The following is a 69,197-nucleotide window of genomic DNA, read 5'->3' on the forward strand; positions in this document are numbered from 1 at the left end:
GCTCTTAGAAGTCCTCTATTGAATTTTGCTTGATGAGTAGAGACATTTGATTGGCTCTATCCCACTTTGCAAAATTCTCTCTTGTGCAGTACTTTCATCAGTTAATGTAGAGAGTTGAGGTACCTTGAATGCTATGTTAAATTCCAACATCCCAAGGTTCATTTCAATTTGATGCTTCCATGCTTTGAAGCTATTGCCATTTAACTTCTCAATGTTCTTGGTATAAAAAAACGCGTCTTAAGCCCTTCTAAAAATGTTGCAAACGGACCTTAGGCTAAATTTTTTAGTTTGTACCCAATCAAATATCTAAATACCAAAAATTATGATTCCCCTTCCTTCTCCTGTTTTTAAGCTCTCTGATTACATTTTTTTTCTTCCTATTTCTATTAAGTAAACACGCCATAAAGTTGTTGTGGGAAAAACAGTCGTGGTTTGAGTTAGCAACCGTAAAAGGGTGGAGCAGGCAACACGTTGGCAGGAAACTACAAAATGACACCGCATGCAATCAAAGGGGTAGATAACATGTTCTTTGATACAAACAAGTAGAATCTCACTCTTACAAACACTAATCAATCTGTAGAAACACTTCTTACTAATCAAGCAGTCACAATTCGAAAAACCCAACTTGAATCTCTTATCCTTTCACAGCTCCAGGATTAGGTCTACAATAAACACAACATAACTGAATCAGATATAATCCTCAACTAAACTAATTCAAGATTCATATAATTAATACTTGATTCGTTTTAGGCTCTTTACATATAAGCATCTCAAACCTCTGTTTCTTAGTCAAACACCAAAACACTGTTTTGAAAAGAAACAAATATTGGACACAACCTGAATATTATTTTACCTGACATTATTTGTTGAGGCAAGGAGTTTTTCTCCATAATTTTAGGGCTCTTCTCAGATAAGCACAGTTTCAAAGAAAGACACTGACTCAACTGTTATTGTACCCGACATTAACACTTGATATATGAGGCGTTATTTTATATAATTTGATTCTTGAAGTGTTTCTTGTTAACAGTAACAGTAGTCAGAGGCTATGCTATTAAGTATTCATTTTTAAGTGCTTTGCATGTAGTCATTGTTGAGGAAAGACCAAGATCAAACAAAAGGGGTTGATTGGTACTCTACATTGTATTTTGAAATGAGTTGGTGCATAATGGACTTACAGTCTGCACCTGTTTTGATCCAGTGCCCCCTGTTCTCATTTGAATTCATGCCGCTAAGCACAAATTGGGGTGGGTTTGATTGGCTCTTGTAGTGCCGCATGCTCTGATTTGACGAAAATCCTTGTTGAGGATATAACAAGATGTCTTCATCCTGATCTCCATTGTTGTAAGTCCCCTCACTGCTTGGTTTCTTCCTGCTTTGATTCCCTTTGTACTTACCGGGTTTTCGCTCAGCCGCCGAGGTTTCAGGGTGAACTTTTCTACGGAACATGTGAAGGATCTACACACGAATTTGATACACATATACCCCATTTCAGTTCAAATTACTTTTTCGATGCGAGAAGCTTGGAATGCACGTAAAATGTTTGATGCAATCATATAAAAACTGTAAGACGGGCGGAGAGCATTGGCCTAGGCCTACCCTCACTTTTTCAAAATATTTAGTATCACATGTATTATATTTCCTTTTTTTTTTAGGTAAACTTAATATTATACTTTTTTAGTATACACAAAATTTCTAATTCTATTCACCAATGAATAAAACAAGATGTCTCTTTTTCTTTTCAATCCCAACAACGCTCATCCTAAAACTAAGCATCTTATTTATAAACAAATTGGTAACTCTTAAAATATAAAATCTAAAGTCTAATTTAGTTTTATCAAAATAATATTCTTTTACATTGCCAACCGAAGAATAATAAACTTTGAGCTTTTCTTCCTCCCCTTCTTGAAATTTCAAATATTTTTTCCTCTAAATTCCCAGCCCACAACAATATTAAGGTTTGTAAATCTCTCTATTCTTTGTAACTTTTACTTGGTTTTTAAAATTTGACATATTTGTTCTCCAAATTTCCAATCCATTCTTCTCATTTTTGGTTTGAAAATTCCCAATTTATTCTATCTTGACTTGGGGTGGTGTTGGAGAGACCATCTACTTGAGCCATATTTTGGGATCACATGATTATATAGCGGTTAATAGTTGGATTATTTCTTTAAATCATTAAAGGAAATTAAATCATTAACCACCACATTGGTCTCCAAAATATGGTCTAAAAAGTTGGTTTCCTTAGCATTTTTATTGACTTGATATTGGAAGGCTAATTTCTCTTAATCCTTTTAAATTTTGATTTTACTAGTCTATATTAACTTGATATTGGAAGATTAATTTCAACATGAAAAATGCATTTAGCACCTCAAAAAAATTTAATTAGCTCACAACTCCAAGTATGTATTATATTGTCTTGTACGTACTATCTATTTTTTTTAACAATTGTGAGGCCCCTCCTCACATAAAATCATGGCTCTGCCAGTGCTGTAAGAAGCAAAATTTTTCCATATTTTTCGTTAGAGTTACCTTATTGAGTTTTGTTTCTGCTGAAGCATGATTAGCAGCTCTGCCGGAGCCACGAGAAGAAGCGTGAAGCATTTTTTTCTTGAGCATCTTTTTGATTAAGTGCATGGCGGACTTATCCGCTTGCTTCTCCTCTTTGATCAATTCTGCTCCGGAGATCTCCTCAGCCAATTTAGTCCTCTGGAACAGCTCACCAAGAGATGTCCTGTGTTCCTTCTTTGCCACTATTATTGTTTCAGACAACACATATCCCGACCCGAAAAGATATCCCTGGAGCGGGCACACTGCCGTTCCATTATTCCCATTGTTCTCTGCGCCTTCCAGTGCCTTCCCGCTTAGCGTAATGGTGCTTCCTTGGCTACTTCTTCCATTGCTGACATAGCTGTTTCTTCCAGATAAATCATTGCAAATATCATCCTTCGCCGGATCAGCCACTAGCTCTTTCTCCAATTCGTCATTGATGAGATTCAACTCGTTCTCTGCGGCCTCAGTTTCTTTTTCGGTTATGTTCTCCACGGAGATTCCAAGCATTGGGGTTGATGGTTCAGTGTTCACTTGGTCCAAGCTTCCAAGGGTGCCGATTGCAAGAAAGCCATGGAAGAGCTCAGATGCCTCAGCAGATGATTCCTCTTCATAGTATTCTTCTTCTGTCCTGGCTGCTTCTATACTGTTGAAAGATTTTCGAAGGTGCTGATCTTTCGGGGCTTGCGTTAAGGGTTTCGTGCCCCAGTTTGAATTCTGATAGTATTGTTGATCGTCGAGCGATGGCTGCCCTGAAAGACAACCGCAAGAATGTTCTGACACAAAACGCATTGTACGGAACTTGGATGAACATTAACTTTTTTTGGTTTTTTTATGTGATCATGATTGGTCTTTCAAAATTTCTAGTTTGAACTAATTCTATGTTCTTAGGCAGACTAATTAAGTTTTAACTGTTGGTTATTTTTAATTATTTTAATTATATTTTATTTTAAAGATTCAAAACTTATTATTATCTTATTCATTTTTAATACTTAAGAGTTGTGTTTCATTTGAAGAATCATAATCCTTTTCTAAAGGGGTATGAGAAATTCTTTAAATAAGAAACCTCATACAAAAAACGAAATATGTTAAAAACTATTCTGTCTCCTTCACTTCTCACATCTTTGTCAGTCAATTTACATTCTTACTTTATAATTCTTGAGCAATTAATCACTACTTGGCAATCCCGTCTGCCATTGGCGTGCATAACGGATTAGACATCCTCTGAGGCTTTGGGTTGCATCTTGGAGCTGTAGGCACCACCATAACCTGCACGTAGGGAGGCGTCTATGGCTTTGGGGCAGCGACATCGCGCCTCTCTTTGGTTCACAAGCCAAATATTCTTATTCCTTTTTTCCTAATTTAATTTTCATAAGCCTGATAGTGATTATACATTTGATTTGTTATATTTGATCATGAAAAAAGTTGATATATTTCTGCAATATATTTCACATTAACTGCATTTTTGGGAGTGAATTTCTCGTGTTACAAGAATGTGCAGTCCAAGGCATAGAGCGACTTACCAACGACGGAAACTTGAAACGGATCGTTGCTATTCTGCCGAAACATGCGATGCATCCAACCTAGTAACTGCAACATTAGCAGGCAAAATCAGTTTATACATCACAATTGTTGAAGAGAGAATTTTACAGATTTCAACGTTGAAATGACCAATCAAATAACAATGGCATATGACATATGGATAAAATATTGAAACAAAACGATCATTTTAGCAGATGGAACAATGTATTTCCATTATTTTAGCCACCGTCCTATAAGAATAGGAGAATACTAGGGTTTTTCTTCTCTTACCTTCATCTTGTAACCTTTCTTTTGGATGACTTGAACTTTGCTAGGAGAGGTTCAAACTGTAGCTTCTTTTCATTACTGGTTAGTCAGTCTTTATGCTTATTTATGAACAAGGTGTCAAATGCATACCCGAATGCCTCCCGCGCTCTCAACAGAAAGTGCGGGAAAGACAGATGATTACAAACTGGGCTCGCTATTCTTTGTGAAGGTCAAATCAAGTGGCCAGTGGGTCAACTGGGTCCCGGTCCCCAAATCCAGTCACGCACATGGGTGCATAATGTGAGATTGGTTGGAGGGTTTATATATATATATATATATTAGTTTTTTGGTAAATTACATCTTACTCTTTTAGATTTGACTATTTGTGTTTAATTACAACCTCATATAACATTTTCAAAACATTTAAATCTTATACATTTATTACCATTTTATTTCAATATGACACAACCATTAGTCAATCCGTTAAACTGTTAAGTGGTGATGTAGTAAATCTGAAACTTATTTTTGTGCTGACATGGATACCACAAATATGCCACATAAGCCCAAAAAAAAAATAAAAATAAAAACTCAAAAAATAAATTCTTTTAAAAATAAAAATAAAAAATTTTTATTAAAAACCGTGGGCCCCACCCCCTGCCAAGTCCCAGCCCCACTCTTCTTCCCACTCCATCCGTCTCCTCCCCCACCCCTTTTTTCCTACCCTCACCGCCAGAACCACAACCAATTTCCCCCACCACCTTCTTCTCCGGCCGAATTCGGCATTCTTTGATTTTGATAAATATAATTTATCTAAAAAAAAATAGAAAGAGACATCTCCATCCAAGAAAATCAACAAGGAAACTAAAAACCCAAACATTAAAGGCAAACAAAATACCCAGTCCCTCTTCTCTAAAAAGCTCCCTTTTTCTGCACATTTTTGGATAAAAACTGTAAAACCAAACATGGAATGGACACAATAAGCCGCCTTTCTTGAATTCCAATTCACAATTCAAATTTCTAGCCATATATTAAACGACCCCAAGTAGAGGGATTTTACCAGAGAAAGCAAGAACACTAAGATGGGTGAATCGGCCTGCCTGAAGAGATCGTTCTCCGACCCTTCGGAGTGTTCCACTGAAGTCAAAGAGGTCAGTCTTCCTTCTGCAGAATTTCCCATTTCTTTGACTCTTTATGCTTTTCGATTCATGGGGTTTTCTTGTTTTCTCGAAATCTATAATGGGTTTTGATCCGCTTGATTTGTTTTTGTCGCACTGGGTTTTGGTCCCGTCTTCTCTCTCTTTTTCACGCTGCACCAGCAGCCAAGACGCAGTGCCGAGAAGACCAGATCTGAACCTCTGAATGGCTGATCAATCAGTCCGGATCTGATGTGAATCGGGTAGCTCCGATTACCCAAATCGACGTCCACAACGGTGGGAGCCACAGGACCCGTTTTGCTCGACGGCTGATCCACCACCTGCGCTGAGCTCGCCATAATCCTCGACCTCTATCTCTAACGAATGGTGTGGTGAGGGGTTCGTGGAGGTCGATGTCGATGTGGCTGTCTTTCGCAGTGCTCGCGGCCATGGCCCACGGGAGTGGCGTACGGAGAGGCTGGAGAATCTGGCTTGGAGAGAAGGATTTAAGTTTTAAAATTAAATTTATTTTTAACTATATTTTTTTTAATTGAGATTTTTTGTAATTTCTTTTAATTTAATCCACGCGGCACATATATTATGGGATCCGTAATGTCCACGTTGGTAGCTAACGGAAAAGTTAATGGTTTTTATAATGGAGATATAAAATTGAAAAAAGTAACAGTACGTGATTGAAATGTTTTAAAAATATTGTATGAGATTGTATTACATCCAAACTTGATGGGTTAAAATATAATTTATCCTATTTTTTTGGGTGAAAATTGTAGGGTTTATATTTCATAGTATCAATTTGTGGTGAATAATTCCGGGACAATCACTTCATATCTTTCTGTATAGTAATACAAAACTCCACACACACTCATGTGTGTATATATATTCTTGTTTAGTCTTGTTCATATAGTTCTGTTTGATTTATTCAATCAGGTGGTTAAAAGTAAAGAAAAGGTGAGAGATTAAAAAAAAGTGTGAAAATCAACTTCCTTCCATTTATTGTGAGCTAAATGGTCTCTTAACGTAGGAGACCAAGAACCTGGACTTTCTTTTGGAAGCTTTTCTCTTAGATTTGCCTAGATTTCTAAAAAGGAGGATTCTCTACCCTCGTATTCTCATCTCCTTTTATTTCCTCCTCTCACATATTATTTTTTGTCATATTATATCTATAAAAAAATCAATATAAGATGTTGACGTAACTTAACCGTGACCATTCAAATAAGAGGGCATGAAAAAATAAAGAAATTAAGAGAGTAGAGAATCTTCCCCGATTTCTAAATACGGCGTTTGTGATGCAATTGTGCACGTCCTGTTTTGAAGAAAATGCCCATATCAGTATCAGGTGTGTACCATACTACCATGTTCCTATGGGGCTTCCAGTAACATGTTCGTGCACATCTTCCTGCAGAGGATGATAAGGTAATTTTCATTCAATTATTTTCTACTATTTTGTTATTTTACTGGCTAGGTATGTTGTTGGGAGTTCCCTATCTTGAACAGTACGGACTGCAGAAAATATTTTGTCGGACCCCAAGCCAAACATAAAATTCGACAATTAATTGAATATTAATCCTTTGATAAGATTGAATTCAATATTTAAAACCTAATGTAAGATCAAATATTAATTATAGTCGTTTGACTAGATATCCACATCAGCATTTATATTTAAATTCATAATTAATTGCTATTAGATACTTAAATACCTTTTTTCTTTCCCATAATGCCCATATTAAATATTTAATTTTTTTTTGTAAAACTAAAAAAATTTGATTTATTGATTTGATCCAGATTTTTTGCCATCATCCTTGACTTCCTCTATTAATAAATGCAGTTGAATGATTGAATCCTTGACTTCCTCTATTAATAAATCCAGATTTTTTGCCATCATCCTAGATTTCCTCTATTAATCATAACAAAAAAATATTAATGAAACGTTAAGAAAAAAAAAAAAAGCAAAATACATGGTCTATCATTATGCAAGTTGCAAAGTAATGAGTATATACCAAATAATTACAAAATGATTGAACCAAAGTATGTGTTCCGAAATATGTGCATCAAAGATGTGCACTGAATTATATAAATGTACTAAAATACAGTAACGAAATATATGTACTGAACCATGTGTACCGAAATATATGTACGAAGTAGTGTTCTAAAAAACGCCCTAAGCGGCCCTTTGGAACCGAGGCAATTTTGTGCAAAACGGCTGGAAAAATCATGGTGGCTCTAGGCGGTGCTAGGCGGCTAGGTGGTTTTTCCTTTTTTTTTTTTTTTTTTTGTGAAATTTGTTTAAAGTCTAAGTTTTAATTATACCTTGAAATTTTGTTTATTTTATAGAATATGTGTGTTGTGTATCAACTTAAATTCCGGGATGCTAAAGATAAGTAGCTTACATTACTAAATTTCCTTATTTTCCTCCTATTTTCTATTTTATGTTGTTTTAAATTGTGAACTTGTTGTATATGTGTCATCCTACAATACTCCTCACTATGGTTATATGACATATATGCTTAATGTGTTTTTAAATTTTGGACTTGTTGGATACTCTTTTTGCATTTTATCATTCTTTTATTATCTTATCCATGGATTTCATACAAGAATAATTTTTTGAAAGTGTCAATATGCACTTATTTACAATATATACAAGAAATTTACCTAAATCCGCCTAGCCGCCTAGACGCTAGGCGCTAGCCCGCCGCACGACTAGCGCCTAGCGTTTTTTAGAACCTTGGTACGAAGTATATGTACCAAAATATATGTACCTGTATAGTTCTCAAAAGTATAATTAGCTATACGAAAAAAGGCTTCTTGTTGAGATCACTATTACTGTGAAATGAAAAACCAAATGGAAAAAAGGCTTCATATATTTAGGTATGACAATCACCAAATGGAAAGTTCCATTCAGATTAATAGAATTTTTTTAGGGAAGGAGGGAGGGAGAGAGAGATCGAGAGAGCGAGAGGGGGAGAGAGAGATAATCACCACCTTATATCAAATTCTCCAACATTTCTCAAATGAGTAATAAATTAAATGCAAATATTTGGATTTCAAATGAGTAATAAATGTTGCAATATTTCTCATAAAATCAATTATTGTTCACAAGGATATAATTGGAAGAAAGAAAACCATAAAATCAATGTAAAATGGATAAATATAATGTGGAATATGTAGGATGACATGTAAACCGAATCAAATGACGAAATTCAATTCTTAATCTTATACCAAATATTAATTAAAAGTTGATCTTATTCCAGGATTAGACTCTAATTTTCTATTCATGGGAACATTGTCATATCCCGACCCGGGCACGACTCTGCCGTAGCACGATATTGTCCGATGGGCACAACTCCGTCGTAGCAAGATATTGTCCGCTTTGGGTCCCTACCACGCCCTCACGGTTTTGTTTTTGGAAACTCAGACGAGAACTTCCTAGTGGGTCACCCATCTTGTGATTTCTCTCGTGCGAACTCGCTTAACTTCGGAGTTCCGATGGAACCTGAAACCAATGAGCTCCCAAAAGGTCTTGTGCTGTATGGAGGTGGGCATGTACATATAAGGCATAGATGATCCTCTCCCCTGGGTGATGTGGAATCTAACAATCCACACCCCTTAGGGGCCCGACGTTCTGGTTGGCACATTCCCGGCCAGGGATTGGTTATGATACCAAACTGTCATATTCCAGACTGGCTCCACCGTAGCACGATATTGTTCGCTTTGGGTCACACCCTCACAATTTTATTTCTCGGAACTCACGCGAGAACTTCACAGTGGGTCACCTATCCTAGGAATGCTCTCGCCCGAACTAGCTTAAATTCGGAGTTCCGATGGAATCTGAAGCCAGTGAGCTACCAAAAGGCCTCGTGCTATATAGAGGTGGGCATGTGCATATAAGGCATAGAGGATCCTTTCCCCTGGACGATGTGGGATCTAACAAACACAATATAATTCTCTACTCTTTGGTCGGTCAATCACATGCAGGTGGAATAGGCATAAATTTTCGGTGCGACAATCAGTTTACTTATATATGATATTATTAATCCACTTATGTTATTTTTTTTTTTTTTTTTTTTTTTTTTTTTGGAAACTAATGATATTAACCAGAGAAAGCCACACAGGGCAGAAAGCCAACAAGGGCAAACAAACTGATCAACCAACTAGGAGAGAGATAGGGGGTACAAACAAACACACAAAACCTTGAAGTTAACCCAATCGCTCAACATCAAAAGACTAGTTCGGCGGGCAGGGAATGCCGTCATTGTTGAGAATGGCCACAAGCGAAGATGGAGGTCTTTCGACCTAAACGGTATCGGACATCTCTGCACTAGAATGAGACAACACATAGTCCGCCGCACAGTTTGCTGATCTTAAGACCCAAGACCAATCACAAGCATGGAAGGAATTCCTCAACGCACGGATGCAGGATAGGATGGGGAATGCCTCCCAACAGCAATCACCAATTTGGCCATTGAGGCAAGACACCACCTCTAACGAGTCAGATTTGATGATAATTTCAGAGAAACCCTGCTGCAAGGCTAACAGGCATCCCTCGAGGACCGCCGAGGATTCCGCTGAACACACATTTGAGGCCCAAACCTCCCTGCGACTGATCCCAATGCAGCAACCCTCTAAGTTTCTTACTACAATACCTGCAAATCCACCGGTCCGACCACCCACAAGGCCCTCAATCCACGATGTGTCAACATTAATCTTTAGCTTATTCACGGGAGGATGAGTCCAATTAGATGGCGAACACGGAAGCCTTTTGTATGGTAGAAGGGGAGGGGCCAACCTGGAGTGGCCAGCCAAGAATGAGGTAATTGCAACCCCCGTTATATGGATAATTTGAGAAGGGGATAGGATTATGTTGTTGAACACCCCATTGCAGCGAGCCTTCCAAATGTTCCAGCATGTAAAAGCAATTATGGATAGAGATTTCATCCATTCCTCCACGGAGCTAAGATCCGAACCCAAAAAACCTTTAAGCCATGCTTGCAGATATCTTATAGACTCCCGATCCACACGGTTACACAACGGCCCACCAAACCAAACCCTTTCAACCCACGGGCAAAGCAGCATAAGGTGTTCCACTGACTCCTCATAGGAATTACATAACGAGCATAATGGTGAAGGGGAACATCGCCTAACAAATAGACTTAGTCTCGTAGCAAACCCCTTCCTAAGGGCCCTCCACATAAAATTTCAAATTTTTTTTGGGGGGGGGGGGGGGGGGACCTCCATTCTCTATTTGCATTTCCACACCCTTGATTCAACAACATTAGCTGCCAAAGAACGATAAGACCAAGCTCTAGCATTACGATCATGCAGCCACCTGTAGTCGGACTTGACCCAGTATCTTCTTCTACGATCAGCAACCCACACGAGCTTGTCACACCTCGTGGGGTCACCAATAGGTGTATCCAGAATGACTGCATGCTTATCCGGAGAAAGTAGATCAATAATAGGATTCAAATGCCATGAGGAGTGTTCCTGATCAATAATTGAAGAAACAGAAAGTGTGTCATCTGTTGAAGTCCCTAACAAAGGAATGGGATGCCCCGTTGGTAAGGTAGGAATCCATCTATCCACCCACACTCTAGTTTGTGCCTTACTCATAAATTACCAATGAGAACCTTGGAGCAACAAGTCCTGGCCTGCAAGGATACTCGACCAGGCCTACAAAGCCCTCCCCCTTCTATTGGCCTCCCTAAAAGACCCATTAGGAAAGTACTGGTCCTTAATAAACCGAGCCTAGAGAGAATCAGGCTCATGGATTATACTCTAACACTACTTGCCAAGAATGGCCAAGTTAAATTCTTTCAAATTTTTAAAGCCTAAACCTCCATCAATCTTAGCCTTACCCATAGTTTCCCAGCTAACCCAATGAACCTGCCGCTCCCTCTCTTTCTGACCCCACTAATACCTTGCAATAGCAGCATCAATATCATTGCATACAGAGTCCAAAAAGAGGAAAACATTCATTGGATAGGCAGGGACAACATGGGCTATCGATTTAATAAGAACATCTATGCCTGCTTGAGATAAGAAACAGTGCTTCCACCCTTGAACCTTGGCTAGGACATGATCTTTAACATAAGCCAAGGTTGCCCTTTTAGTGTGCTTTGTTGCACCGGACTATCTCCAACTGGACTAGCTTCAAGGACTAAGCTAGATTGGCTTAAACTAAACTAAGCTGGACTGATTTAGTGAAGTGTTTGGTGCAACATTGGACTAAGAAGCAAGACTACAATATTATATTATTTTATATTAATTTACTATATATCAATTAATATTTTATTATTACTTTTTCTTTTTCTTTTTATTTCTAGAATCCTTTTCTTCATTTTGGAAAGATCTCGTCCATAAACCCACTTAAGCAAATTGACATTCCACTCTGAGAAAACAAAGCAGCAGTCCATCTCACAAAGCCTTCTCTCTCGTGGGTAACTCCCAATTGTTCATCAATCTTTGCTCTTCAATTCATAATCTATCTCTTACCAATTTTATTTTAGATTTTGTGCTTAAACATTCATGGGTTTTAATGGGTATTTCAAAATTTTGTTTTCTGCCCCTTTCCCTTTTTCCCCATTTTTGTCCCTCCGCCTATCCCTCTCATTTCCCTTATTTCCCCATTTTCGCCTTTTTTTTTTGTTACCAGTGTCTCCCTCCCCTTCCCTTTGTTTCTCTCGTTTCACCTCTGTATAATGTCTCATCTCCCATTGCTCTCTTTGTATTTCTTTTTTCTTTTTTCTTCAAATTTGGTTCTTGTATTTTCTGGGCAAATCACAGTTGGTCAAGAAAAATCACTCAGAGTCACTGCACCAATGCTAAATTTTTCAATCTTATTGTTGGCGGAAGAATCTGGATCACTATGAGACCCGTTTTTGCTGTTGTTCAGGTCGACCCAGATGGAAAAAGACACCAAATCACCGACCCAGATGCCAAAAGGGCGCTGGGTTTACGGGACAATGGAGGGCTGATGCTGCTCATGTGGGTTTGAGTGACGTTGCTTGCAGAAGAGGGAGACGGGACTAGCAATCCCGTGGTTTTTGGGGGTCTCACTAAGACCTCTTAGTGAAGCCTTTAGTGTAGGCGAGTCCGGGCTAGTCTCATTAAGACTAATCCCGCATGATAACAAACATCAGACTGGACTAACTATTAGTCCAGTCTAGTCCAAGGACAGTTAGTGAGGTCAAACAAACACCCCCTTAGATCTCCCCCAGATAGTCGGAACACCAAGATAGTTTCCTAGATTCTCCACTGAAGGCATCCTGAGAGAAAGAACTAGTTTCTCCCGTGTGTCTGACGACGTGTTGTTGCTAAAGAAAACCATTGATTTCTGCAAGCTTAGCTTTTGCCCTGATGCATGACAGTAAGAATCCAAGATGCTTACAATATTTTGGCAATTAGTAGATAAGGGTACCGTCGACAAAGAGAAGGTGAGAAAGCACAAGCCCGTGCGAGCTCAGCTTAATTCCTTCTAGAAAGCTCAACTCACAGGCACAATGAATTAGCCAGGATAGCACCTCACTAAGTAATAGAAAGAGGTAAGGCGACATTGGGTCCTCCTGTCTTAACCCACGTGTTGGGGTGAACTTCTTGCCTAGTTGGCCATTAATAAGAATCGAGAAGTCCACAGTGGTCACACAAGCCATAACCAGCTTGACCCAATTAGAGTTGAACCCCATTTTAATCATGATAGCCTCAAGAAAGTCTCATTCTACCCGGTCATAGGCCTTGTTCATATCGATCTTCATGTACCTAAATTTATGACACGTGAATTAATAATATCATTTGACGAAGCAACAGTCAAACTCAAAATTTTCTCGTGAAAGACTTCAACTAAAAGAGCTTTAGCTGATAAACAATGATAAAAGTATATATGACCGCTTTTTAATAATTATCTTCATACTTAATTAGCTTTAATTATAAGATTGAACATCTTTTGAAAAAGATTTCTTTCTTCTTCTTTTTTCTTCTGTTTGCAGTCAATATATTCCAAGTTTAAACTAATCCAAACCTATTGCTTATCGTATGTATATACCAAACTAGAAGAGGGGGCGTTGAGAGAGAGCGAAAGGTGCAGTCGCACAAGGTCCCAAATTTGAAAGGACTCCCAAAATTTTTGTCATCTAATATTTATATATAATAATGTTCTGTATTTAAAAATTACTTTTATTAGCACTTTAAAATATTATCGTGCACTCCTTATAAGCGTAAACTTTTTCCTTTCTAAATATAAAAATTTAGAGTACAATGAGATATTTTGAGTGCTAATAATGAGGTGAACAACTTAAAAAGGGTATTTTTTTTTTCAATTTTATTTATAATAATGTTATATATTAAGTGAAACTTTAAAGTTAGTTTTGAATTTATTTATTTATTTATTTATTTATTTTTATGTTTGGTTGTTAAAGATTGAACTGTTTTTTATTATGTAGTGAACATTACGTTTGTAGTTCTTTTTACTTATTAATAATGACATTTTTTAACTTGCAATCAGTAAGTGCTAAACTTTGTTTTGATTTAAATGATTGCTTTCTAGTGTCAATAGATTGTTCTACCTTTTTTTAAAAAACTATCTTAAGAAGGGGTATTTTTATAAATTTCATACAAGACTCCAAAAATCTCATAGACATCCCTGCAAACTAGAATATAGTGTTCTACCATGTTTGGACTCTGGAGGATATAAGTTTTGATGGGATCGGTTGCAGGTCTTGATTCCACATCTCCCTCCAATTCCTGTCATGTTTTCTGTTTGATAGTTGCAGCGAATGCAATGGCATTCATTTTTCACCATCTTTCTGGCGTAGCGTAGAATCAAAAAACAAAACTTCATGCATGCATCAGGTCCAAAAAACAAAACTTCATGCATGCATCAGGTCCTTTATCATGACATCAAAAAACAAAACTTCATGCATGCATCAGGTCCTTTATCATGACCTTAAATATTCAGAAACTGTTTTTGCCCAACATGAGATGGTAATCTTGCTGCCAATGGTGGAGTTATAAATTTATATAAAATAAAAGCCCTCAAAAATTGATCATAGGTTTATTTATAATTGCCAATTTATAATTTTTTTTTTTGGGCAATCTAAATCAATCAATCAGTACAAAAATCTTAAAAATCCCAATAAACCCAAGATGAGAAAAATACTGATATGATTAGAATTCCGTGAAACAACCAAGTGGGATGAAAAGTGGCTGACTGAACTTAAACATCAGAGAAGCTTTGAATTAAAAGATATAAAGTCTAGATGAAAAAAATGTTTGCATTCAAACGGCGTACGTAGTTTTAGTTTGTGTCAATTTAAAAAATATTGAGGAAAGGTCTTCTTATTTCATTTGTCTTGGCTAGCATAGAGATCAAATGAAATTTCAAAAGAGGGATTTTATGTCATTGGGGCCGGAGCAGCCAATGCATGCCGCATCTTGCCAAGCTGTCCTCTACTCTCCCATTGTTAACCATTCATGTCATGTACTTACAACTATGATTATGCGCATAGGAAGGAGGTGATAAAAGTGAAAGGGTTTGTACTTAGAGACAAATTAAGGTCTGCTGATTGGAGCTTATTACTTAAAGTACCATTATTTCCCTAAGCAGTCTTGAGTTGTCACTGTACAAGAAATAGTTTGTCTGCAGATGATGAGTGTAACCGTAAACTTGGTCTAGATCTGTCATCTTTTCATTGCCTCTTTATCTGTGGCCTCTGGCAACTGCTCTTGATATCCAGACACATCTTTGTCTAATCTCTAAGCAAGGGTAAATAGCAAAGATGGGGAAAAAATCTTAGGAAAGGGTAGCTCCCCCCGTTCAATCACCATTTCTTTTTTGTTTCCCAAAAAAAGAAAATCACCATTTATTTTCCTTTTTTAATTTTAATCTTTTTTTAGAGATGAAGGGAAAGTCTATGGGAAATAAGAAAGATAGAAGGGTATAAAAATAAGATGATTACCAAAGTAGTCTTTAATGTTCTTTTTTATTGATTTTTTTTTTTTTTTGTTCATGCCACAAATAAATCATTTTTCTTAGCATCTTATTTTTGTAATTTCAGTAAGTTGTACGTAAAATTCCAAGAAATATTCAAATTGATTGAAAATGTTTATAATTAAAGAGGTGTGGAAATGTCGATCATAAATAATTGTCCCTTTTTTTTCCTAGAAATAGTTGTACGACTGTTTAGATTGGCAATCTCCCTGTGTTTTACTTCAATCTTACATGGTATGTTGAGATTCTACTTCACTAATTGATTATATTTTGTGAATAGCAGGAGACATGATCATGGATTTGTCCACTTAATCATGATGGCTATCTGAACTTGCTTTTTATGATAATAATTCTCACAGTGATATCTGAGAATGCCCCACTTCATCTTCTACCTTTAAACTACATCCTATTCTCACTTTTCTTAGAGACCCACTTTTCATTTTCTCCTCCATCTTGCTCTGATTTCTACTCATTATTCACCTTTCCAAACAGTTCTTCCCTTTTCCTCTACAAATCTCACTTTTTTCTGACCAGTCCATGCTTATTAACAAAAGCACTGCCATTGTCTTTGCTTTCAACAATGCTTTCTTCCTCATCCTTCTCCAATTAATCCACCCCCAAATTTCTGCTTCTCTTGCTAATTGAGTCACTAGTGCCATTAAAGAATAAATAAACAAAACCAAGCCAGCATACTTCTTTGACTAGCTTGAATTACAAAAAAATCCTCCAACAATATTAGCAATTAATGATGAAATTGAACATAGAAAAGACAAAAAAAAAATCCTAAACATCGGGAGAACTAATGAAGAATAGATAAGACTGGAATTTGCGGAAAAATGATGAAACAACACCAAGAAAAAACAAATTAGAAGATAATTCCTCAAATAATCTTACCGAATGAGAAAGGATGAGGTTGAATTCGAATTTCTAGCAGCAAAAAGAAAAAACTAAGAGATAACAAAAAATATTAGGGTTAGGGAAAGGGGATATTTGAGAGAGGAACAAGAAACATAAATCCTTACCTGCTTCAATTATGTCTCAGCATCAGTGGTTGTGGCTAGGGGTGGAAAAAATTCCCGAAAATCCCAAATCGAACCGAAAAAATCCCGATTCCAAACCAAAAATTTCCCAAACCAAAATTCCCGAAATTTTTGGGATGTTATCCCGAACCAATCCCAAAATTTCGGTATGGGATTCGGGATTGGCTTCTCGATATTTCGGGAATCCCATACCAAACCGAAAATATATAATATTAATTACTATATATATATTTATACATATATATATATATATTATTCTTTTATAATTGATGCTAGTAGTTTCTAATTCATGCTCAGCAACCTAGAATGCCCTACACCTTGCATATTTTTCATGTTCTGTTTGATATTCGTGTGGATTTTATTATTGCTGCTGTCATGGCTGATGATTTCAGAAGGCTTGATTCTTTTGTCTCTCAACAGATTGCAAAAAAAGTTTAATTAATTTGAATTTTGACTATGATAAAAAGAGTCAAGCATGCCAGTGTTCAATTAAATGGTAGTGTGAATGAAATGAAATTCCTAGTTCATGAATGTGTTCTTGAATTATATATTTGAAGAACAATTCATAATTTCATATTTCAATTTGGGATTCCCGATTTGTCCCAAAATCCCGAAAATATTTCAGGATTCCCGAAATTTGGGATTCCCGAAAATTTGGTTTGGGATTGGTCTTCAAATTCCCATCCCGAAAAAATTCGGTTTGGGATTCGGGATACTAGTTTCGGTATGGTATCCCATACCGAACCACCCCTAGTTGTGGCAAGAGTGGCAAAGAAGGATCTATGCTTGGAAGAGAGGGAGATAGGCGGAGAACGAGAACGAGAGAGGCGGAGAGTGAGAAGGAGATGAGAGCGTGCAGTTGTTTTTTTTTCTTCTTCTACTTATTCACAATAGAGGTGTGTGCGACGAAACTTATTCATGTCGCAAACAACAGAGCGCCAAAGTTTAGCGCGCATAAAATAATGAAATTTAATAGTTATTGCGAGGGCCACACCACGCGTTGTAAAAAAAGGTGTCGCAATTACCATATTTTCTTGTAGTGATGGTTCTTGGCGAACATCCGAACCTTAAGTTAATGATACAAGAATGGGGCATTTTGTTTTAAAATTATAAATTTGTCTAGTATGGACCGGCCAGGATCTATGGTCATTAAATCCTTAGTCCTTTGATCATTGACTAAAGATCCAACGACCATGAATCTCTTATATGCTATGATCCAATTCATTCTAAATTTTTTGATAAATTACTGCAATAGTTCAATGCTTACAATGAGCTAAACTAAGAGTTTGAGGACTTTATCAGATGTCTAATTCTCACTGTATCTTCTTTGACTGGTCATAGACAACTCACAATCCATGCAACCAACGAATGGAAAGAAAATGAAGGTTTCCGGATCCATGTTTAGAGAAAGATGGTATTGTCCGAGCAAAAAGGGACCCAAGTGAACCCCTCCTTTAAAGAAACCAACAGCAAACTGGAATACGAATCGGTGAAGAAATTTTCTGCAGATATCATGCGGGGAACACAATGTGTATTCAAGGTACGCTCCCCATCCCCACTTGATCACCTTTTTCGCTCGATTATCCTTTCATAGCGCCAACCAAAAAAATCCCATTTTCCAAATGTGAAGGGCAGGCGTTATTTGTCCTAATGCCTACAGCTCTTTCTGTTCTAGTCCTCTAATAGCTAGACCTTAATTATTAGGTCTGTGGTGATTACAATTTTGTCAACTTTACTCGCAGAGTTTACTTCTGTTAGTAATTTTGGTCAAATGTTCAATTTCTGATGATAATTAAGTTTTACCAATCGACGGAAATTGAACAGCTGATCAAAATTAGTAATGCCAACTAGGGAAATAAAATTAACAAAATTAAAGCCACAGCACCTGAAATGACAGCAACTTTTGACCTAATAGTTAACCTGCTTCCTCCTGCTGTGGATACAAATGGAGGGTGATTAATATACAACCCTCATCATCTTATTATCGTTATATTATACTAGCCTTCATGCACGTGCATGAGAAGGTATTTTTTGAATCACAGCATACTACACGACTTATACGTTTTAAATATATTTATATGTGTAAATTGATAAAAGGAAAGTCAAATATTTGAAGTAAATAAATAATCTTAGATTATGCTAGAATAAACCCCTCATAAACCAATTAAAGCAACTGAATTCACATAATAAAATTAATCTCTATATAATTTACATTAAAAATAGAGAAAATAATATTTAATAAACAGTTGATTGAATCACATTATTGTTAACCCATTATGAGGCTAAGCCCACCTATTCCATAGTGTAGATAATATTATTTGTTAAAAAAAAAAAATCATTTGACAACTTATTTAATCACATTATTATTCGTGTGTGAAAGAAATTTTTTATAATTGGCACGCCTCTTAAGATGTTTTGAACGTGTTTAAAAATAGAGAAAATAATATTTAATAAACAACTGATTGAATCACATTATTGCTAGCCCATTGTGAGGTTAAGCCCACCTCTCTTCCCTTTAGTGTAGATAATATCATTTGTTAAAAAAAATAATAATAATTTGACAACTAATTTAATCACATTATTATCCTCATGCGAAAGATGCCCCTTCAAATGTTTTGAACGTGTTTTAAAATTTGAGAAATTGAATCACATTATTGTTAGTCTATTGTGAGGTACTAATTAAAAAAAAAACCAAAAAAAAAATTAATCATTAAAAAAATACTATTAAAATGATGAAAATGCCCCTACCTTATTTGATGCATTATTTTAGGATGCCTTTAAAGTTTTTTGTCTTGAGGCTATTTTTGTTAAAATATTTTTGTTGAAGCTTTGTGACATCAAAATCACTATTCACTTTTCCATTGGTTTTATATATAATAATTAGATAATAGATAGATGAAGTTGCAAGTGTATATTATAATCCAAATTGCAGGATTTTAGAGCCGACATGTTCATACTTATTTTATCCACTTTTATTATGCAAAAAGAAAGGATAACTACTAATCAGCCCATTTGTTATATATCAGTGGCTAAATAGCTAAAATGATTTATGAGATTTGCATAACCCATCACTTTGGTCCCTAATATTAAAAATCAATGGAAATGGTCCCTGAGATTGTCCATCATTCATCATTTTGGTCCTTCAGTTAAAAACTCTTTGGCCAATTTTCAAAGCTTCGTAACTCAATCGTTTCTTAACCAAATTCGACCTATAATATATCAAAATGAAGATAGGAAAGTGTAGAATAAGATTATACCTATTTGGAAGCCAAATGGTTACCGGAGATGGCCGGAAAATAGCCTCAAATGTGACTAGTCCGCGAGAAAACCAGAAAACTCATCGGAAATTGAGTAAACTTTAAACGTCCATAACTTCTTCAATACTAAACAAAATCAAGTGATTCAAAAACTAAAATAATACTTCTCAATGAGAAAAAGAGAATGGTATCTTTCTTGATGGCTAAATTATCGTGGTTTGGCCAGAAAATGGCTCGAAAGTGACTAACGCAAAAATGGTTAGCCAGTTTTGAGCCGTTTTCCAAACAAACCATGATGAATTAGCAGTCAAGAAAGGTACCATTATCTTCATCTTGTCGAGAAGTAAGATTTTTGTTTTTGAATCACTCGATTTCGTTGAGTATTGAAGAAGTTATGAACGTTTAAAATTTACTCAATTTCCGGCGAATTTTCCAGTTTTCTCGCGGGTCAGTCACCTTTGAAGTTATTTTCTGGCCATCTCCGGAAACTATTGGGCTTTCAAATAGGTATAATCTTGTTCTACATTTTCCTATCTGCATTTTGATATATTATGGGTCGAATTTGGTTAAGAAACGATTGAGTTACGAAGCTTTGAAAATTACCCAAAGAGTTTTTAACCGAAGGACTAAAATGATGGATGATGGACAATCTCAGGGACCGTTCTATTGATTTTCAATCTCAATGACCAAAGTAATGAATTATGTAAATCTCAATGACCATTTTGGCTATTTAGCCTATATTAGTGATCAATACGAGTGATTTGTATACTTTCTTTTCCATTTCATGCATTTTTCTCACTTTATTTTCTTTTGGCCTCTTCCATCCAATAGTTAGAAAGGAGCACATAAATCGCTCCTATTAGAGAATATGCAGAATGATCCAAGACACTAGGCGACCTATAAATGCATAGCTGCTCATCTTTGGATTTGATATCAAGAGTTTAAAAAAAAGTTTAAAATCGCCACTTAATATTATGATTTAGTGGTATTTCTCTTTACTTCTAAATGAAAGGTCTTAGGTTTAATTCTCACCAAAGGTGAATTTGAATGATATTATTGCTAGTCCATTGTGAGTCTAAACCCTCCCCCTCTCTCTTTAGTCTAGATAATATCGTTTATTCAAAAATAAAAAAATTAAAAAAAATAAAAATTTAAAAGCATATTCTTGAGCTTGAGTGCGTAATATGATGTTGCCCGACTTAACATGACATAAACAGAGTTGGGTTGGGCAAAAAGTGTATCTACAAAGCCCATTTTTTTTTTTCCAAAAGCTTTACTTCAGTATTGTTTGCGTTTTTTTCTATGTTAAATGGAATAGGACTTTTAGCAAGGAACATTTTGATAATATCAATAATATAATTTAAACACACAAAACTAATTTTATTATTGATAAAAACCGTTATTAAAGATGAGTTTTATCATTATTTGCGAGACCTATTTGTATTTAAGAGTCTGCCGGCTTTGGGCCGTATATTGATTTGCCACCTCTAAAAAAATATCATACGTGAGGTTTTAGGTTCGATTCTCGTTAAAGCCGAATTTGAATCCATTATTGTTAACACATTGTGATACTTAACTTACTCTCTCATCCTTTTAATGTAGATACTATATCATTTGTTCAAAAAATAAAAAAAAATATCACAAGGACTACTTATCTTGGGTAATTTTTGGTAACATCAAATTTGATCCTCACATCTCACAGTTCCAATTGTCTCCTTTTGATAAAAAGTTAGAGAGATTATATTCACATTCTAAATTACTTCTCACTCTTTTAATTTTTTAATTTTTTTAATTTTTCTATCAAGTGTTAGTGGCGTGTAAAAAATATTAATAAATTAAAAAGATGTTGGAGAAGTAATTTAAAAGGTGTGAATATAATCTCCCAAAAGTTAAAACTACAACTGCTAGTGGTCCTCTCTCACTCAATGCAATCTGTCACATTATTTCCACCCCTATCTATTTCTCTATCCCAATACCACTTGTTTGTAACACAAACTTTGTCCGTCTCCAAGCCAACAAAATACAACCAGACAATTCCTACAATTCAATCTCAAAAGAATTAATTGTTGCCTGTGTCCTTTTCGATATAGAAAACGACCCATGTCTTCGCTGTTTCTGTAATGTCACAAAATTTATACGGATCATAATTAAGACGAGGACTTGGTAGAACTAGAACGAGTTCATCATCATCACAACGATGCGGATCGTAATATAATGGCTAAATAGCCAAAATGGTCCATGAGATTTGCATAACACATCAGGAACTAAAGTGATGTGTTATGCAAATCTCAGGAACTATTTTAGCTATTTAGCCTAATATAAAAGCTAATACACATTTGTGGCATGTTTACGAAATTGGAATGGAGGTAGAAGAAGGGGAATTGAATTCTTCACCAAGTTATTCCAGCGTTTACTAAATTTTGGAAATGAAAATATTCGTGGGCTTCACCCAAAATCAGTAATCAGATTCCTAATATTGCCGGAATCCAATTACTAACTTGGAGGAGGTATTTGAATTCCGGAAGAAAGCCAACTTCCGGAATCAGACTTCTCTGCTGAAATTACCCTGCCCCTTCATCACGATTGAACCACTAAAAGCACACTCATCCCCACCCCTTAATCAACTCACACCACCTCCTAGACTGCCAAGACCCACCACCAATCGACCCCAACAGTTCCACCAACAAACTCCCGACAGCCGCAGATCCAATTCCAGTTGTGGAGAGACAAATGCAGAGGAGTATAAAGATAAAAGCAAACCTTATGATTTGTACACTGAGAATCGAATTGGGAAAATGGGAACTTGACTTACAATTTGGTTTTTTTTCCCAATTCGATTGCAGACATTTTTACACATAGCATTGAGCGGCTAACAAAGGGTTGAGAAATCCAAGAATGGTTGCCAACAATGAGTTCATTGTTTACAACTCGATGACCCAACAGGAGGAGATTTTCAGGCCGATAGAACAAGATCAGGAGATGATCACAAAAGCCAATTGAGGATGCAGAGGGGAGAGAATAAAGAAGGTTGTGGTGGAAGTGGCACTATGAAGGTTCCAGAACCTCTCCCGACTCCCGCTATTTTGTTGGGTTTTTTAACTTTTTTTTGTCGCATGAGTTTTTTAATCATTAAAGAGTAAATAGTGAAAAGTGCAAAAAAACAAAAACAAAAAAAAAGGTAAAATAATTCAAGTTTTATTAAAAATAACAAACATGGGAATTGTTAGAATTTTAAATAAATTTTTTTTCTTACTATTATATATTATATTAAATTTTATTAAAAAAGTATATAAAATATTTAATTTGGGACAAAAATATTTTAGTAATCATATTTATTTATATTTTAATTTTGCTAAATTAGTAAACAGTTTTATAAAATTAATGTCATTTATATTCTAAATCCAAAACATTTAAGTAATCAGCTTCAACAGAAATCTAATTGTGACTCCACCTCATTTCAATTCTCCTTTATTCCAATTCCTCATCAATTCAATTTCTCTCAATTTGATTACGGATTAGTAAACGCACCTTTGTATTAATAGTTCGGAACGTTACGCCGTTTTACATATTCATGATTTTTATGAAAATATCATCTGGAGAATAACAATGATATTGCCCCTCTAGTAGAAGACAAAATTAGCCTGGAAAACGAGACAGTATCCGATTGCAGGTACAGGGAGGGGAAAAGGGCATTTTGGGATTTCCAAGGGGTTTCAGGGCTGCCTTTATTTGTCGGAGAAGCATAGGGGATAGGGCACCTAACCCTAAATTAGTAGTGGCCTTGGGAAAATATAAATAGGAAGGGAAGAGATGAATTATTGAGAGAGGACTCCAGCCAAAAAGAATCAAAAGAGAAGCATAGAAAATCGCATACTTTGACATTCAAATACGAAGAACTCCAATAAAAAAGCAGCACTATCACATTAATCTAATTAATTAATCCTAAATCTTTAATCATTCATCGCTAAACTCCCCAAAACTCAAACCCGACTGGCCCACCTCAAACAATTAAAATTACCCCCCACCAAATTAAAAGGCTCTGTAGCTTGATTCCTAAGCAAAAATAAAGAACAACGAGATAAATATTACGATAAAAAGGAAATTAAAACCCTTTAAAAACAATAAAAATTAATAAATAAACATTTTCATTTAGAGAGAGTAGGGAACATACCTATATTTCGAGCGCAGAAATAAACCTACCCACCAAAAATATAACACTTGCTTCTCTTTTCTTTTCTGAGGCTCGAAAAATAAAAAGAAATTAAAGAAATTTATAACTTTTTCCCTTTTTTTAGACATTCGGACTCCAAAGGTTCCACAAACGAGAGTTAAAGAGGCCCAACACGTCCGGCAGCACTTTCCTTGCCAAACCCCTGTGGTTGCTCGCGGCCGCCGCCCTCAAAACCACCGCCATGTCATCCGCCGTGTCTTGCGGCGCTACCGCAACATCCACGCCCAAGTCTTCCACTTTCCCCTCATTTCCTTCTACCGCATCAGCCTTCTCAGGAGAACCTACGAAAACAACGTCGATTTCAGGCAGCACAGGGGTAGTAGAGCTTTGAACAAACTCCGGTGAAGCTGGAGCCACGTTCTCTTCCAGAAAGATGTCGTTTTGGGCAGAAACATCGGGCGTTTTAGAGGAGTCCCGATGGCCCATCTTGTCTCTTCTCTTGCCCCTGGCGTTCCTCTTGGGCCGCTCGCCGTTGGCCAAGTGGTCCTCGAAGGCCTCGATGGCTTGGTGGATGAGCTCGCGGTTGGGGGAAGAGTCCCATTTGAACCAGTAGCTTCTGTAGCAGTCGAAGCAGTCGCAATCGAACATCGGAGGCTGGTGGGCGGCGGCCGCAGGGTTGCTGGCAGACTTATTAGAACCTTTTTTGGAAGTCTTTTTCTTGGGATCTTGGGCGGCGGGGATTGAAGTAGAAGAAGTGTTGGGGGTGGTTTTCATGGAGCGGGTAATCAAGTAAGCGAGGACCTCGCGGTCCTCGAGAGAGAGGACGGAGGCCAGAGCTAGAATGGCAGCTGGAAGGAGCTGAAGAACGGAGAGAACATACCCATCCGAGGAGGAGGAGGAGGCGGATGAGGAGGCGGAGGAGGAGAAGGGAGATGGGTGGACTTTGCCTTTGTTCTTTATCTTCATGGTGTTTGGTGTTTTGCCTATGAGAGAGTGGGGGATGCTGGTGAATAGGTAGAGGGATTTTTGGAAAGGCGAAAGGTTTAGAGAGAGAGAGAGAGAGAGAGAGAGAGATTAGAGAGAGAGAGAGAGTAGTGATAGGGTTTTATTGTTGTTTTTATTTTTTATTTATTTTTGGTTGGGTTTTGAAAAGAAAGAGAGGGTGGGGCTGTGAAAAGGCCGGACAGCAGTCGCAGAGAGAGGTCACAGTTCCTTGTTTTTCAGGTTAACTATATTTTCTTTACGCGCGGGGGCGCGTACCCTTTAGGCATTTCTTCTTTTAGAGAAAATTACACCCAAACAATTCATAAATTTTAATTTCAAAAATGTAGTGAACCAGAACCACACACCCATTTGGTTATTGCAAATGTTATTTACTTGTAGTAGCCCATGAGACCCCGTTTGTTACATTGTATTGAAGGGAATGACCTTCATTTGGAATCTAATATCATGCTTGGTAAGATTATAAGTGGTTGATTATTCTAATGGTTATAACATTTTTCTTCAACTCAATATGATTCAGGTTTAAATATATATATATATATATATATATATATTTATATATTAGTGTATTAGTGCAGTATATTGCTTGTACAAAAAAAAAAAAACATTTGATGCAACTACTAAGATCAAATTATACTGGGCAAGACTCTACACCTTCATTATATATTTTTATCTAATTTTGCATGTAAATGCAGACTAAAATAAGAACACCTCACTAACATGTAAAATTTAGTAATTTTTCTATTTTCGATGGATGAGTATCATAAAATACATAATCATCTTTAACAATGAATTAATAGTTTTGTTTAGTTAACCGTTAACGACCAAAAAGATAGTAAATTGTCATGTAACAACCAAAATGAGCAAGAGATAATAATTGAATTCTTAAATTTTTGTAAACCAACTTATGTTGTTGATTAATTGGCACGACATGTACAATTTGAACGTTTATAACTAAAGCCAATTGATATAGTAAAAAACACGAAAATAAACCTAAAAGACACAACATCTTAAAAAGTTATAAAAGAACATTTATTATATAGACGTGGATCATAAGGTAGTAATTCGCATCTTGCCTAAAGATGATCAAACATGTGGATCAACCCCATTTCCAAAACCATTCCAATTGTTCAATAGCTAGCCTAATATGTCCATGTCTATATATGAAACACGATAGTGGAACCAACAAAGTATGCAAACATTTAGGTTTTAGTTTTAACACAATCCGAGCAAATATGAAGGAGAGTTGGTTGCCACCATATCTATGCGCGTGGGTTTTGAATAGCAGTTTGAATATGGAGGAAAAGGTTTATTTCCCAACATCTGAAATTTTGATCGGGTTTTGCCACAGAGCTATATAGCTAGCACATCACCCGCTGTAACTTTTACTTTTACGGGTAAAATAGTCATTTAAGCCCCGTATGCAGGATAAGAACGAGCGGCCAACCGACCAAAAGTACTATGGGAGGCGCCAATTGAGGTGGAAGAGGACTGTAAATCGGCTCAAACAGTTTGAGCTCGTAAGAGCATCTTCAATAGTTGGGCTAAAAATCAAATTTTTTAGTTCGAAAAATTTAATTTTTAGCTCAGAAAACTCCAATCGTTCTAGCTTAAAATTTTAGCCTAGAATTATTAAAGAATGAATTCATGCTATTTTTTTTTGTTAAATTAATTTTTTTTTTTAAATAAATATGTAGACTATCGTAAATTAATTTTATGAACATTTTAATCTAAAAAAATTAAATTCCGATAAATATTAGGTGGAGTCCACTACAATTTCTGGGCTAAATTTTGACGGAAATTTGGCATTGGTTTAGCATTTAGCATTTAGCCCAAAATTTCTCCTTGGGTTGGAATGGGTTTGGAGGGAAATTTTGAACAGTAATTTGATTTTCAGCCCACCATTGAAGTTGGTCTAAGAGATTTAGCTCATGCTTGAGTCATCAAAACTCGGATCATGAAAGAACCAAACCCAACTTAGTTTGGCTTAATTAAGAAACAAGTTAAATTTGAGCATTAGTATTTTTGGCTCGGAAAGCTCATGAATAGCTCGAAATGTTTTACAGGACAATGAGAGGTATGCCGCAGGCTTGAGCTCGGCTTAGTTATTCAAGCTCGAAAACTCTTGTATGGTACGTATTTAAGGCCTAAGTCCAATTAACTCAATTAACAAAACAAAAATTAGACATTTAGTACTACCATTTTGTGTATTTCTCTTAACCTATAGAAGAGAAGTCTTATATTCAAATATCGAAAATAACAACTTCGTAACTAATTTATTCCATTAAGCTAATCAAAAATTTGAACGTAAAAGCTATTAAGACACAGATCGATGTGAAACGATGGTGACTGGCCCTCGGAAGAGTACAGTGAAGTTGTTGGTGCTGGTTCTGTTCATAAATATGCCTCCCGAAAGGTGGCTCTTTGCCGCTTAGGAAGAATTTAGGTGTGGAAACAAGAAAGAATTATTCAATTTCAAATTCGACCCAAGATCAATTAAATGAGAAGTCGGCAAACAAGAGAGCAAGAGAAGAATTGGGATGCAAAAAATCCTGATCAAGATTGAGAAACACTACAAAGTTGTTGCCTGAGTACAAGCACTAGTTTTGTGCTGCCCTGTGATGGAAACAATGAGATGATGACCAATGATGCCACTAAATTACTAATCATGATCATGACTTGATTAATGACAACTATGATAGATTGTGGTATAATTATTTACTGGTGGACATCAAGTTAATAACATGATGAACGACAATGTGATAGGATTTGACTTCGATGATGATTTTCTCTATTAAAGAGTTATCTGTACCGAAATATCGATGTTTCAGGAGTTGTTCTTATAACATAGTTAATAACAGAAATAAGCAAATCACAAATACAATTAACCACTAACCTTGTGAAGCCGTTGTAGCAAAAAAACCATAGCTCTTCTACACTCAACACTACTGTATGCAATTAACAAACAATGGGCTTGTTCTCCCTGTTTTGCGTAATCAGTGTGAATGCAAGGAATTCTATTATACATCCTTAGTGTTGGCATTTGATTAGGTTACTTTCCATCATGTAATCCTAATCAAATTGTATAAACAAATATCCTTATCACCACAAACCAAAGTTATCATATCAAAATAGTTAAACCTATTCATACCAGGATTCCTTACAGCTTTATATTCGATCAAATACATTCCCTGATAGCTTTACAAGTCTAGACTATCCCAATCTCTTATGACTTCAATCCTTTAAGCACATGATAAACTAGGTGGGTAGCTCTAATTAGATTACAGTTGTTGCCTCACAAATTGCTAAAAACCAAGTTAACCTATCCATGTGAGATACACCCTATGTTTTTTTTTTTGATGAAATACTAACGGAAGGTTAGATTTCGACCTCAATTGTTGACGAGGCTCACATGGGGATTTAATTAATAACTTCTCGCCATGAGGGTCACAATGAAAATATGATGTCACAATAGTGTGTCTTTTTTTTTTTCAATGGCCTATAATAAATAAAGATGTGCATGGAGAGTTCGGTTCCGCACAAGGTGTGCATAGAGTATTATCGTTTTTGGTTCACTTAAATTGTAACAGTCAACTGAAATGCGTTAGGTATACTCATAACTGCAATTACGCCGGCCCCCTCTGTGTTGAGAACTCGAGTTGATGGTGATAGTCACCCACGCACCATGGGTAGTGTTGAAGGAGCTCAAGCATCTCCAATGGGTGCATTTGCCTAAAAAAAACTAGTGACTCCAAAGGATGAGACAATTGGTGAGGCAAATGCTCAGAAAAATCACTTTTGCGTATATCCGAATTGCCTAAACTTTTTCACAATGCAAAAAGTTTTATCAAACCTTCTTTGGAGATGTACACGTCCTCCTATTTACGGCTTCATGCCTACTTCCCGAGGTTTTGGAGCTTAATGCTTGAGATCTTCTCATAAAATTCATCTACTTCCTCACTGGCATTCGCAGCGGATCTGTTGGTTTTCTCCTTGTTGTCACTCGCTTGCTGTGTATTTGGCTATCGTCTCCGACCCACAAACTTGTTATCGCCCATCTTAGGACTCCACTGTCGCTTTGTCTTAGACCATTCTCTCAATTCAGCTCGCCTTAACGCACTGATATACGGTGTTTTTATTCCCTTCAAGTGGTTGGTCGTCGATGATTTTCGGGCGTTCACGACAAATACGATATTTCCCTCGAGTTTCAAGGATTTTTGCTTTGTGAATCAAATTTTACTTGTTGCATAAGGTTGTCCTTTCGGACTTTGTTGGATGAACTGGCCACCCGATTTACCAAAAATCGAAACAATTACTCGCATGTGATCTTCCACGTTATGTTGTTAAAAGGGATTCTTTAACTCGTTACGGTCACTTGATCTACTGGCAATCGATCTCCTTGAATTGAAAGACACTCGAATAACAACAAACTTGCAATAAATTCTGTTGGTAGACTGCAATACAAATTGGAACTTTAAAATGAACGATTTTTGCACTTCTACTTGGATATCTACCTCGGCCAGTGAGACAACATTAACAAACGTTAAAAAAAGCAAACTGATGTGATGATATAGATCAGTGATCCATGCATACAGGAGCAGCATTACACATACCCATTTTCAAGGAAACCCGAACATCATACTACACGACTGAGGGAGAAACCCGAATTCAATCACTTTTCTTATCTGCAACTGGTTCCAACTTATTTGCTGCTGCGGAGCGCTTGTCCTCTACACTCTTGGACTCAAGTTCATCCCTCTCCTTGAAGTATCTCTCAAACGCCCTCGGAAGGAATCGAGGAATCAAAAACCCGAATAGGTTGATCGAGAAATATATGAAGTTGGCTACAGCCAGGCTCCTCCCAAACCAAAACCATGCAACATCCTACAACAACATAACATCAATCAGTAAACATTAGCCAATGCACTAAACAAGAAAATTAATTAAGAACCAAATGTTCAAAACAAGAGAAAATCCTATGTGGAGATGTTCGTCCTACGTGTAAGTGCATAATGGCACAACAACATAGTCATAAGATGTTCCTATCACGTTTTGAGCATGTGCCATCATATAATAGTCACATCTTTTAACTGTAAGAATGGTCATGGGGCAAGAACGTACGATATAAGTTTTTCTCCCAAAACGCAAGCACCATAATTTACCTTAAACTGTGCATTGGCTGGCAGAGTTTTGTTAAGCCAAACATCTTTCATCCAATCAAGGATGACAAAGATTCTCCTGACAGTGTAAAGCAACGGGACCAATGCCCTCACCGGCGGAGAAAACAGCGACAACCCGCTAATCACATTCTCAGTGAGAATCTGAAACGAGAGCAAGAACAAGTGAGGCGTTGCCGAGCGGACGGCGTGCTCATCGCCCCGCGCAAAGCCACCCAATACGTATGCAAGCGGCAAGAAGAGCCCGATTGTGGTTCCCGCAACCACGTAAAACCTGAAGAATCTGCTGCCTTGGAAAATCTCCCGAGAGCTAGAGCTGACGGGACCATGAGAAGGGAAGGCCAAGCGCGACAGAGCCAAGAGATATGCGGAGGCAAAGGCCGGGAAGATCAAATCAAAAAGCGGGACAAGGCCGCTGACTGAGAAAACCATGATGAAGGCCACGAGTTGGAGCTCTATTACTCGCAATGAGCCCATTACACCGCCAACAGCAGGCTGCTGGTGCGGTTGGCGGTGGAGCGGTTTGTCTTGGGGTTTGGATCCAGGGGCTGTAGTGGTTGTGTCGGGCTCTGATCTAGGAGCCACAGCAAGGGACACACCTGACATGTCTTTTTCTTTATCGAGATGTCAATAAATTTTGTTGTCAAAAGGTGATTAATTGGGTACTAATCAACCTAGCTAGATAATACAAGGGTTAATTAGTGTCGTACCTGAAAAGAAAAAAGCCAAACATAAACAAAAGAGAACTAAATCATCTGAATCAAACATATCCAAGGTGAAAAATATTTGACAATATTAATCATACCAGTTTAAATTGTTCAAACTAGCAAGGATTTAACTTAGTTAATCTTAATCATTATTTTTCTAAACATAGGATTTAATTCGATTAATCGTTGATCTCCATGAAACTTGTTTAATCATTAATGTTAGATCGGATAAACAAAAGCAAATGAAATGCAAATATACAAATTAACTGGCTACAACAACAACAAAATTTTACCCAGAAAAAGAATGAAAATTATTCTTTGAAATTAATGAAAACTGAAACTTACTGAGAGAGAGAGAGAGATCTAACTGAAGGTACGACGGATCAGTGAGAAGGAAAGCAAACGAAATGAATGGTTGAAAGCCAAAACGAAAGGGTCTCCGAATGAAAAGACGAAGGAAACGGTGGGAGCAAATATGTGAAAGTTTACACTGCAGAGTATCCTCCTGTGTTTTTACGTGTAGTAACACCGTCAAGACACTTGGCTGCATTGCCGACGTGACTCAGTGAAGGATTAACACGTATCGGAAAATACGGCCATGTGGCCGTTTGGATAAGTCGGTGTGGGACGATCTTTCTTTTCGTATTTTTCCTTGTCTTTGCGGTACTATAGGCCCAAGGCCCAACATAACAATTAGCTGGGATTAATAAGTTCGACCAGTATGGTGGATCCGATTCTGATCCATATCAAATCCGAAAACGAAGTAATTAACAAAATATGAATCGAGATTTTTAATTTGATGATCCCAAATTTTGATAATTCAATTATAAATAGATTAGTGATGTTGATTAGAGTTGATATGCTTTGGCTTATGGTTAAGTTTAACTATTTAATTTTTGGGTGATTCTTAATTGGTCTTAATCTTTCACAACATTTTAAATAACTATCTAAAGTTTCGAAAAATGAACATATGTTAGGTTCAATAGCGTTAAGTGATAGCTGGACACGTATTAAAGAGTCTTTTAACTCTCAAGTCATCTATGGAGGTTTAATCTCCAAAACAACACATTTTAGCTAAGCACAATTACGGTTTAACTTGGCTAAAAGAGGTCGATTTGTGGGATTAAAGCTCCAAAGGTAGAGATTAGTGAAAACCAACTTTTTGTATGTGTCCACATTGGTAACGTCATAACTTAATGTTGGTAAAATTCTCAATTAACACCAATGACCTAACAAATGTCTAATTTTCAAAATTTTAGGTAGTTATTTCGAATGTTTTAAAAGGTTTAAACAAGACTATGTTGTCTATTGTACGAAATGAAACCTTTTAGTGTCATTCGGTACACGGTCTAGTAGTTATTTATTCTTACTAATTGTTTATTTATTTGATTGAGGTTGTGGTGTATTGCTAGCTAGTATCTAATTGGAAGTGTGGTGACATTCTTCTCCATTTGTAACTAGTAGGTTTTAGATTTGACTATTGTAAAAGGCGAGTTCGATACTAATTTGTTATAATTGGCCATTGTGTGTTTAGTTTGAATTCTCCACTTGTTTTTGTAAATATATCGTTTTAAAAGTTGAGAAATCACTTTTGGATCGTAAATACCTGATTTTATTTTTATCCTTTTGTTGTGTAATTTATGAAAATTAAGAATTAATGCACATATATACCAGCAAATCATTTCAGGATTACAGGGGAAGATTTTAAGGAATCGGACGATTAATTCTTGTTTTGAATTGCCCAGTTACAGAATTTCACTTGATTCCTGTTACAAACTGTCCTTTGATTAAATAGCAAAAAACGAAGACAGTGAAGAGAAGAAAGAGATCAACAATTTAGAATCTCATGGAGGCCTTTACTTGGCTAAAGAGAAAGGGGTTTGGGACAGCTGACCAAGTCCCCTTAAGAGAGGAGGTTTTCTCTTTGCCATGCACGAAAACATGCATGACTAGTGCTGCTTTCGATGCATATCAATTTAATTTGTGTAGCCAGCTAGTTTCACAATTAACTTTATTTTTTTTTGTTATAATTTGTTTAAGGTTATGTGCCTGCTTGCTGAGCTAGAATTCAACATGCACTGTGGACATTGTGAAGATGATGTCAAGAAATGCTGCAGTAAGACGAAAGGTAAAACATCCGACTTCAATATCCAATGTTTTACGTATAGCATGCATTCAAGTTGAAAAAAGTTAAATATGTCACTCCCTGCCTCTAAATTTTTTTCTCTGTCAGGAGTTGAAAGTGTTGAGGTTGATCAGGTGAACAAAGTAGTGACAGTGGAAGGAAGATTTCGTCATAAAAAGCTTCTCAAATGCCTCCGAAGGGCTAACAAGATTGTTAAAGTAAAGAGGTTGGTTACGGAAGAAAGACAAGGACAATATGTGATGCATAACAATTAGCAGGCTAGATTATGCAAGAGTTCCATACGTATGTAAGCCCAAGAAAAATAGGTTTTACGTTTTCTAAAATAAGGACCTTGGGTATGATTTGAGCACATAATAGTGGGGCGATCAAAATTACAGCTCTAACGTGACATATGAGTTTTCCCTAATGGCAATTATTAGGTCAAATCTGCATTTTAAGACTTGGAGAGAATTTTGGGTATTTTTTAAATTATGTAAGCTGTAATCGAACCATCTTACTTTTATCAAATAAAGCATAGGTTTCGAATAATTTCTGAATTGCGGTTGTTTTGCTCTATTATTCTGTTGTTTTCATGGGTTAATAGGCAGACTCCAAGATTTCGGAGGCACTTTGCAAAAATTAAGATAGACCCTTTTACGTCCAAGACATTTTTTTTTTTTTGGTGTTTAAAACTTTTTTTTCTTTCCTTTTATGGTATATTTGTAAGTACGAAACTTACTTAGTATGAAGGTCAACTTTGTAACACAATATCGTCTACTGAACAATAGATATAGACGAGTTTAAAGAAATGTATATGTCAAAGAAATGAAGTTTTTAACTAAGAGGAAAGTGTGTAAAAGATACAGTATTCTCCAAAATAAAAAGTAACTTGGATATTTTTCAAATTTGTACATAATCAAGTTATGCATACAGAAATTTTCTTGGAATATAGAGAACTAACATATATAATTAAAAGTTGGGACCCTTGCAGATGGGAGCCCTGTGCAGCTGCTCCATTGCCATTCCCCAGAAGCCGCCACTAGGCTTCATATTGAAGATGAAGTTTGCAACTTTGCACACAAGGAGGATAAAGAAGATGAGCCAAAGCAGGTATTAATAGATTAAAATGCTTATGTAAATGAAATTATTTTCAAGAAACATCAACAGTATGAAGGAAATTGCGTGTACTGATTTTAGACAAGAAAAAATTGAATGAGGGAGGAAGGGGAATGATAAGATACATAAGACATCAAGAATTACATGCAAGCACTATTGAGATGAGATGTTAATGCCAGATTACATGTGATTGCACAATTAATTCTAAATTTTGATTTTACGTGCTAAGAAGATCCATATTTCAATGCCATACCAATTGTGCCAAACTAATTACTGATTTTGCATTAATTTTACAGAAACTGACATTATTAAATAGGTAAAAAAAAAAAAAAAAGACAGAAACAGGAAACATACAACTGAAAAGTAGAAAGAAGTAAAAGATCAAGAGTTTGAAAGCATGAAGAAGTGGTTACCCAAAAGAAAAAGCACTTGGGATCGTGCTGATGAAAAAGTACCGCAATTTTGCAAACAGAAAATTATAAGTAGCTTCGGTAACAATTGAACCACACAATTTTTTTATATTTCAAGTGTCTACTCTGATTGCTTCCTAATTTATTTTTCTAGGTTATTATACGTGCGCTGATAAAAATCAACCTGCACTGTAAATGTTGTATGAAAGATATCAGGAAAGCATGCATGAAAGCGGAAGGTAATTTATGCATCAATTTACACACACACACACACACACACATACTTCTGAAATTTAATTTCAGAAGTTGTCAGTCCTACCTTTTGAATTTTTTTTTGTCCTACGTCTCAGGAGTGGAAAGTGTCGAGTTCGGACATTATGAGAGGACAGCCGGTCCGACTTCTGTTTATGTAAAAATAGCCGAGGTTGATTACGCGAACCCATCACATGTACAGTTTGATCATCACTATAAACCTTTTGTGAAGACAGCAGCTCTGGTGAAAGGAAATTTTAGTATTAAAGAGGTTCTCAAACGCCTTTGGGATCATGCTACCAAGAAAGGTGAAATTTTGGAGTCATTTGAGAAAAAAGATGAACAAGATGCGACTCCCAAAGAAACAGGAGAAACTGGCTCCAGCCAAGGAGACGACGACGGTGTAGAATATCTGACTCCCAAAGGATCAGAAACTGGCTCCAGCGAAGGAAACCAAGAAGATGATGATCACTTTAGCGAAGCCGGAGCAGTTTCAAGTCATGGACATCATGACTAGATTTACTTATTTATTTATTCTTACAAAATAACTTTTATGTTCTGGTGTAATTTTTTTTTTCAAAAATATTATTCATTGAATAAAGAAGATTAATATAGGATGATATTCTTCACACACCTCTTTTTACATGTATGTTACCGTTCACAATACCTTACATTCCCTCTATTCCGGGCGCTCCCAAATCATGACATCTCCATTCCATATATGGGAGTAAAAATAACTTTAATATAGAATGGCATTATCCACACACTTCTTTTTACCTCTCACACATTTTATGTTAATTTCTATCATTGAATTTTCTTCAATTTATTCGATCTGAGACCCAAAAATTAAGAGGAACATGTGAAAGGTAAGAAGAGATGTGTGCATAACACCATCCTTAATATATGAAAGAGATTTGTTTTGGTTTAAGGCCTTAGCTTATTTGAATTTCACTTTGTAATCCTAACTATTCTTTTTTTCGGCAACATGGAAGAAAAAGAGAAAAGAAACACTAAGTAATAACTAGTTTAACTCTAACACCTCACAGTAGTCAATGAAAAGAGTTTGAACTAAACAGGAAAGAGGCTCTGCAAGCTCTTGAAATCCATCCTGCCATTAAACCTAGTTGGCTAACTCGTCAGCTGGAAAATGACTCTCTCTATGAACATGTTACAAATTGCAACTCTAGTTCTCCTTAATCAAACTTCTGCACTTTGAGACAAGACCATAGTGGGGATGATTAAGGCTAGAAGAAACCATGAATGAGAGAGACCACCAAAGGAGAATCAACCTTCACAATATGATAAAGACAAATTTCTAGCTTTAAAAAAATATTCATCATTCGCAAGATAACTTTTTTCTTCTATTTCTCTTAACCAATTTATAGGCAACTCAATGACCTGATCATTACAGATAGCCTAACTTTTAAAAGAGCAATACTGCTAATGGAAAAAGAAGCATAAGTGGACTAAGATTTTTATTTATTTATTATTTTTTTTAAGCCTAAATAATCCAATGACTGGAAATATATCCATATATAAGTCCAATTAAGAATCCAGGTAACAGAAACTCATTTGCACTAAAACCCAATTACTTTCCCTGCAGAGATCATCTATTTTTGGTATAATGGTAGTCCAAGATAACCATGGAATCAAAATGTTTATTTTCTGAAATTGTTCTCAAGTTTGTTTAAGCAAGGCACATAATTAATTATAATTAAAACCAGATGCATGAAACATTGTAATTTATATCTAACATCTTGAAACCCCTCACATTGTATGAGTTTTTCATGTTGCTTGCTTGTGATTGAGGTTTGCTTTTCTAATTTATATTGTATATATGCTGAATTTTTTGTGTAATTTTGTTTTGGTTTAGAGGAAAGATAATCAGAACATCCAAAATGAACAGAAAAACCAAGGCGAGGCAGAGCTTAATGGAGAAAAAAAGGGAAAGAAAGAAAATGAGAAGAATAATAATACTCAGTCCAGCAAAGAAATTGTAGTGAAAGCACTTACGCATTGTGAAGGATGCAAAGGTAAGGTTATCAAATGCTTCAGAGGTCTTGAAGGTAATTTCCAATTATTTCTTGTAGGTGCTTGGTTGGATACATCTTTAATGTTTACATGCATATATAATTTTTGTAAATTCGTTAGGCATCGAAGATGTTGTGGTTGATTACGCGAATCATAGAGTGCTTGTTAAGGGGAAAAAGGGCCGACCCCTTGAAGGTTTTAGAGAGATTGCAGAAGAAGTACAGCAGCTGTGTTGAACTTATCTCCCCAAAATCCAAGCCTGAAAACAAAGAGAAAAAAGAGCCCCAAAAGCGAGAAAAGGTATGTTATTACGGTCATGCATTCTTCGCGTTAGTGCACAAAAAATTTGTAAAATATTCAGTTTCGAATGCATATTATTTTAATATGTGAGTGAAAAAACCGTTACATTAAGCATTTTCATTTCTTGCCATGACATCAATCTTAGTGTTGGTATTGCAAATTAGTGCAGGCTCAGGTGGAACTTGTGGTGTTGAAAATGTTGATGCATTGAAGATTGCGCAAATGATATTAAGAAAGACTTGGAGAAAATGCAGGGGCAAAAAATAAGGAAAACTAATGAAAATTGTATGAAAATTTTGAGTTTTAACGATAATGACAGAATAAAGAGTAAAGTGAAAAATATTAGGATTAACTTTTTAATGTAAAAATATGATTTTTCATTAAAATAAACAATACCAAAAAACTTTTCGTTAAAGTTTCTAAGAAATATCCCAATGTGGTTCTTATTTCTCTTGAAATTCGTCGACAGAGAGGGGAACTGTTGATCCACCAAAGCTGCTAGAATACATTAAAAAGTGAAGCAAGAACGAGGACAAGGGCAAGAAAAAATAATAATAAAAAAGAATTAGAAAGGGAAAGTATATTCTAATAGATAAGGATTGTCTGCCCTTACACTTTTGATGTTCTCCTGTGCATTTCTGTTTTGTGTGGTTACGGTTAAGCCACGTTAACGTTTTATATTATTTTTTTTATAGAGATAATAAGATAAAAATGAATAATAATATGGTTTAACTATGACCACACAAATAAGAAAACACGGAAGAGCACTGAAAGTGGAAGGGCAAACAATTCTTGTCCTATTCTAATATCCTCCCCAGTTCTCAGCGCAATATATTTATCCCAATCGGACATTTAGTGATGATAACCCTTTTGCATGTTCCATTATGTAAAACTTTTCAAGATTATAATTGAGATGGATTAAATAAGAGAAAATTGTAACAATGGTATATTAACTTTAACTTAATTAAAGAAATAGTCTTTGAATTAAATATCTATTACCATTGGTCCCTTAACTCATAAAAATGTGCAGCTATGATCATGTTCGTTAACTTTGTCAGGATACTGTCAATATAAATTATGTTGAAATGACCATTGCTACAATTGAGTTACAGTTGAGGGACCATTACTCCAATTGAATTAAAGTTAAGTGACTATTTCTGCAGTTGGGTTAAAGTTGATGGATCATTGCTACAAATTTTCTCATTTAGTTTTCTATATTTTCCCCTTGATTCAGCCTCATGTGTGTGACACATGACTCATTTTGACAGAAGTTCTAATAGAGTTAAAGAAAATGACCATAGCTGCACGTTTTGAGGAGTTAAGAGACCAATGATTATGAATTTTTAATTGAGGGATCATTACTCGAATTGAGTTAAAGTTGATGTACTATTGTTACAATTTCCTCATTAAATAATTTCATAAATGTTAACTTCTTCATTCTTTTTTATATATTACTAATGTCATACAATTTTACGCTGAAATATAAACGCAACACAAGAAATAATTATCAAATAACGGTATGGCTAACGCACTGAAAAACTTAATATACATTAATCAGAATCAGAATTTTTTTGGTCAGTGTTATAAAGGTTACCATAAATGTTCTTGATAAAATGGTAAGCAACAAAAATTGAAATTTGATACCATAATTGATAAAATTTGATTGCCCAACTTATTTACCGTTCTTGCGCCACCAACCCATCGCAGTCAACAACCGCGCCAAACAACGGTATTATAAAAAAATATAAAAGTAAAAATAAAATAATAAAGGAGAGGCAGGCAATGGACGAAATAATGAGTACAGATCCTTTTCACATCTAAAAAGGTGAAACTTAAGGATTAAATAATCTGAACCGTTTAAATTTGATCCAACAGTTATCATTATTATAATTTTTAAATAAACCTTATATTTATAACCCATTTGATCAAATTTTAACGATTCAGATCATTTGATCTTTAAACTCCCTTTTTTCAGATTTGGAGAGGATTTGTACTCCGACATAATAACCGTTGTAAAAATACGAACAGAGCTATGCCACGTGGTTAATGGACCGTTACTAACAAGATGAACAAGTCTACTGGGTCCCACTAAACTGTAAGCTGAGTTGGCGAAATATTAGTGGTTGGACCACAATGACGGGGACCTCATTGATCATCCACACGATTACACCAACCCCAATAAACATTGGAATTTCGGAGCAGCATATGCCACCTAACACCAACGTGTAGTGGGCGAATATTTCCATATAAATTATAATTTGTATTTTTGGGAAAAAAAAGAAGAAAGAAATAAAATTAAATCTGGATCATGCTTGGGCTTGGCGCACGTTCACGCACCGGCTCACGTTAGTACCTCACCCTCGGTCAGCATATCCCTTGAACGCGTCAGATTTTTCCACGTGTTGGAATTGTCCCGCGCTTCATAAATCTATCCGTTAACCCTCCTGTCTCTCTCTCTCTCTCTCTCTCTCTCTCTTTCGTCTGCAACTTCCGTTGGAGAGGAAGAGAAAGAGGATCGCGAAAAATAAATAAATAAAAATAAAGAAAAAAGATTGAAATTTTTTTCAAAAAGAAAAGGGAGAAGTTAGGAAATGGGGAAACTATTGTGCGATTCGACCGCCGTTGCGGAGACATTTCAAAGCCCTTCGCCGACGGTGCCGTGGAGGGACCCACCCAAGGCGTCGCCGCTTGACGAGGACACAATCTCGGCTGTAGATCTGGTTGAGCAGTCGACCGACGACGCCGCATGGGACAGCGTGGTGGGCCTGGAGGAGCAGCAGAGACGGCACCTCCAGAGGCTGCATACGAAGGGGGTGCTCTGGAAGCTCCCGGAGGATCACGACTCTATAATGCCTCAGAAGTCGATGGTCTTCAGACTCTCGCACGGCGGCGAGGTGTCGTCCGACGGAAATTGCCTGTTCACGGCGTCGCAGAAGGCGATGAGGATGGCGCGTGAGCTGGACGCGCGGGAGCTGAGGAGGTTGACGGTGCGGAGGTTCACGGAGGACTATGGATCTGCGGCCTCGGAGGAGAAGCGGGTGATAGACGACGCCATTGGACATATGTACGCGCCTGATCTGAAGGCCGGGTGGGGGATACATGTGATTCAGGAGGTCAAGTTGCTGGCCAAGAAAGACGAGCGCGTGAGTCTCGACTCCGCCGTTGACGAGCTTCTTCAGCTCGGCATGCAGAGGTAACATTTCCGCAGATCTGTTCTTTTTCATTACCTTGAAATCTAAATTTTTAATCTAGAAATTTAATAAAATAAAATAAAAATTCATTTCTTTGGAGGCGTAAGAACAAAAATTTGATTTTATTCTTAAAATTTAATACATTTTATTCAGATTAAATACAAGAGTTTGATTTCCCTACGTTTAGATCTGAAAATTTGATTTCTTGTCTGAAAGTTTGATTTTTTGTGCGAAAATAATGAACACATGACTGTATATTAAGGTTGATTAACAGACATTGGTATGCTCTTGTTAAATTTCAGTTCTTGGAAAGATTTATGTTGTCGGGTTCGATTGTCTTATTATTTCTTGTGTTTTGTTCTCGTTTTTGTTGAATGTAGGGAGCTGGCAGCAGAGTCCATTTACAAGGAGAGATGTATCCCAGTGATTGATGGACAAAGTTGGGCCAAATACATGTCGATCTCTGGTTCACCGGATGATGAATACGACATCATCACATTGCAATACACAGAGGAAGGTTTATTAACCATCGACGAAAACAGAGAAGGTCATGCTGCAGCTTTCGGAGATGACATTGCAATTGAGTGTCTTGCCACAGAGTTTAAGCGAGAGATTTATGTGGTAAGGACAAGGAATGATTTTGATTGTTGCTCTTCATTTTTTTTCTTTTGCAATGGTGAAGTTTTTGCAATGTGTATGAGTGCAATTTCACATCACTATCGGTATAATTTTATACGTGTTTGTATATCACCTCTTCTCTTATGATGTTAATTTTGTTGAATTTTTCGAAGTAGTGGGAGTTACTCTTAGTTTCTAAACGTAATATTGAGTAAATGCTGAGTTCGAAATCATGAGTGTCTAAAATAGTCTCACTCTAAAATCATTGAGTAAATGATTATTTCAAAAGTACAACTGTATTAAGATTTATTGCACCAATTCCTGGGAAAGCTGAGTTGATATTTGAAGACTCTGCATTTTCCTACATCGTAATTTTTAAGATTTTAGCGTGGAATCATCAACACTTGTTTCTGTTTTGAGTCCAAAAGCTACCGCCCGCCTTGTTGGTGTTCTATATGCTGCTGTAGGCGGAAAAAGATAGTTATTCTCGGTTCTAGTATTAGTACACTGGCTAAACCTGTTTTTTATGCCTTTGATAATTTTTCCATTTTATGTCAACATCGGGATACTGGCAAGTATAGATTGGTGAAGTTTTTGAGCATGAACCAGATTATTCATCGTCTTATGAAGCATTCTTGTCTGAAACTCATCTTCTTGCAGGTTCAAGCACATGGTTCGGATGCGATGGTTGATGAAGAGAATTGCGTTTTCTTCCTTCCCCACCGACCAAGGAGTCAAATTTGTGAACTTCCCTTCTTTCTTTTCATGAAAGGAACAGGTAAAGAAAAGAAAGATCTTTGGCTGAAAATACATTTCTAGGCAGTTGATTAATTTTGTTCATTACCACTCTCAGCCTACCTATAATTCTGAACATTTATTGTACAGGTTGGTGTGGCGCCGGAGCTGATCACTACGAACCCCTCATTGCCCATCCTTTGTCATTAATTTCCCAGGAGAAGGTCGCGGTGGTACTCTGATGAGGGCCAGGGCCGTCCTGCAGTTTTGTGGCTTTAGAGAGATTGGCTAGAAGTAGTTGTTCTATTTATTCGTTCCCTTAGTGTTTGGCATGCAATCTAACTCTCCCGATTCTTCTCTGAATCGTCACAAGGAGAATTTGATTGCTTAGCATTCAATTTTTTGTTAGCTAGAATCAATCGGTTATCTTCGACTGCAAGTTGCAGGCTTTGTTCCTGCATTTGAGCCACCCTCTACTAGTATTCGCAATGGTTTTACCGGCTTTTGTTGTTGTCGTAGTTGAGTGTTTTCATTTCCTTTCGGGTGGATATTTAGCTCGACGCTATTTCGTCCAAGCTGAAGCAGTAGTCCCTTTCTGTTGTATCTTAAGCTGGCTTTTATCATTTGAATGAAAGAATTGACTCCCATTTGTTCTCTCTTCTTTCTGGGTTTACTTTAATGCTTCAAAAATTATGAGAAAATGTAGTTCTCTATGCAACTCTGCTTTGAGGAGCCTTTTGTGCCATTAAGCACGCGTTTAAAGAATTCTCAACCTTTTTACGCAAATTTGTTTAACGTGATTCTTGTGACCAAAGAATGACAAAAGAAAAGAGTTCTCAGTTCCCATGGCTTTTTTCAGTGATGGTGATGTAGTGCAACACGAAAATAATGTGAGTATTTTATATTAATTCTGAGGTGAAAGTAGTTTACTTGTTTAGTGTAAAAGGTTAGGGATTTTAATCAGATCTATCTCTAGTGAAATGATTTTCGTCTTTGAACTTGATTTTCTTTTTTGTTCATTTGTCACACATAGGTTTAAGTGAATTAAAGATAACGATTTCCAAAATGCAGTTAGGAATAAGATAACAAGAGGTTTTAATAAAAAAAATGTGAGGAAGTATGAAATTTTCCAATGTTCGACTTGTCACTCATTTCAATTTTCTTTTACATCTCAAATTTTAGTTTGTTTTGTTCAATATTATGGAGATATTTTTGGGGCAAGGAGATTCAAACTCGAAATCTTAGGACCTCAAGCCCCCTAAACTCAAGACTTCAGTGCCTCTTGCTTAAAATAGAATGCTCTTAACTAGTTGAGCTACAAGCTCATTGCTATGAAGATTTTCTTTTATAGTGAGTAGTTTCTTAGATTTATTGAAGTAAAAAAGTAATATGGTACCCCTTTTTCATTTAAGTGATTATTAAACTAAGGACATGGTTGGTGAAGAATTAGAGTTATTAAAGTTTTTATCAATCTCTGTGTCGGATGCATTTGCAACAAAACGTAAGTCGGTACAAACTACATATGAAAAGATGATGGAAAACAGCTTAAGTTTGATCAAATACATGTCATTATATTCCAAGTTGATAGAAGAAAACAATTAAGACCCTTGTTAAGTTTGCTGCATGCTGCATAATCTCCACTCTCTCCTTCTCACTCTCCGTGTTTGAGAGGTAACAAGTGGAAGTTCTTTTAGGATATTGATGGTTACACACTTATTTTTACCTCTCGTACATTCTTGTAAATTTTTTGTCATTGATCTTTTTCAATTCATCTAAATCGATGGCCGGAAATTGAGAAGGTGTGTGAGAGAACTAAAAATAAGTATGTGAATAACATTGTCCTTCTTTTATAGGGAAATCTGTTAGATAGTCCATTTGGTAAAAAAACAACTGCCTTTATTGCATTTGCTTTCTTGGAATATTTTTTGGTGTTATGAAGTATTCTATATGTTTCGCAATTAAATCTTATTTATTGTATCATTGATCAAACATTTAACGGTTAAATATTTTGGAGTATACTAAAAAATATCTCACTTTCAAGTAAAAGTTTTATTCAATTCAAAAGATTATAAATAAATAGTGTGCATATACAGATAAAAAAGGTGTAAGGAAATCAGTTAGTGTTATAATATTATGAGCCATTCAATGTGTGGAAGGCCAACCCACTACATCCCACTCATCCCACTCAACATGTCCTTCCACTAGGAGCTGCCACTGCTTGCTTTTGGTGCTCCTACTTTGCCTATAAATCAAAGGAGATACGAAGAGAATAAAAGAGATAGAAGAAAAAAAAATGGAAGAGAGAAGCCAGAAGGCTCATGGCAGAGAGAGGAAAAATAGAGGAGAGAATAGAGAGAGTTATATTTGTAATCTTATATTTCAGATTATAATGAAAGCACCACTACTGCCCCGAGGACGTACTCCAGTCATACTGACTGTAGAGGAACCTCGTAAATTTTGTGTCTTGTTTATTTATTTCATTGCACACACCGTCAATTTTACAACACGTTATCATCACGAGAAGTTCTCGTGTCAATGGAAAGCACAACGCCACAAATCTTGTTCACCTATGTTGCCTGGAATCTCACAGATAAGAAAATCTTTTCATTTCATCATAAAATCTTTGTACTACTGAGTTACAGACACTCTTAGCTCCAAAATTTATGGGAACCGTTTCAATTTTTTCGAAACTCACCAAAGGAGGAACACCAATTGGAACTTAGTTTTACTATTATTTCCTGGATAACTAAAATGACTTCGAACTGTGAAATAATAATAAAAGTAAAAGGGATGAAATAAAAGAAAATGGCAGACCAAGAAAAAGAAAAAAAAAAACAAAAGATAATGACTTAATCATTGCATTTTCTGTTTTGGCATATTTATGTACATGGTGTTGGTTTAAAGCCTTATCACAGGTTTTATTTATTTAAAGCAGATTATTTACAGTGGGTAGAATTATTACTTTTTGCTTTAAAGCTTTGATATTTATATGAATGATGCTGAATCAAAGCCTTTGTCACAAGCCTTATTTACTTAAAAACAATTTATTCACCATGGTTGGAATTACCGCATATTGTTTTAATTTATTTATTGTATTTCTTTTTGTTACGATGAGTACATACTGGACCCGAAGTTCATTGATCAGATAAGAACCTGAAGTTTCTTGATCCTCATCACATAAAATGATTAGACCCGAAGTTCCATCATGCAAAAAGATCAGGAATGAAGTCCCTAGATCCTCAAGATCGGACATGAAGTTTTTTGATAAATACCTTAAGTTTGAAGAGCCGAAGTGCCACAACTTAATTGTAAGGCCATGAGAGTCCCAATTCATAGGCTATTAAATAAAGACAAGAAGTTCCTTGATGTATGATACATTTTGCTGGAGAGTTTACATCTCGAAGTTTTGATGATTATTGCATGTCATCGGACATTGATGTTGAACACCATGTTCCTCATGTTCATACTCAAAATGATTTAGTAGAGGCATTTATTAAGCAGATGAAATTGATTACCTGCACTCTGCTCATGAAAACAAGATTGCAAGTTTTCTACATGTGAACATATCATTATACATAATTCACTATTAAGTTTGGTTGAGACCAGTTACCAACCATCAATATTTCTCAGTACAACTCGTGTTTGGGCACCAGCCAAACATTACACATGTATGAGTTTTTTATTATGTTATCTAAGTACCTATTGCACTGCCACAATGTACTAAAAATGAGGCCTGAAGCAAACTAGAAATTTATGTTGAATTTGATTCACCATCTATCATTCAACATTTGGAACCCTTAACTGGGGATATGTTTACCGCACGACTTGTAGACTATGATTTTGATAAGACAGTTTTCCTGCCGTTAGGGGAAGAAAATAACATCATTCCAGAAGAATGATGAGAAAATATCATTCCAGAAGAATGATGAAAAAGACCGTTTCAGAAGAACGATGAGAATTTGTCTTATTTTGATTCATGAAACAATCAATATAAAAACAAAGTGCGAATAATTGAATGATGCAATGATATGCAAATCAAATGCTAGATGCATTTAATGATGCAACGAAAGTAATAAAATCACATATACTTGCAGCAAATGTGCCTACATGAATTGATGTTCCTGTTGGACAAAATAATATGGTAGCAAATCTGTTACACGCCTGAGGCATGGCAGACCCTTAGATTCAAAAGGTTCAGTACTTCGAAAGAAGAAGAATATGACATTACTGAACTATTGCATTCCCAAAGCATAACTGTTGCATGCCGGAAGCATGACAATCGCCGTATGGATACATGTCCCAAAAAAGGACAATCCGCGGACATGAGAATGTTGATGTCTCATGCATGAAGCATGAGAGACATATAGGTTCCAATGACTTAACTCCCAAAAGTGGAGATTAAAATCTCAGCTCTATAACGCTCAAGAGGAGGTTATGATCCGCATTCTTTAAATTATGACTATCTTGGAAGAAATAGTGTATTGCCTTGAAGAGGCAATGGATATCCAAAGAAATTAAAAGCTTTTATGCATGTGCATGCACATGAGAATATGGGATCAATGATTGATGACAACTAATGGTAATTTTGGTTTTTACAAGTAACTACTAAATTCATCAATGAGCTGTATTGATATTGAGTCATGTTCTTTTGTTCGTCGAAGAAAGGAAACATTATTTGCCAAAAATGGAGAAAGGCAATTCCATTACAATCTTATAAGAACATGGAAAAATGGACATATATATATATATATATGTATATAATACAAATAGCCAAAAGATGTTGAACCAAATGAGGTTACATATGGGCATTTGTAATACAGTGAATTACACTCACATAATATGACACAAGGTTACTAATTGAAACCTGAAATTATGCTCTTATAAACAAATTCATATGAACGGAGAATTATATACGAAGGGTTATGAGTCGCCCACCACATATCTCCATAAGTAAATCCCTTAAATATACATGGAAGCAAGTTGCTCTGTATAAATTCCAAAGGAAAATGTGTCATGAAGTGTAGAAAATCATTGAAGGATTCAGATTGCTTGAAGAAAACCCTGGAAGGGTAAAGCATAAAATATGTACTTAAATACCAATGGATGGTATAAATTGCCTTAGTGAGTACTATCATTACGATATTGTTGTAACATACTAAAATCTCTTACAAGATTCGATAATATTAGATTTAGACTCCTGAAGAGTCTAGAAAGTTTATAAAGTGTTGAGAGAGATATTGTTTCGAACTGCAGAATCTAACAATATGCCAACACGAATCTTATCCATGGTGTTTATAAAGAATCATATGGATTGAAGATTATGAGTTAAATACTCAAATTATTTAGACACTAAGAATGATCATTTATCTTCGTGAAGGTGAAGATAAATTTATATTTGGTCCAGAAGTATCACATCTTGGTGAAGTATATGCTTTATTGTATTTGGCATAATACATTGAATGAAATAAAGCTTATCTATTAATATCTCCGAGAAGTTACATACACATGAGTTAAAACAAGCAAACAGGAGGAAACCTTCACAAAGGTTGCTCATGTGAATCCTCGGTACTCGAAAATACCCCAAAAGGGGAAGGCACCAAAGGTTGATTATTTAGAGATTCAGTACTTGGTGAAACTCCAGACGGCTGAGACAATGTGTATCTTTGGAATAAAGACTCGAACCTCTGATTGTCCTTTTGAGTCTGACCTTTGGATTCCAATAGCTGGTCGAGCTTTCTTTTCATGCTCGTCGAGTAATTATTTGCAAGCATGTGTAACACTCTATTCTTATGCTTGAGCCCTCTAATCTCTTGTTTAAGACTTGCCACCTCAACCATCAATGATTCAACTTGGTGAGTTTGAGCAAGTAGGCGTTGGCCCATATTAGAAACAGAGCCCGCATACTGAATACTGAAAGACAAGAAGTCTTGAACGGCCAACTCATCAGACTAGTTTGAAAGGATTCTGTTATCCTTGGGAGTGAGAAGATTTCTAGCTACCACTGTAGCGGTTAGGTCATTCTTCATCACAGAGTCCCTAACCGTAAGAGGACCATTAGAAGATAAGAAAGATGGGCGCCATATATTATCTTGACGCGGCTCGTCTGTATCATTCCTAAGACTCAATCTAAACAAATGTTAGATGGGCAAACCATTTTTTAGAAATGATGAAGGAAAAAGGAGATCAGATAAAATCTCAGAAGTGCAAGAAGAGGAAATTCCTGCTGGTAACAATTTTCTAAGTGTAAATGAACAAAATTGATATATCTATAAAAAAAAAAGGTAATAGGGTCACTTGTTCAAAAATCGAAGAGACACCGCTCTCCGAATTTCAAAAGCCAAATTTTCAAGATAAAAGTTTGTCAACATTTCTTAGACGCAATCTCAGCTTTTGGATATCACGTGCAACTTTGTCAAAGATCTTTGGTAAAATTGAAAACGCGTGAATCTTACTGTTCTAATTACACCACAGTTGCTGATAAGAGTAAAGGCACATCACCACTACCTGTTATTGGAAAATCCCTATATATGTCGACCTTTATCTTCCATAAAAAAGTAGACCTACAAAAATATCTAACTCTTCTTCCTCTCCGAGAATGCATCTTCAACAAAGCATCTTGAAATACTCAGTTTTCTTCCTCTCCGATGATACCTCTTCACACAAGTCACACCACAGCAAGAGTATTTCATATCATCAGGGACGAGAGTAAGAGTATCTTATATCATGCAATCTCCATGTCCTTTCCTTTATCATTGTTCTCACCTGCAGGACAACGAGAAAGTGAGCAATCAGTCGCCACATGGAATCAAGCTCTCGATCTGGAACTGATTGCCCGAAACATTTGCCTAGTTGCTTACCTTGCATTGCTTTCGAGTACTCATCTTCAACTATTGATATGATGTTGGCTATTTACACTGAACCTGCCAAGCATAATGAGTCGCTGAGAAGTGATGTTCTGAAAGACCTTTCAAATGCAAGGTTTGCATTCTACTCCTGCATCAGAGGACAAATACTGCAAGAGAAGATGCCAAACCTACATAGGAAAATACCACTTCTGCAAGGGGAACATATAAGACAAGTGAAAATGATACATTGAAGCATCTGGAGACAAGCACAACAAAACACGAACCGATTCATCCCCGACGGAGCCAAAGATCACTTGTTAAGTGGAGCTGCTCGTGGTTCCATTTCATTCAAAGACAAGTCCCAAGGATCTTGAAGAAATCACAAGTCCAATTCAAGATCAAATGTCCACCACCCTTGAATCAAATTTAGCTCTAGATAAATAAAGTAAATTCAGACCTTTGGAGGAAACTAGAAGGCCCTCTAGCCCATTTCAAGAACAAGCCCGTGGAAAGTCAACAAGTACAACAGATGTGTTACTACTCATCAAGGGGAGCATCCAAAAACAGATCAAGGTTTTAACGAGTCAATCGAAGACTTATGGCCATCCAAGGGGAAGTGTTATAATATTATGAGCCATTCAATGTGTGGATGGCCAACCCATTACATCCCACTCATCCCACTCTACATGTCCTTCCACTAGAAGCTGCCACTGCTTGCTTTTGGTGCTCCTGCTTTGCCTATAAATAAAAGGAGATACGAAGAGAATAAAAAAGATAGAAGAAAAAAAAACGGAAGAGAGAAGCCAGAAGGCTCATGGTAGAGAGAGGAAAAGAGAGGAGATAATAGAGAGAGAGTTATATTTGTAATCTTATTATTTCAGATTATAATGAAAGCACCACTACTGCCTAGAGGACGTACTCCAGTCATCCTGACTGTAGAGGAACCTCGTAAATTTTGTGTCTTATTTATTTATTCCACTGCATACACCATCAATTTTACAACAGTTAGCTTATTAATTTGGATATGTACATCAATATGCATGACAGATATATGGGTCAACAATCAATGTTGGGTTTTGCCTGAGTAGCCTTGCTTTTACAGACACCACCACTAATTAATATTCCACATGCAAAAGCATTCACCTTACTAGTTAGCTTCTTCACACTCTTTGAAGAATTTCAAATTATATTCCTGCAGGACTCCATATTTCTGGCACCAAGTTATTCAGAAATATAACAATCTGGAGCTAAGCATGGTGGATCTGGGTGGGAACTGGGAAGAAAATGATTTCAGCATAGGGAAGGAAGCTACGTTGTTCTTCTTTGATTCAATAACCCTAATAATTAAAAAATAAATTAAAAGTGCTGATGTCACACGGAGTACACTGTACATGTACGATCATACCACCTATGCTATTGCAGAAACCAGCAGCTTGCCTTCATAAAGTCGTTTGGTGATGCAAATATAAGTTTCTTATTTCAGAAGAGGAAAATTGAAACCCTAAACCCTAAAACAAAAGCACCCAAATGAATACATTCTCAAAACCTACCTTGTTTTCAATTCTATACAGTGTGTTTATCTTTTAACTCTTCAAATTAATCTTTCAAATTAAATCATCGGTGCCGGAACTGCTTTGCTTGATTGCTCGAGCTTTGAGGGTGCCAAATAAACCCACGTTTGGAGACTTCTTAATCCTTAAGGCAAATTTGTTTCGTTGTTACCAATTATTTTTTTTTTCAAGGACTGAATATTTCTTAGTCAAGAATTCGGGTTACAAAAGTTGTTTCACATCTAGTAATAAATATCAAGGATACAACAGCATCAGTATATTTTCTTATACTATTAAAGTCGGTCTATAAATATCTGCCACAATATAAAATGGAAAAGATATCTAGCTAGCTCATTATTCGATCACATGTTACAATTATATGTTCCACGTTGATAGAAGAAAGTAATTTTAACACCCCTGTTTGGTTTGCTGCAAAATACTATGCATGGTTCTAGTTGTGGAGACAAAAGCAATGCTTTTGAGTCCTTCTGTGAAGCTTCATTCACGTCCAAATACATATGGACTCCACTTTGTGTGTGTGTGTGTGTCTCTCTCTCTCTCTGGTAAGAAGTGGAAGTTATTTTGTAGGAGTCTAGGAGAATCTCTAAGCCGTCCATTTTGTAAAAAGCAGATGCCTATGCATTGAACATTTGGGTTCCAAAAGACGATAAAAAAGGAGCAACAAGCGTATACTTGCTCTATATGAATATGCATTGCCAGATATATGGGTCAACAATCAAATATGGTACATGGAGAATTCAAAATTTGGAGAAGGGAAGGGTGCTACTGAATAATGTTGAAATAAAATATTAGAAAGCGTACTTAATTAGATTCAAACGCAAGTTACCTATATGGCCTTGCTTTACAAACCCGCCACTCTCCATGCCGTGTGAGTCAGTAGGGTGCTATTCTATGTAGAAAAGTAAATTTCCTTTTTCAATTAATTTTGGGTTGAAATCTCAAATTCTGGGCTGATTTGGAACTTAAAAAAAAAAACAACTTATGAAAAAATTTAAAACATCAAATATATTTGATAAAACAAAGAAAGTGTTTTTTTTTTATATTATAAATTGTGGTCAATGACAGTAGAAAAGTATAAAAAAACAGAAGCAGGGTTTACCATGATTCTAAAAAAATATTTTTACCCATTTAATGAAATTTTCAAATATTAAGTATACCCCCACATATTTTACAAAATTACAATCATTGCCCCTCACATTATTTTTTTTGATAATTATTATATCACATTAATGGCCATATCATTTTTAGTCATTTAACATACTCAAAGCAATTTATATAAAAATTTACCAAACACTTATACACTTTTTTTTTTTTTTTGTTAAAAGCACTTTTACAAAAAGGTGTTTACCAAACACTCAGTAACATTATTTTATAGCTGTTAATTATTACAGCACAACAAAAACTGTTTTTTGTTTTTTTTTTTGTTTTTGTTTTTTTTAAGTACAACAATACCAAACTAGCCCTTTGTGGTATAAGAACAAGTTGATCGATCGATCCACTTGTGAAAGTTCGACGACTAGCCAGCACACATACTTCACATCATCCAATATGTATTGATCATATATTTGACTTGAGTGTTGTCGTATGCAGTATTTAAAATATCAGTATCAATAGAAATATCAGTAGGCAAATTTGTGGAAATATTGATGGATATATCGTATATCTATATCGATATTGATTGCCTTCGATGGAAATGATGGAAATTTGCTCAAAAACATGAAAATTTAAAGTTATTTTTTAGGGAATGTCATATGAAACCACAACACACCTACGAATTAAGAATTAATGATTAGATATTGTGTAAACAATAAGTATGCGATATGTGAGAAGAAAAACTTCCTTATAATGACAAGTAATAAAATAAAGCATTTCACTAGAAAGAATAAATTATACATAACTTAATTGAAATTTTTGTCATGACGTAGTACAAGTTTTATTGAAGTAAACTAATACCATAAAGAAAGAAATTAAAAAAAAAGGGTTTTTGAACATTAGTCCTTGTAAGAGATTAAAAAAAAAAAAAAAACCTAGTGCTAGATTACATATTCAATTTAATCCCTTGAAGTGTACTTTTATCAAAATTTACATTCAATTTTTGTTATTTAATGTGTATTTTTATTTAATCTCTCCACATTAAATTTTAATTTTATTAATATGCACATATTTAGTTTTTTTTTTTTAATTATGAATGAATGTAAATGAGAAAATATCAAAAGAAATTTGTGATACAAAAATATATAAATACATAAGTGTACCTAAATGTCAATACCGAAATGTATGTACCTAAATGTCAATACCAAAATGTACGTACCTAAATGTATGTACCAAAATGTACATACCTAAATGTATGTACCGAAATATAATACATTGAATTAGTGTACCTAAAAGTCAATACTCAAATGTGTGTATCAAAATGTACGTAACGAAATGCATTATATTGAATCAATGTATTTATATGTTTGTACCGATGGATATACCAAAATATTCAAATGTATTAATGTACCTAAATGAAGAACATAAAAAATTGTTATTGGAATATATATTATAAAAAATTTAGTTCCCTAAATGTAGACATTAAAATATATTATGATGAATGAAATAAAAATTAAATTTAAATGTAATTAATACATTAAAATAAAAATAAAAAAGATAAATAAAACATCAAAATATAACTAATAAATGATATGATTAAATGTACTAGGGACTAAAATTGGATTTTAATCTTGCACAAGGTTATAGTCTAAAACTCATCTTTTTTAAGGATTAAAATGAAGTTTTCTATAAAAAAATAAATAAAGAATGGATAGGCTCATGGATATTTCCTACAAACTTTTTGCAAATTGTCTTCAAACACTAGATATTTTCTGTAAATATCGAAAATATCTAGGAAATTGACTGATTTCCGGAAATATCGTGGATGTATAGTGTAAAGTCTTCACCCCCTCTTTCCATATCGTTCCCTGAATTTTTAGATATTTTCGTGGAAATATCGAGCATATCCAGGATATTTCAAACGTTGATCGTATGTGATGATCGTGTAAAATTTAAAATAGTATTGTCTCATATCGAAAAATTAAGAGACATGTATGCATGTTTATCAATTAGTTTCAAAATGAATGTCGACTTCCTTCTAATCACTATAAAGCGTTTCACCTCAATAACTCTCTCCTACCCTCTTTGTGGAAGGTAGGTTTGGACTTTGGTGATTTCCTTTTACCCTTATTTTTTTTAGAGCACTAGCCGCTTCAAGAATATTCATAATTAATTTTCTACAGGGCTCCATATATCTGGAACCATACAGAGAACAATTTGATCAAACTAAGCTAATTGATCATGCTAATTCTTGTTAATGTCATGACTAAACTATACGTTCCAGTTCCATTTTGTCAATCTTTGAACTCCTTTGTTTTGAGTTATTGACTACGACGTCGTCCCCGAGCTCCTTTACAAAGTGCTTTTTCTCTTCATTCAACACATGTGCCGTTGGCATATCAACTTTTGAGGGCAAAAAAGCAACAAAAAAAGGCATTTGGGGCATATACTAGGGTATATTAATGTCGTATATATTGATCTCTCCTCAGTGCCCAGCGCCTACCCTATATAATTAATTAGGGAATGGCAAGCTCTTTTTTTATGGCAGAAGTCTAAGTACTCCAAGTGCTTACTACCTTTTAAATCACTGTACGATACTAAGCAATACAGAAAAATAACGCATTAATTTTTTTTGTAAATGTTATACAAAAATCGATGAGCATATTTAAAGAGAAAAAGCCATGTTTTGATTTATTAAATTTATGCTTCGTTTTGTTTTTGAGGTCCTCCGTTGTACTTTATAAAAAGATCAAGGATGGGCTAATGTATAAAGAGAAAAGCCACCTCGAGTCATGACATGCTTGCGTACATGCATACGCATAGTGTGTGTGTGTGTGTGTGTATACAGTGTATTTAGTTACATTTATTTTGCAGCATAGATTAAGAAAATGGTTAATGCTCAGGAAGGAAGCTATATTGTTTTTCTCTAATTTCTATAAACCCTAATTATAAAGAATAAAATAAGGCTGATGTAACATGGACGTACGAGTGCGACAAAACCACCCATCGAATTGCAAAACCAGTAGCTAACTTTTATAAATCGTTGCTGATGCAAATGTACGTTTCTTACCTCAGAAGAGAAAAGTTGAAAACCATCAAACACCACACCACTCCAGAAAAGGAATTTTGAAAGGCTATTCGGAGGCTGGAAAACAAGAGCACCCAAATCAACACACGAGAAATACTAATAAGACTCTTTGAAAGTAGAACTTTTAATGAATTATGTGTCACCTTACAAATTAACTTTAATTTATGTGCCAACATTACAAATATTATGTAAAAATATGAGGTGACAGAAAATCCAAAAAGATTCTTATTTTTAGAGAATTTCTTTAGCATTTTTCAAGACATTCTCAAAATCTGCCATGGCTTTTCATAAAGTAATACATACCCCCACACTCAAAACTAATAAGAAACATTAACAATAATTTTATAAAGTTGCATGCATGCCTTGAATTCCACAAATTAACCAAAATAACACCTCCCCCACCCCCCACCCAACCCCCCACCCCCACTTCACTATATATAACTCCTCGTTTTACCTTATATACGTTCAGTCAGATGTGAATACAATTCCTCACGGTATATATCAGAATATATACAACTTATCCCTCTAAATTCCTCATACTTCCATTTGAGGAATTAATGGATCAAATCAAGGCTGAAAAGCTTCGAGCCATGAAATGCTACAAGAAGAAGCAGAACTACAACAAGAGTAATCAATTTCTTTACAGTCTTATTGTTCATGCTCTTATTGCAGTGACATGCAGTTTGCTTTGTTCATACTCTTATTCGTTTCCTTCTCTCTACACTATCAAACATTTGTTATTTATTTCCCTTCCAAATTCTTGGTCGGGGTTTAACAACCCCAAGTGCCTCTTCATTGTGGTGAATTTTATAGTCTTATTCCTTATTGGAGAATCAAGGCTCAGCAGCAGCAAGCAATCGTCTCCAGTCACTGAGATGTACAACGAGTATGTTGAGAGAAGTCGGAATCTCAGGAGACCACTCTCCACGTTTCAAGAGAAGAAAGAGGAGACGACCTTGCCGGAAATGTTGAATCCGATAAACGAGGGCAATGCGGAGAGTATTGAAGATAAAGAAGTTGATGAAGGTGAACAAGATGACAAGCATGATCATGATCATGACGAGGAAGACTTTAAAGAATGTGGGGAAAACGATGAAGAAGAAAAAGAAGAAGAAAAAATGGAAGGAAAAAAGGAGAAAAAGGAAGAACGAGAAGAAGATGAGGCTTTAATGCCTGCTGAGGAACTAAACAAAAGAGTTGAAGACTTCATTGCAAGGGTTAATAAGCAAAGGTGGCTTGAAGCTAGAAATTTGGTTTGTTGTAAAGCATGATTAATATATGTTGGGTACCCGATCATTGAAAACAGATTTAATAAATTAGTTGGCGTTGGAAATTATATATTATAATATGAAATATTGTAATATATAATTTTAATAATTGAATGAAAAATATTGTTAACCAATTTCTTAGAAAGGTTACGTTGTTTAGGTATATTCCCTTGATAAGTGATGTATACTTACAGATGAAAAGTTACATCTCTTTAATAAGCAGAAATTGAATTCTATATAAACCCATGAAACCATTGGTATTATATATAGAAAATTAGAGTTAATTTTTCCTCTTGAGAAATAAGGTTTTCTCACTTTGTTTCTCTCATGCTTTGTGAGTCGAATTCCGAGTTGTGTCTTGAGAGTACGGCATATATAAAGTTCGGCAGAGTCCGAAGATTGAAGTGCTTTGACTTCAGATTATAGATTGTTGAATCCTGGAAGATGAACGCCTACCGAACTACAAGCACAAGAGTAGGGACGAAATTTTATCTTTAGGACATTGCATTTATGCAAGGCTCAATCTCCAAGTTTGTCAATTATTCTAACTTTCTCTCTAGTTGTTTATATTAATCTCATATATAATTGATGTTGTGAATTTCTCTATGATTATTATCATTGGAATTATATTGTTATTTTTCATATTTTCTAATATTGCTCCAACAATCTAAAGATAGAATTTTTTTATTTCTATGGAACAATCGGAAATATGAATGTTCTTGATTCTCATATTGAGAGTTTAAATATGTGGCTTTAAAAGTCTTGGACAACATATGGTGTTGTATTTGATGTGAAGCCTAGAATTGATGCAATTAAGACTTTAATCTCTGATTTAGTCTTGATGATTGGGTTGGATGATGTTGTGGTATTATACATATGGCACAAAACTTGTGGTTGTATACTGCATATATGTGAGGGCTTCAAATGATTGTCGATCGAGCGTTTGACAAATCAATTGACAAATTTCCAAGTAGTTGACATGCCAATTGGGAAACGATTACATACATTTACTTTTTATATTGTGAATTAGATAAGAATGTGTTGGAATGAATCCTTATAATTGATGGGTTGATTTTTTGTCTAGAAAAGAAATTCACTATATCTAACTTCATGAAAGGGTTCTCTGGAGAGCCTCCACTGACAAACATGAACCTTCCAAACTATAAGGAAACGGATCATTGACCCCAGTGAGATTTCAAGCAGATGCATAATAAATTTTGGATTTAGTTTGTCCAGAACAATCATGTATCTTCCAAAGTGCACGTGCAGATGCATAGACTATGACGAAAAGACATGATCACTTCATATGGATCATTTGGCCCTTTTCCAAAGGGTAACCATTCCATCACTGTGATGGTGCCGTTTGGGATTTTGAGTGGCAGTTTGGATTCTAATAAGTTTCATTTGTGTATATTTGGTTTTATGAGTTTTGCTTATTGTATGCATGTATGTTGTCTCACGTTGCTATGAGTTTATCTAACTGAACATGGTTTTCTAACATCTATATATCAATTTATATGTGGTTTTTCTTGTGCAAATGAAGCTTAATGCTTCTTGGTAGGGTTGCATGCATGAGAATGGCTTTTGATTACGTTGACCTATTTTGATCTGATGCTTATTTCTTTGAAATTGTGTTGCATATGTGTTTTGTTGAAATGATTATTTCAATTGTAGTAGCTTCTCTAACTAAAGGGGCATTTGGTGTGAAGAGAAAGGTCTGCGGATTTGAACAGACGTATTATATATATGGGTTCCATTTTCCCGTTGTAAGTAACCCTAATAGACACATGAGTTTGAACAGACGTGTATTATATATATAGGGTTGTATCTGTTTGAGTAAGACTGTCTCTTCCAAAAGAAAGCACTCCGGCCAGGTTTTGTAATTAATATATACGGTTGATTCAGTGACTTTTGGTTCTTTACCAAAAGAGTGGCTGGTATCTTTTGGAAATTGCAAGTTTGGTTCTCATTTTAAGAAATGAAGTATCCAAACCGGGTATCACGTTGTGATAAATTTCTGACTATAGTTCTTGTTTAAGTTCAAGAAACAAAAGGTCTAAATACCTAGTTGAATGTGAAATAAGTGCTTCTCATAGAAAGGACTTGAGAGGCTTGAAAGCCTAGATAGGGAAGAATAGATAAAGAGAAAATATCTTCACTGGTTCCTTCTTCTTAAGTATGATGAAGGAGTAATTGATAGCAATTGAAAAGCAACCACAATGTAACGGAATTGTGCGTGTGGCTTAGCTATTTTGAGAAATGGAATGTACTTAAAAAGAATTTAAAAGTAATTTGCTTCTAGAAAGAGATAACGATTACGCTTATAATTGAGGTTTTAAGGTATTGAAAGGTTGGAGATCTTCTAGCAAATACCTTAAATGTGGGGGAAGTCTACTTCCTAGTGTTAGCAAATTACTTACAAAAGTCCCAACATATATATATATATACACACACACACTTTTGAGGACTTGAAATTGAGAAACAACTACTATCATATGAAATATAATTTCATCAGATGGATTGTGCACACCATTAAAATAGTCAACCTAGTGGTGGATCCAATCATTAAAGCTTAGACTAGAGAGTAAGTTGACCATCGAGGGGAATAAGGCTAAAGCCAACATAACTAATGAATCAACCAAGCGGAAACCTAACTTAGTTGATTGGAGATCCCATGGTCTAAGTTCAATAGGCAAACTGGTTGGGCATGATTCAAAGAAGTTAACACACTATATACCTCATTCCTACGGTGGAAGAAGTGTGTTGTCTGCAGAAGTTTTAGGATGTATATTTATACTTAATGACAGTGATATCTTATAAATAAGAGGAATAGAGCAGACTATTCTTAATCAGTGGTCACCTATGTGAGAGTAGAAGTGGGTCGCTTCTATGAGTATGAGATGGCTAAATTCTCCAAAGCTCTCATGAATCTGGGATTTGTTTAGGACCAAAATGAACACAACCTTATGAACCAAAATATATTAGGATTAGTGATGTGTGTTGCTTATTGTCTCGGTTTACTACTGCGGTGAACAGTTCAAGATTCTATATTCATTGCGTCACCAAGTAAATCCGATAAGTATTCACTAGGGTAGGTTCAAGTCTAAAAGACACATCTCCCGATGCATCTCTTGTTCGCCTGTACTCTCAAATTCTTCCAAATTTTTCATTCATGTGAGGGATTGTTGGAAATTATATATTATAATATGAAATATTGTAATATATAATTTTAATAATTGAATGAAAAATATTGTTAACCAATTTCTTAGAAAGGTTATGTTATTTAGGTGTATTCCCTTGATAAGTGATGTATACTTATAGATGAAAAGTTACATATCTTTAATAAGCAGAAATTGGATTTTATATAAACCCATGAAACCATTGGTATTATATATAGAAAATTAGAGTTAATTTTTCCTCTTGAGAAATAGGGTTTTCCCACTTTGTTTCTCTCATGCTTTGTAAGTCAAATTCCGAGTCGTGTCTTGAGAGTACGGCATATATAAAGTTCGGCAGAGTCCGAAGATTGAAGTGCTTTGACTTCAGATTATAGATTGTTGAATCCTGGAACATGGACGCCTACCGAACTACAAGCACAAGAGTAGGGGCGAAATTATTTCTTTAGGACATTGCATTTATGCAAGCCTCAATCTCCAAGTTTGTCAATTATTCTAACTTTCTCTCTAGTTGTTTATATTAATCTCATATATAATTGATGTTGTGAATTTCTTTATGATTATTATCATTGGAATTATCATATTTTCTAATATTGCTCCAACAGTTGGTGTAGTTATTCTATGGCATTTGTAGCTTGAAGCATGATTCTTGAAAAGAGGGGTTTTTTTTTATTCCTTTCTTTTTGGTACTTAATTTGTGATATTAGTTACGGATTACCAATTTACAATAACAATTTTCTAATGGTAATTGCCATATATAATGCCATTTGCTGTCATGTATATTTAGTTATTGGAGAAACCAAAGAAAATGAAATGGGGAAATGCATTATAAAGAAAAAAGTACGGTTCAACTATTTTCTCTGACATTTTTGCCCGTTTTACTCCAAGTATTTTTGTCAGTGACAAAAATAACTAGTTATTTTTAGTTTTTTACTTATTGTAGTGGAGATGAAAGAAGAATGAAGGGATGTGGCGTCGGGGGAGGGGGAGATAAATAAATGAAGATTATATGAAATCAAAAACTTGAAACTATCTGTTCCATTTTATATTTTTTTTGTAGTTTTTACTTTGTGTCATTCCATACACATTCTTTTCACGTTTCTTATGCCATGATTTCTTCATTTTGTCATTCATTTTTCTTCATTTATAGCTGAAAAATTAAAAACTAACAACTAAAGATATATGTAGTAAAACTTCTATAATTAAATACTATGGACTAAGAAAAATTATTGTCTGAGAGAGTTTATTATTATACTGATGAATGCTTATTAATTTAAAAAGAATTTATGTTTTGTTCAATTATTTTCTATGTATATTTTTTTGATAGAGATCAATTACATGTATCGATCTAAAGGTGATTTGGTGTGATCTATTCCACTCCAAATCATTTTTTTTTTAAATGCTTAGCTAATTGTAAGTGAGAGGTCTCAAATTCGATTTTTGTCAAAAACAAATTCAAATCAAATTATTATGGCTAGCCCTTCTTTAGCTTATTCATCCACCCCTTAGGGTAGATAATATCGAATGTATTAAAAAAAGGCGTAGACCTAACCTATGAATTAACACATAATGTTCTCATAAACAAAATTACTTTTCCTATTAGTTATTTGATAACTAAATGCTTTCTTGAGACTAAATAAACACCAAGTTGATGATATATCTTTGTTGTGCGTTTTATCTGAATTATAATTGTTTGTTGCAATTTTTTCCCCACAATACCGACATGTTTATTAATAATTTTGTAGTTGAGATTCTCAAATTTCTTGACATTAAATATCTAAAAACTTTTCACATTGCCCTAACCCTAAAAAAGGAGGAGAAAACACTCAGACAAGTCATACTTCCTGTGTGCGCTCATTCTAATTTGGAGGGAATAATATTGTATTAGATTCGGGAACTTTGCAGGTTTGAGGGTAGCAAGTAGAAAGTAGCAATATACCCTACCACACCAGTCCACACCAGTCGGCACTCAGCACCAATATATATGCATGGGTTTGATTTTGACGCCCATGTCAAGGGCTGAAATTCCTTCCTTAGCTCCGAAGAGAGGAAAAAGATGAATATACCAAAACCAAATTGTGAACAGCTGAAAGTTGCCTACCCTCTTTCTTAATATATAATCCCTTTACTTATTTGACATAGTCAAATACCTAATCAACATATGATTAAGCATCATGTGCTCGTGGATAAATAATGCATCTAAACTTTAAAGTTGTAATTGCCAAGCCCGACTGAATAACAGTAATATATATTTACAATCAAAGAGCACTTACTGGACATGTATGTTTTAAAATTGACTGAAATGACTAACACTTTTATTTAGGCAAAAGGCATCAAAATTTAATAACTATATATGTTCCAAAGCGGAAGAGGGAGAAAGTGGGAAGTAGAATCCACCACTCAAACAAAGAAACTTTAGCAAGAAAATTAAAAGAAACTAAAGTTAGAAATGAAAGCATCACTCGTAAGCAGATTTTCTTTTGCTGATATTTGAGAGATACCTTTGGTCACACATTTTATGTTAGTGACTTGAATTGTCTATTTTATAATCTTTTGTAAATGATTACTCTTGTTCAAAGTTCTACAAGATAATAGGCGCTAGTCGGGCAACGAGTTGGGGCCTAGCGCTAGGCGGATTAGACGGATTAGACGGATTTAAGTAAATCTATTATATTTCGTGTAACTAAGTATCTTTTTAAACGTAAAATATATATAATTTCATATTATAAACTACAAAATATAATGATATATATATATATATATATATATTACAAAGTATTGGAACATAATGAAAACATGGGGAACATGCAAATAATATGTATTCATTTAGGTATTGAACAAGTCTCTTATAAGTTATTAAAAAAAAATGCAAAATGAAAGTTAATTATATATTTTATGTCTAAGTGAGATTCAACCTAGGCTGGTGCCTAAGCGGTCAAGGTGGGTGCCTTAGCAGGTCATCATTTCTTAATTTTCAAACGCCTAGACATTAATCGGGACGTGACCAACTGCCTAGCGCCTAGGCAGGGATTTTTAGAACAATGCTCTTGTTTGAAAATTTGACAAATTTAAAATGACCAAGATGTTTAACTTGAGATTGAGTGTTAAATGATTTTAGATTTGAGTAAAGTTCTGTAACAGTGATCTTTGAGACCTAAAAACTAAATAATTCGGATCATTGAAAAAAAATACAAAGTGAGGCCTAAAAAAATGTCCGTAATCTTATATGAGCAATTACACAATTAAAATCCCTCTTCCTCAGGGATATGTGTGATTTTAAAAACTCCAACGCCCTCAGTTTAGTAATTAAAGGGCCAAACATATGTTTTCTTGAGTTAAAATGATGAAATTTGCAATTATAATTGAGATATTTTAAGTTTAAATCTCGTGAATGTTGAGTTCGATATTAATTTATCCTCTACCCTTAGTTTAAATATTTCGTTTATAAAAAAGTTTCAAACATGATATATTTCCCCGGTTCTTTGCTTCATGTCCCTCTGGATGAAATTTTTTCTTGAAAAGGAATTGAGTCCATTAGGTAAACTAAAGTTGGGTCCACTACTATTTACGGGCCGACAAAAGAGTTGGGCCATTTAAGACTCGGGCCAACGTCGTTTTTGTCATCAACTTTGTATTTAGCACTTTCATTGCTAAACTGTAATTATTATTATTTAATCACGAAGTTAAAACCTAATTAGAGATGGAATCAAGGGGCAAGCAAAACTTGTCTTGGTAAAGCTGTACGGTTTTCTGGTGTTTCACATCAAGGGTCCTCTTTGCTCCGACCCAAGAGACAAAACAGCCTTTCGGAGATCTCAAGGGTCCTCTTTGCTCCGACTCCTTAGATGCTTCCCATGTATCTTCCTTGTTAACTCCTCCTCTTCCTTCTCCAACCTCCTCACCCCAAAACCCCACACCCCATTTCTCCTCTGAGTTCCGAAAACCGACAAACGAAACACAGAGAGAGAGAGAGAGAGAGAGAGAGAGAGAGAGAGAGATGGCGACTCTTCCTTCCACCCATTGCTGCCACACCTACTCGCCGCTGCCGCCGTCGTCGTCGTCGTCAGTTTCGTATTTACGTGTTTATTCATCTGTACACGGACGCCTGCAACGCGTTTCAATTTCCTCGATTCCCAAGCGTTTTGTTTCAGCTAAGGTTTCTCAGCAGAATGCTCTCGGCATGCAAGATGGTTAGCTCCTTCAGTCTTCTAATCTTAATTTCACTGGTTTAAATGTCATCCGAAGTCAGAATATTTGTTTTTATTTTGGTTTTAAATTACAGTCGTTTTTTTTAAGGAAAATTGCAGTCGTTTTAATTTTGGTTTTTTTTTCTTTTTCTTCCCATTAATGCAGGCCCGGCGGCGCCGGCGGCGAACCCGATTGAGAACGAAGCTCATTTCAAGAAACTGAAAGATGGGTTGTTTTCAGCTCCGTCTTCGAAGGAATCTAAAGACACGACCGTCTTTAATGTCAATGAAAGTGAATCTACTGTCAGTATCACAGTGGTTGGAGCCTCCGGGGACCTTGCCAAGAAGAAGATATTCCCTGCACTTTTCGCACTTTTTTACGAGGATTTCCTCCCGAAGGTTTGCAATTTTTGTTATTTTTCTTTCGTTTGATTACATTATTTCTTAGACTTTGAATGATCGGTGATACATGAGTTATGTAAATGTTTTGTTGCAGCACTTCACTATTTACGGTTATGCTCGGAGTAAGATGACCGATGCCGAGCTCAGGGACATGGTTAGCAAGACGCTTACTTGCCGAATTGACAAGAGGTGAGTCAAAAGCCTTGGCCTTTTTTGTGAAATGTGGTTGCTTTTGCTTATAATGTGTTGCTTGAGAAGATGGAAATGTTATTTCACTGGTTTTTTCTTGCTGGATATGGAAGGGGTGAAGTTGATTGATGTGTGACGAATTGTTTTGTTGGAACTTCAGGGAGAATTGTGGGGAAAAAATGGACCAATTTCTTCAAAGATGTTTCTATCATTCTGGTCAGTATGATTCACAAGATCATTTCGCAGAGCTGGACAAGAAGCTAAAGGAACATGAGGTAATAATTTGAGTGTATTCTGAGCTTAGTGAGAGATAGAGTGTTGAATACAACTTTATACCGTGCATTCTGTTCAAGTTGTCGTGGTGCTGTTGTTTGGGCAAACTTTCAGCTTTCTCTATGTATGTCTTGTTATTGCCCGTTTGAATGACGATCATGTAGCTTTTTCTGCATCTTGATTCTATTTCCATTTAGATTGACAAGCAACTGCATGTGTAGGTGGGAAGAGTTCCTAATCGCCTGTTCTATCTTTCTGTCCCTCCAAACATATTCATTGACGCTGTTCGCTGTGCTAGCTCATCTGCCTCATCTGGTAATGGCTGGACTAGGGTTATTGTTGAGAAACCCTTTGGCCGAGATTCAGAGTCATCTGCTGCTTTGACCAAGGCCCTCAAGCAGTACCTAGAAGAGGACCAAATTTTCAGGATAGACCACTATCTGGGCAAGGAGCTTGTGGAAAACCTATCAGTTCTCCGCTTCTCCAACCTTATTTTTGAGCCCTTGTGGTCAAGGCAGTATATAAGAAATGTACAGTTAATATTCTCTGAAGATTTTGGCACTGAAGGACGTGGAGGGTATTTTGACAACTATGGGATTATAAGAGATATAATGCAGAATCACTTGCTTCAGATACTGGCACTCTTTGCAATGGAAACCCCTGTCAGTTTGGATGCAGAAGATATCAGAAACGAGAAGGTTTCACGAATACATGAACTGAAGCTGCTTTTAGTACTTTGTATTGCTTTCCACTTTATTGCAGTATTTATTTTGCTTGCTTGGTGCCAGGTTAAAGTTTTACGTTCTATGAGGCCACTACAACTTGAAAATGTGGTCACAGGGCAATACAAGAGTCATGTTAGAGGTGGTATTACTTACCCAGCATACACTGATGACAAGACGGTACCCAAAGACAGCTTGACTCCAACGTTTGCCGCAGCTGCTCTCTTTATAGACAACGCAAGATGGGATGGGGTGCCTTTCTTAATGAAGGCTGGGAAAGCATTACATAATAAGAGGTTTGTTCAATTAGAGACAAGATCCTCATTCTCGTTCACCAGTCATGGTTTCGGATAATACTAATTCATATTTGCTTCTTAAATTCTTCGTCCAGGGCTGAGATAAGGGTACAGTTTCGGCACGTGCCTGGAAATTTGTATCGAGATATTGGAACGGAGCTTGATCATGCAACAAATGAGCTTGTTATCCGAGTACAGCCTGATGAAGCTATTGTCCTGAGGATCAATAACAAAGTCCCTGGTTTGGGAATGAGGTTGGACAGGAGCAATCTAAATCTTCACTACGCAGCCAGGTAAGGTTTAACATGTGGAAGTTTATTTATTAATAGGACGAAGGAATATGATCCTGTGTTTGCAATAAATAATCGTAATTGTAATATTACACGTACCGAAATGTATTGTATTCTTTTTCCCTTCAAACAAATCATGAAAAACTTAACCAAATTTGTTTGTTATGTTATTTGTAGATATTCAAAGGAGATTCCGGATGCTTATGAGAGGCTTCTGCTGGATGCTATTGAAGGGGAAAGGAGGCTGTTTATCCGGAGTGATGAACTTGATGCAGCTTGGGCACTCTTCACACCCTTGTTGAAGGAGATCGAAGAGAAGAAGGTTATTCCCGAATACTATCCTTACGGAAGCAGAGGTCCTGTCGGGGCACACTATCTTGCAGCAAGATACAAAGTCCGGTGGGGTGATGTTGGCTTGGAGCCGTGAATTTGAGAAGGCTGACCTCATTGCCATTGCTATCACAGTCAAACATGGTAAACTTATCGAAATTTTTGCTTTGTAATTTGTTCATCGTAGATTAGGGGTGTGTTGTTTCCAATTAACAAGAACTTAGAACTAGGATTGAATTATCCTTCGAGATTTTGCTAATTCTTCTCTGTCAACGTAAAGAAACATCGAAGCAATTTCACTCCCATTTTGCTCACTCCTTTTTAACTCCAGTCTAGTCGCATAGAATCGTGACACAAAGTTTAGATATTCATTTAATTATTGCACCACTCAAACGGAATGTCCGAAGCGAAAACTCGAATCCAAATTTATCGATCGACAACAGACCACTGTTTACAAACCGTAACGAAGTTAACAGACAAGTGATAAAATACAGACATTGTAAAACGAAGGAAATCTTTTGAAATCTTTGCAACTGCAAACGTTGTCGGGACACCAACAAAGAGATCACTTCCAATTGCAGCCTCCAGAACGCTACACCCGTTCAACGACTGATCGGATTCCGGTTCAAACCACCCTCGCGGCATGTAGGATAGCCAAATGAATCCTCCCAGCTCATACAACCAGTCCAGTTCTTTGTTGGTGGTGCAGTGGGCATGGACAGGACGTTCCAGACTCCCTCTCTCTTGTTCCAAATTGCTGCTACGTGTTTTTATTAATTTATTTATGTTATAATACGTGATAATACATCATGAAGCTAGGAGGATCAAGATTTTCCAATAAAATAAAGTTAGCCAACTCATCAAGAACAAAATTGATCTATCGATAAATATGTCAAAATTCACAAACCCAATTAATTTGTAAAAAATCACGAAAACCTGCACGCTATGAATTAGGTCTATGAAATATGAACTATATATGCTCATATTGTAACATGTGATATAATAATGTAATTGTCACACTCAAAAGTTTCTCCACACTGAAAAATCGCCATCTGCGATTCCGCCGACATGGAGGTGGGAGGAGCCACCGATCACCATTAGTCCGGTGGCATAGATAAAAGGATAATAAAATGTGAATAGAGGGAGAAACTATACAGGGGATGCCGGTGGCCATTGCATCCGTTGGGGAGAGAGAGAGAGAGAGAGAGAGAGAGAGAGAGAGAGAGAGAGAGAGAGAGGTGACGCCAAGCGACAGGGAGAGAGGAGAAACTTGAAACAACCGTTTGTTGTGAAATATAGTGTGAATGTCACGCATATGAATATATGATTAAGCAAACTAAAATAGACTTTGATGTCAATAATTAAAAGTTTTAGGTGAAAAAATTTATTAAGGAGGTGAAAATTTTTCTTCATGCATGTAAGGTGTTGTCGGATCAAAAAGGCAGAAAGTGAATACAAATCTTCCTTTCCTCTCTTTACCTGCATTTTTTGTGTGATACAGTTAATAAAATAAACAGTATGGTATATCACACCGGTTCTATTTCGATCTTTAGAAAAAGTTCTCTCTCCTTCACTTTTACCTATTTATAACACCTTTGATATTGATAGCGGCCAAGAAAAAAGTGTGTAAATAACATGTGCATTTCGGCATGTGCAATAGAGAAGAGAAGCCTAGTTTAAAATTAAAGCAAATGGCCCGTTGTCTTAAAAAAGAAGCAGGCAGTAGCAGGCCATCAACCCAAGTTAGTGTCCCGTTTTCTCCTTTCAGCCCAACACAAACCCATTTCAAACATTGAGCATGACGTTGCAGCAACAACAAAGAAACTCCCTGACAGCATAATATAACGTTGTTTCTCATGCTCACATGGAGATATTTTAGCAGAGTTGCTAATTTTTTTTTTTGTTCACAATAGTAGAGTTGCTTAGTTATGGCAGTTTTCCCACCAAGTAATGACGAATAAAACTAAAATACAGAGTTTTACGATATTGTGAAATAGTATTTAACGGACAACGTAGTCGGACACTTCTACTAAAGTTTTACAGAACATATTGACGTGTAAAAGCTTCACAAATACTGACAATACGTTGCAATAGTGCCAGTAAGCTTAATTGATTAGGAACCATAGACAAATGATAGGTGGTCCTCTCCAAGTGACTTCTAGGACCACCCCAACATCGAAATCAAATACTGGATCGGTTCCAGCTGCATCCAGTGCTCTAAAAAAAGACACTAACCAAATAGAGTGTCCTTGTAAAACTGTATGGACTGTAAACATAATACCATTCAGTTGATAACCGGAAATCAATATCTGCTTATCAGTCATCATAATTACATACAGAGGCGGATTCAAGATTCGAACCCTAGGGTTCTGGTGGTAAAGATTCAAGTTTTTTAGATGAAAACAGAGCTCGAAAAGCGCAACAAAAAAAAAAAAAGTTTATTCACTGAGACATTTCGTCGAACACTTGATGAGCTTGATGTCGTCAACCAAACCATGTTGCACACATTTCAACAGATATTGACATATGCGAAGCAATCTGATGAAGGGTATCGAGAGAATTTGTCGAGGGTTGTCGACACAACCTGTTAAGATACACCTACCAAGCATTACATCATACACTTGGTGGGCACAAAAAAGGACCATACCAAACATTCGGAGAGTCCTCAGTAGACCTTCACATGTATATTTTTCGGACTCTGGTGGTCCTGAGACCATTTTGGTCTCAACGTAGATCCGCCCACATTCACCCATTTCTAAGTTTTCTTTGGCTAAAAAAGTTTACATGATCAAATCATAAATTTGGAAAAATTTACAAATTTCGTTATACTCAATTCGTGTAGTGTTTTAAAAAAACAGATAATATGCTTAGTCACCTTTATCCACCCCATTGTTATTCGAGTATATTTAAAGTCACGAAGTATTATAATAACAACCGTAATTTTATGTATTATACTAAAGAAAAAGTATGTGAGTATATTATTTAATTAAGCATAAGTTGGCTAATCAGCCAATGGCATAATTTGCTTATATGCTAATTTGTTTTGTCGCTGCTAAGCACCCTTCCGGAGTCTCGGACTTATGAAGATGCATGCGATGCAAGTGGACCACTGAGATATGATAGAGGCCGAAAGGAATTAGAGTTTCACTGTGCTGAGTGGATTTGCACAACCCTGGGGCAATGGAATTGGATGAGCTCTGGTGAGTGGTGATGCATGTTTAACTTCACTTGAATAATATCATCACCCTTTCGCAAAATCCACTTGAAAATATCTTATTACTCATTTCCTAACGTTTCCAAACACATAATTAAAATCTTTGATTTCCATCTTCGGACACGTTTGTTGCCATGAATAGAATATATAAATTACGAGTATCATTCTCAATATTTTTTATACATCGTAAGTTTACTAACACATAATAAATGAAAAGTCGTTGGGTCTCGTGTTAAAATTAGGCAAGTTATCAAAACAACCAAATATGGAATCACCAAGAAAGTTGCTTATCTCATACACGAACAATCACGTATCAATCATGAATTCTATTAGGTCAAGTAAGTAAACATGTGTAAATAGACATAAGAATTTTACTCCAAGAAAACCTAATTGCAAAACCAATCGTCACTTTATGCTGTAAACTCTTAAAACATAAGAAAGAAAGTTGCACTCAATTCATGAGATGATGATTTCCTTATTAAGTGTCATTAATTACGTCATGTAGATAATATTATTTATTAAAAAAAAAAAAAAAAAAAAAGTCTGTGTGATTGTTGTATTGGGGGTAACTATCTAAGAAATGTTATCGACATACTGATTTTTATCTCTCACACACTCTTATTAATTTTTTGTCACCGATCGTTTTGAATTCATTTA

The 69,197-nt window shown here is 35.8% G+C and overlaps 5 protein-coding genes and 1 pseudogene across 6 annotated transcripts; 3 read left to right on the forward strand and 3 right to left on the reverse strand.

Moving 5' to 3' along the window:
* Window positions 1-499: 499 nt before the first annotated feature.
* LOC137732089 (protein LAZY 1-like) lies at window positions 500-4,815 on the reverse strand. 2 transcript variants are annotated; one of them, XM_068471383.1, is made up of 5 exons: window positions 4,360-4,815; window positions 4,071-4,137; window positions 2,530-3,299; window positions 1,176-1,455; window positions 500-662 (listed from the first exon to the last, which is right to left on the reverse strand). In XM_068471383.1, exons 1-5 carry the CDS (start codon window positions 4,363-4,365, stop codon window positions 643-645), a joined length of 1,143 nt encoding a protein of 380 aa, XP_068327484.1. In that variant the 5' UTR covers window positions 4,366-4,815; the 3' UTR covers window positions 500-642. The 2 variants fall into 2 exon arrangements, with proteins under 2 accessions (XP_068327484.1, XP_068327483.1); XM_068471382.1 differs by lacking the exon at window positions 4,360-4,815 and having other exon boundaries at window positions 4,071-4,146.
* Window positions 4,816-23,465: 18,650 nt separating this feature from the next.
* Window positions 23,466-24,984, reverse strand: LOC137732112 (uncharacterized). The gene has a single exon (XM_068471405.1). It carries the CDS (start codon window positions 24,897-24,899, stop codon window positions 24,054-24,056), a length of 846 nt encoding a protein of 281 aa, XP_068327506.1. The 5' UTR covers window positions 24,900-24,984; the 3' UTR covers window positions 23,466-24,053.
* A 4,332-nt stretch (window positions 24,985-29,316) lies between these two features.
* Window positions 29,317-30,816, reverse strand: LOC137732978 (uncharacterized). Its single transcript, XM_068472207.1, has 2 exons — window positions 30,098-30,816; window positions 29,317-29,819 (listed from the first exon to the last, which is right to left on the reverse strand). Exons 1-2 carry the CDS (start codon window positions 30,716-30,718, stop codon window positions 29,604-29,606), a joined length of 837 nt encoding a protein of 278 aa, XP_068328308.1. The 5' UTR covers window positions 30,719-30,816; the 3' UTR covers window positions 29,317-29,603.
* Window positions 30,817-32,862: 2,046 nt separating this feature from the next.
* LOC137732600 (heavy metal-associated isoprenylated plant protein 4-like) lies at window positions 32,863-38,127 on the forward strand (annotated as a pseudogene).
* A 1,390-nt stretch (window positions 38,128-39,517) lies between these two features.
* Window positions 39,518-42,244, forward strand: LOC137731490 (uncharacterized). The gene is made up of 4 exons (XM_068470610.1): window positions 39,518-40,246; window positions 40,625-40,865; window positions 41,523-41,640; window positions 41,748-42,244. The coding sequence occupies exons 1-4, from the start codon at window positions 39,645-39,647 to the stop codon at window positions 41,837-41,839; spliced, it is 1,053 nt and encodes a 350-aa protein (XP_068326711.1). The 5' UTR covers window positions 39,518-39,644; the 3' UTR covers window positions 41,840-42,244.
* Window positions 42,245-62,634: 20,390 nt separating this feature from the next.
* LOC137731966 (glucose-6-phosphate 1-dehydrogenase, chloroplastic) lies at window positions 62,635-65,626 on the forward strand. Its single transcript, XM_068471237.1, has 8 exons — window positions 62,635-62,827; window positions 62,991-63,223; window positions 63,321-63,415; window positions 63,576-63,690; window positions 63,910-64,386; window positions 64,477-64,706; window positions 64,802-64,999; window positions 65,174-65,626. Exons 1-8 carry the CDS (start codon window positions 62,635-62,637, stop codon window positions 65,421-65,423), a joined length of 1,791 nt encoding a protein of 596 aa, XP_068327338.1. The 3' UTR covers window positions 65,424-65,626.
* The last annotated feature ends 3,571 nt before the right edge of the window (window positions 65,627-69,197 follow it).

Source organism: Pyrus communis, chromosome 4, assembly GCF_963583255.1.
Source record: "Pyrus communis chromosome 4, drPyrComm1.1, whole genome shotgun sequence".
NCBI lineage: Eukaryota > Viridiplantae > Streptophyta > Magnoliopsida > Rosales > Rosaceae > Pyrus > Pyrus communis.

What these genes read in the sequence shown, in the direction of transcription:
- LOC137732089 (XM_068471382.1), bottom strand. Translation starts at nt 4,146, where the DNA reads ATGTTGCAGTTACTAGGTTGGATGCATCGCATGTTTCGGCAGAATAGC. An exon ending in GTTTCAAGTTTCCGTCGTTG is followed by an intron (nt 3,300 to 4,070) that starts GTAAGTCGCTCT and finishes GTTGTCTTTCAG; the next exon opens with GGCAGCCATCGCTCGACGAT. An exon ending in CAGAAACAAAACTCAATAAG is followed by an intron (nt 1,456 to 2,529) that starts GTAACTCTAACG and finishes ATTCGTGTGTAG; the next exon opens with ATCCTTCACATGTTCCGTAG.
- LOC137732112 (XM_068471405.1), bottom strand. Translation starts at nt 24,899, where the DNA reads ATGAAGATAAAGAACAAAGGCAAAGTCCACCCATCTCCCTTCTCCTCC.
- LOC137732978 (XM_068472207.1), bottom strand. Translation starts at nt 30,718, where the DNA reads ATGTCAGGTGTGTCCCTTGCTGTGGCTCCTAGATCAGAGCCCGACACA. An exon ending in CAGCCAATGCACAGTTTAAG is followed by an intron (nt 29,820 to 30,097) that starts GTAAATTATGGT and finishes ATGTTGTTGTAG; the next exon opens with GATGTTGCATGGTTTTGGTT.
- LOC137731490 (XM_068470610.1), top strand. Translation starts at nt 39,645, where the DNA reads ATGGGGAAACTATTGTGCGATTCGACCGCCGTTGCGGAGACATTTCAA. An exon ending in CTTCAGCTCGGCATGCAGAG is followed by an intron (nt 40,247 to 40,624) that starts GTAACATTTCCG and finishes TGTTGAATGTAG; the next exon opens with GGAGCTGGCAGCAGAGTCCA. An exon ending in TTAAGCGAGAGATTTATGTG is followed by an intron (nt 40,866 to 41,522) that starts GTAAGGACAAGG and finishes ATCTTCTTGCAG; the next exon opens with GTTCAAGCACATGGTTCGGA.
- LOC137731966 (XM_068471237.1), top strand. Translation starts at nt 62,635, where the DNA reads ATGGCGACTCTTCCTTCCACCCATTGCTGCCACACCTACTCGCCGCTG. An exon ending in TGCTCTCGGCATGCAAGATG is followed by an intron (nt 62,828 to 62,990) that starts GTTAGCTCCTTC and finishes CCATTAATGCAG; the next exon opens with GCCCGGCGGCGCCGGCGGCG. An exon ending in AGAAGCTAAAGGAACATGAG is followed by an intron (nt 63,691 to 63,909) that starts GTAATAATTTGA and finishes CTGCATGTGTAG; the next exon opens with GTGGGAAGAGTTCCTAATCG.